Genomic DNA, 57,510 nt, shown 5'->3' with positions numbered 1-57,510 from the left:
CATGTTATTTGCCACATTGTTTGTATTTGAATGTTTCTCTAACTTTTTGTTGTTTCCTATGTCTCATTTTTGTTTATGTGTGTGGACACACACTGTGGCTACAGCTATGGTTAGTTTTCACTGGCTTTTGCACTCTCACCGAACATTTTCGCATGCTGCAGAGCTAATTCTCTAGTGTGGCACATCTTCACAACTCCAACTAAAGTCAGCTCTGCCTCTCACAGCAACCTCTCTCTCACTTTCTTATCAATAATTCTGAACACAATTTGATCTCAGATCATTGAACCTTGCAGAAATCCAAAATTGCATGTTCTGAATTTTAATTTCAGCTCCATTAAAAAACTATAAAAAACTCTCTGCCTACAGCTGCATGCACAAGCAAAACACACACCTCTCAAACATTTCATTTTTCTTTGGTAAACAATGCTCATCAAACATCTCGATAACTTTGTCAAAATTGCCCTGGTCTTCTGCCTTGGCAAAAACAAGTGTATTGAAAATCTCTAGTGCTTGAGATCCCTCGTGGTAAGTAGCAGTCCAATGGCTTGCAGGTTCAGCATGAATCTTTGTTTGAACAACCTCCATTTGTGGTCTACATTTTACAGCATCAAGAATTTTTACACTCTCTATATCGGCTGATAATAACTGACACACACACACACTGCACACTCTTGGTGTTTTTTCCACTCCTGTTACCATGCATGCTCCTGGTACCATGTGATGTTTCTTTTTATTGTAAAAAATTTGGGTTCTTTTAAAATAACTATACTTTATTAGCTAAAGTACACAAGCTGACACAAACCAGTCTCCAACTCCCTCTAGTGATCAGGAGGATCTCTATCAGTACAACCATGTTTCTTAAAAGAGTAATTTCTCCACCCATGGCTAGGTCATTCTGGATATTTTGACTTAAATTTAGACAAACAACATGATAACAATCCCCTTCAGCTCATGCTGCCCAGTTACTCCAAATTGACCTGCATTTTGAAGGGGGGAGGAAACTGGAGCTCCTTGAGAAAACCCACACAGACACAGCGAGAATGTACAAACTCCTTACAGACAGTGTGGGATTTGAACCCCAATCCCATCCACTGGCACTGCAACAGCATTGTACTAACCACTGTGTTAACTGTGCTGCCCCAAAGATTGACAAATTAGTGCAGAGAAGAAGAGAAGAGAGATTATCCAGATTCCAAAGCTATACAGATCCATCTTGAAGCAGCAGAGGGAGATAAGTTGTCGAGAAAGTCAATGCCAGGAGTGATGCTCAGAATGAGAATACCATCCTAGACAAAAATATACAACCTCAGATATGAGTATCTGTGAAGATATTAATAAACTCTATTTTTCAATTTGCACTTTCTTTCATGTGAGGAAAGATATCATGCAATCACTGCAGCAATAACAGACTGGCTATGGTAATGCACAAAATAGGTTTGGGAACTGGCAAGTCCAACAGAAAATATGCACGGGAAAAGTCCATTTTCCCATGAAAGTGGAATCTATCCTTTCAGGCTTGGAAATTATGGACAATTCCACATCAATACCTTGGGAGCCCATTATCATTTAGCATCTTTTGGCTGAGGTTTCCAGTTCTATTTTAGCAGAGTCAGAAATCATTCAAGAAATGAGCAGTGCAGGGGAAGCTTAAACTCCTCATGGGCTTTGAGAGTGCCTTAACACTAATAATCCACTACCAAATAAGAAAAATTATGATGGCTAGCACATAGAACATTACAGCACAGTACAGGCCCTTCAGCCCACAATGTTGTGCCGACCTCTATAAATCTACTTCATAACAATCTAATTTTCCATGTGAATCATGAAAGCCTGCAGAAACTCAAATGATGCTCTCCTTGCATGCACCACTGAATTTATTTTACCTAATTTAATTTCGCACCCATAAGCCTCTATTTTTCTTACATCCATGTGCCTGTCTAAGAGTCTTTTGAATGTTGCTATTGTACCAGCTTCCACCACCACCATGGCAATGCATTCCAGGCACCCACCACTTTTTGTGTAAGCTTATTCCTGATACCTCCACTCACCTTAATGTTCTTTCACTGATGCTCTTCCCACCTACCCATTTCTGTCATCTTAAACCAATCCAGAATTCCACCCAATCTCCATCCGCGCCACTCTTCCACACCCGCCATCAGACTTGCTGCATTTTGCACAAGTGTTGTTCAGAATGCAATGGCCCCATACTTTTTACGCATTCGTCAGACCAGATTTGTGCTCCTTATCCAAGGAAGGCTGTGACAGCATTGGAGAGGGTCCAGTGGAGATTCACAAGAATGATGCCTGGAATGAAAAGATTAACATAGGAGGAGCATTTGATGGCTCTGCGACTGTACTCACTGAAGTTTAGAAGAATGAGAGTTGATCTCATTGAAACATTGAATACTGAAAGCCTAGGATGTAGAGAGACTGTTTCCTGTGGTGAGGGAGTCTGGGACGGCACAGCCTCAGAATACAAAAATATTTCCTTTAGAACAGAGATGAGGAGAAATTTCTTTACTGAGACAGTGGTGCATCTGGGGAATTTCTTTCAAAGCTTATAGAAGGATCTGGATCAGCTGGTAAAATTGGCTGAAAATGGCAGATATAGTTTAATGCAGACAAGTATGAGATGTTAAATTTTGGAAGGACAAACCAAGAAAGGACATACTTGGTAAATGGTAGGGTACTGAGGAGTGTGGTAGAACAGAAGGATCTGGGAATACTGTTATATAATTCACTGGAAGTGGCATTACAGGTAGATAGGGTTGTAAAGAGAACTTTTGGCATGTTGGCCTTCATATATCAAACTATTGAGTACAGGAGTTGGGAAGTTATCACATAAGACATTGGTGAGGCCAAATTTGGAGTATTGTTTGGTCACCTAATTACAGGAAAGATATCAACAAGATGGAAAGAGTGCAAAAAAGATTTACTAGGATGCTGACCGGATTTCAGGAATTGAGTTACAGAAAAAAAGGTTAAATAGGTTGGGACTTTATTCCCTGGAGCATAGAAGAATGAGGGGAGATTTGAAGAAGTATTTAAAATTATGAAGGGGATAGACAGAATAAATGTTGATAGGCTTTTTCCACTGAGGGTAGATGAAATATAAAATAGAGGACATGGGTTAAAAGTGAAAGGGGAAAGTTTAGAGGAAACATGAGGGGAAACTTCTCACTGAGAGTGGTGGGAATGTGGAATGAGCTTCCAGCTGAAGTGGTGAAAGCAGGTGCAATTTTAACATTTAAGAAGAATTTGATAGGCACGTGGATGAGAGGACTATATGCAGGTCAGTGGGACTAGGAAAAATATGGTTCGGCCCAGTCTAGAAGGGCAGAGGTAGTCTGTTTCTATGCTGTAATTGTTCTGTGGTTCTAAGACAAATATAAGAGTAGAGTATTACATTTTCAGTATTTTAAACGCAAGGTAAAAAGCTTACAAGAGAATTGCTTCTGGAAACCACAATGTATCTTCCTTCATAAAAGCAGAAATTATAAATGAATCCCAACTGTTTTTGTGAAGCTGATTTTTCACTATATGCCACAGAAATAGCTAATTATTTTTAATTTAAAGCTTATGATTAGAGAATGATAAAAAAAATTAAAAATAAATGTCCATTGTAACACTGCATCTGAGAGCTGTCACATAGGGTATTTGATCTACTTTATGCTACTGATCCAGGAAAACTAGTTAACTTCTTCAAAATCACCATTTTCACCTCATTTTCTTATCTCAGTGTAAACTGGTTTCCCAATGTGGAACAGGCAATCTCTCCATATTGTAACTTCATATCAGCCAAAGTTTTTAAAAAATTGGAAGCGGAATCAAAGATGTGTGAGGGCTAATTTTTCAGTAACATTAAAGATAATATGCATTGAACGAAATATTAATAAGTCATATAGATCTTTAACATTTGGCCTCCTGAAATTCTTTTCTCACCACAGGTGTAATTTAGTGGGACTAGATTGGGGCAATGTGGACAGTGGATCATCTAATACATAATAGGGCTTGTATAAATATTCTGAGGGCTTGCTCTATTATCTAGAGAATTTTTGAAGATCCTCTGCAGGTACTGGATTTAAGAAAGTTTGCTTCCTTTGGCTGTTGAGATGATGAGGGAAGGGTGCACACATCCTGCAGGAAGGGGGCACACCCAAAGCAATGACCTGGATGCTTAGTTGGAAATTGCTGACAGAATTAATGCACTGTCAGTCAACCAAATGTCCTGGAAACAGATGTTGAGGAAAAAAGCTCTCATAAAAATCTGCCTTGGTAAAGATAGTCAATACTGCATTATATCATGTCGAACCACAAAGTATACATCCCACTGCTTCCTCAATAACAAAAACAAATACTGAGTTGAGAATGTGAAATGAGGTACTATGCATGGTTATATTAGATGCAAAGGTGTGAACTTTACAATCAAATATTTTAGGTAGCCAGGATACATTTCTCAATCAATTATTTAGTGAGGAGCTCTAGTTAAGATCTAACCTGCCAAGCTGTGTGCCTATAAATCCCTGCAGTATCCTGATCATTCTCTTCACATAATTAGCACAATCAATAACAAATTAAAGGTTTAAAGTCCACAAGCTATTTTGGGAGAGTAAAAATCAACATTTTTAAATAAAAAAAATCCAAATGTTAACTTTCCTACTTTTCTTACACAAATTCATTAAGTGATGCCTAGTATCTTAGAATATTTCTAGTAGTGATTTGAAGCATTTTATATTATAGTTATACAAAACATGCTGCCCAATTATTCTGAACTTCTCTCCCAGCAGTGAATTTTGTTGAATATTTTCTTGCGCTTCTTCCAATTGTGAAATTTCTATGATATTTAGTTTGAAAGGAAGGAAATAACTAGTTCGGGTAAAGTGTATATTATATTCTGAAATTAGATATTCTGGCCCTGCAAATGTGAAATTCTCAGAAATTACCATTACACTTTAGTCCAGAAATGTTCAAAACTGAAATAATTTTCTTTTAAGTTTTTATAAGATCATTTTCCAAAATCATCGTGAATTGAACATTAGTTTTAATGTTATTGCACCATTATGATAAATTTACTGTAATAGTGCAAGCAATTGCATTATTTAGAGAAGGAAAATGGTAGTTTTTTTTAAGACGGTCAGGGGAGTAGCCAGTATTCACATTGCACAGATGGGTACATGAATCCTTTTGGGTTACCCCTGTCCAGTGCCACCTTGCTGCTGTGAATTGCCAATTAAGACAATACTAAACTGAATATTGAAAATGGATGAAAGGGAGAAGCCAGTCAAGAGAAGGAAAGAATAGAGAAAGGAAGAGAAGAAGCTCATATTCAGAAGCTCCAAATATCACATGCTGAAAAAAAAGAGTCACTGGTGGATCATAAAAATAACAAAGTTATTTTGTGTTAAAATCTTAAATATCAACTCTCAAGACACACTGCCATCCACTGAAAATATTGGATTCACTTCATAAATACCTCCTAAGAACTTAAGAGGAGCCAATCATCAGTGGCATTCTTCCAGAAGTTATTGATGATACCATATTAAACAATACATTTTTACATTGAAATTAACTATGTATCAATATGGTAATATAAAAACCTTGTTTTCTTCACCAGATCTTTGACTTTTATCACCAAAATTATTATACAATTATAAATAAATCAAATCTCTTGCGATGCATTATAGATCACTGCTACAAAGTGTACTACTTGCCGCAAAATGCCATCTCACTTGTATTGCCCAGGTTGAACAAGCTACCACAGAAAGTCTCCAGTATTTCTTCTGTGTATACTTGGACCCATTTAATATGGGAAAGGTATGGCAAAAGCCATCTTTAGCATGGAAGCAGATACATTTATGCCAAAATTGGTTATACCAAGTGTTTGCCTGGAACTTAATGTAGAATTCAAGATTATTTTATTGTGATGTAATAAAACAAAATGTGATAGTACACAAAATTTCCTTTAGTCTAACATAAGGCAAACAAAAATTCACTATCAGTAGAAATTTCCCAGCACCTCTTACAATCAGATAAAGAGAAGCAGAAAAGTGTCTCCGCAAAATCATTGATTGCCCATGGATTCAACTCCACCGCTCCAGCATGCTCTGCAGCCACACAGCCTTTAGTCCAACCACCGGCAACCCGAGCTCCAGATGCAAACTTCTGACACGATCAGGAACCCTCCAGCACCCTCAGCATCTCTTGCGTCTCGGTTCCGGTACCTGGTAGCCATTCAGCCAGTCTGCAGTAGATTGCAGCCTGTTGTGAGCTGCTTGACCGCAGATGCCAGCAGCCCATAGCCTTCATGGGTTGCTCGCCTCAAGTCACCAACAGCCTGCCGTTTGTGTGTTCTTTAGCCTCAGAGCCCCTTGATGGCCAACGCTCAGACCCTTGCCATTGTCACCATCCCATAGGTTGTCTCCTCTGCTTCTCCTTCTCAACAGGGGGTGATCTCCCCATTTTCTGGTGCCCTGTGTCAGTGTTTTGTGTCTCTGAAGTCTGCAAACCCTAGTACGCCATCTTGGGCCCAGACCCCATGGTCACAAGATTTTAAAATAATCCACCATCAGCTCTTTAACGGGCCGTTTAAAGTTGAGAACGGTGGATTCTTCTGCACTGGGTTTTGTTGTAGCTGCTCCTACCTTTTCCTTTGCTGTTGCCTTGAAATTAATTTTAATACATAACTAACATTTCAGGCTTGAACTTTTCATCAAGGTATGAACAAAATACAGACAGGCATCTGAACAAAATGGTTGGGGAGGAGTAGGGGTAGGAGCATAGTCCCATAGGCAGATGGTAATAGGTGGATAAGGGAGGGAGGGTGCACCAACAAACAGGAGAAGGGGGTTGGTGGCTCTCCAAATGGAGAGAAAAAGAAAGGGATGGAGAGCTGGAGGAAAGAAGACAGAGGGATGGGGAAGAGAGGGAGAATGGGGAATAGGCTCACAGAAACCAAAGAAGTCAACGTTAATGGCATCTGGTTGGACAGTGCAAGGACAGAAAATTAGGTGTGCTCCTCCAATTTACAGGTGGTCTTGGTTTGACTGTATACAAGGCCTCGGACAGATACGTCAGCATTGGAGAGGGGCACAGAATTGAAATGGTTGGCCACTGGGTGATCTCTGTCACTGATTTGGTCAGGGTGAAGGTGGTCAGTGAAGCAATTTCCCAGTCTGCATCCAGTCTCTCTGATGTAAGGAAGACCACAACGGGAGCACCAGCTGCAGTAGATGACTCCCACAGATACACAAGTGACATGTTGCTTCACTTGGAAGGACTGTTTTGGGCCCTGAATGGAATAAGGGAGGAGGTGTGGGCGCTAGTGTAGCACTTCCTGCGGCTACAAATGAAGGTGCCAAGGGGACGAATAATGGGAAAGGATGAGTGGGTGAGGGAGTCATGGAAGGAGCGGTCTCTATGGAAGGTGGAGAGCGGAGGAGGGGGAGGATGTGTCTGGTGGAGGGATCATGTTGAAGGTGTGGGGGATAATGTGTTGGATGTGGAGGCTAGTTAGGTGATAGGTGAGGTTAAGGGGAATCCTATTTTTGTTGGGTCTGGGGGCAGAGGGGGCCAGGTCAGATGAGTGGGAAATGGAGGAGATTTGTGCAAGGGCTGAATTGATGGTGGTGGAAGGAAAGCCATGTTTTTGGAAGAAGGAGAACATTTCAGATGATCTGGACTGGAAGACCTCACCTTGAGAACAGGACTGGGTGTGAAGAAGTGTAGTCAAGGTAGCTGCGGGAGTTAGTAGGTTTATAAAAAGTGCCTGTGGATAGCTTGTCTCCTGAGATGGAGACAGAGATCAAGAAAGGGGAGAGTGTTGCCAGAGATGAACCAAGTGGATTTGAAGTTGAGGTGAAAGCAGCAAAGTGAATGAAGTTCACAAGCTCATTGCGGGTGCATGAGGCAGCACCAATCTAGTCATCAATATAGAGGAGGAAGAGTTGAGTGATTTGGCTGTGTAAGCTTGCAGCATGGAGTGCTCCAACAGGCTTTCATGAAAAATAGCCCAGGAACAAGAGTAACATAATGAAATATCAACATTAGCATTTAACATAGATTCTACATTGAACAGTGAACATTGCAGATTTTTATTACTGATTAATATTGCAATTGATTTGAAAATAAGAGATCCTACATCTTATTTTGTAGACTAAATAACATTGTGAGAGTATGAGATAGGGTGAAATTTGAAGCATTACTCCAAACCCTTGCACACCTAATAAACAATGTTCTTATTCATCTTCTTTATTTAATATTCAAAATTATTATGCTTATCTGTTCTTAATCCTAATGTTATTGAAATATAACTGCAGTCTGCATTTCACACTTTTATCTTGTATCTCTAATTTTAAACAATCTAAATGGGGAGAAGCAAGTACAAGATCAAAAATTCCAGGGAAACCTCATGTATCCTTCAGTTTTTAGGGCTTTTAATGGAAACTACAAGTCTGGGATCTTGACATGAAAATACCTTAAGCCAATTTGAAGAGATGCAGGCTGGGCTTGAATTTCATAATTAATATCATAGTTTCTATGACCACCAAATGCAAACTGTTTTTTTATGCCTTATTGCTCCAATGCTCGGCCATATTTTGCAATTAGCTGCCATTAGTCCTGATGCAGGGTCTCAACCCAAAACATCCATTATCCTTTTGCCTCCATACTCTATCCTCATTGAACCACTGCCTGCTCAGGTTGGATTTCTCAGCTATGTGAAAGATCAAAAGGATATTGCGTCGAGGTGCTCTAGTGTGTGGATACAAAGTGACCAGGATATAGTTTCATCATGTATGGCTTGAAAATTGGAAGAGCTTGAGAAATGAGATTGAAGTTTGTTGTGAAAAAAGGGCGAATTTAACCAAACCATCCATATGAAAGAGTTTGTCTCAAGACACATCATAAATTCCAATCAAGGTATGGTGAGTCCGCTGGTGAAACCAAATTTCCCTGCCAGTTTGTTACTGCTGTAATAGTCATGCGCTACTTTTTCTTGTAAGAAAGCAGGGATGCATGTATTTGGATTACATGCCTGTAACAGCTGAATACTTGCAAGCTGTAAGAGGTAAAAGTTACATTTGTAACAGAGCTAAGCATGTGAAGATGTGGTGGATCATCCAAAGATTAGATGCTAGTCTTAACTGAGAGATTATTAGTAGGCAAGTAATGGGAATATGGTTTATAGAGCAGTGCATGAAACCAATTGGCATGTACTACTACTGTTGTACTTATTTGATAAAAGTTGCCAGTTTGGAAATGTTATTAGAGCAGTGTAGGTGAGTAAGTGAGTGCATATTATAGCCGAAGTGCACTGCAGTCACCGTGCACCAGTGGTAAAGGGATTAAATGTTTAGAGAGGGGGATAGTAAACTCATCAAGCAGGCTGTTCAATTTTGCCTCATGTTGTAACCATAATGCACCTATTCTTTAAGATTTTCAGTCTGGCTTTAAACAACATTAACTAACTTGAATCAGTGATTTACAAAATTACTACTTTTAAGGAGTATGCCAGCAGCCAGACACCCTACTCAGCTCAGGCCAAGACAGTATGGATTTGACCCAAAACTGTTGATATTATCTGCAATCGCTTCCACTGTAGGTCAGCAATGTCCCACCACCCAAGTTGAATTACCACAGGAAGCAACACTCTCCCTTTTATCAATCTCTCTGTCTCCATCTCGAGAAACAAACTCTCAATCGAAACCTTTTACAAACCCACCAACTCCCATAACTGCCTCAACTACACCTCTTCACATCCTGTCCCCTGTAGGAACCCATTGCTTTCTCTCAATTCCTCCGTCTCCATCGTATCTGATCCCTGGACGATGTCTTTCATGCAAGATCATCCAAGATGTCCTGCTTCTACAGAAAATGTGGCTTCCCCTCCCACCACCATCATCTCGGCCCACACCCTCATATCCTCCATTCTTCTGCACCAGCCCTGGGCCCCTCCGCCCCCACATGCAACAAGAACAGGATTCCCCTTATCCTCCCCTACCACACTACCAGCCTCTGGATCCAACATATCCTCCGCTGCCATTTCCATCACCTACTACGTGATCCCATCACCAAACATGTCTTCCCTTCTCCTCCTCTCTCCACCTTCTGCAGAGACCACTCCCCAGTGACTCCCTCATGCACTCCTCCCTTCCCACCATTTGCCCCCTTAGCATTTATTCCTATGACCACATTAGGAGCTGCATTTGCACCCATACCTCTTCCCTCATCACCATTTTGGACCCAAAACAGTCCTTCCAAGGAAATCAACACTTCACTTGTGAATCGACAGGTCACCTACTGTAACCAGTGCTCCTGTTGTGCTCTCCTCTGCATCAGTGAGACTGGATGCAGAATGGGAGACTGCTTCATTGACCCCCCAGTGGCCATCCATTTCAATTCCCGCCCCATTCCTTGCTGACGTGTCTGTCCATGGTCTCATGCACTGCCTGAGTAACACCACCCATAAATTAGAGGATCAACTCATATTTCATCTGGTTACCCTCCAAACGGATGGCATTAACATCGACTTTCCTGTTTTCCATTACCCCCTCCATCTCTGTGTCTCCTTTCTTTTTGCTCTGTCTCTTTCTCTTTCTCTCGGATTTTTTATGGTGCAATGCCGCCTTGAAGGCAGCTAAATGAAAAAAAAATTGAATTTACCTTTTTATGGAGAAGGCCTATAAAGCTGATCCAGCATTGCTTTCTTACTGAGCAGCATTGGGAGCCATCTTTTGGAGCTGAGGAAGGCAGGGCGAGTGGTGCTGTAGCGGTGCCCATTGTCACTGAGAAGGGAATGCGGTCTATACCTGAAATGGGGACCGAAGACCAGGTAAAAGAGCTGGTAGAGATCTGTTCAAGCAGTCTCAGGACTCAGGCAGATCTCCTGCACAACTTAATTCGCTATATTATGGCATACGGGATTTTAAAAATCCCATTCCTAGGTTGCGGGCTGATGGCATCGCATCAGCCCGCACCTTCAGTGCCACTTTCAATGGCATTGCTTTCATAGAGGAGGTGGAGAGACTCGCTCCACATCTGATTGTACCCCTCGAGGCGGATCGGAGTTCACCTCATGAATCCGCCCTTTTAGCTTTCAACAAGATAAGTTAAGTGATATAAAGGCAGAGAATATCTGCCTTTACATTCATTTTTTTTAACTATTAAAAGGCCTTCTGGCTGGCTCTCTGTCTGTCTCTCTCTTTCTCTCTCTCCCCTTTTCACTCTGTCTCCTTTCCCCCATTCACAGAGCCAAACCCCCTCCACCCACCATTGAATCCTCACTTTTCCTCTCTCCTGTCCCCTTATCCATATCCAACTAACACCTTTTGTCTGTTGGTCTGCACTCCTCCCCCGTCCCTTTCTTTTAATTCAGGCGTCTGTCTGCTTTTTACTCATACCTTGTTGCTTTTTCATCATGGCTAAGCTATGCAGCATGTACCATACTACCATAGATCTTGATAAATGTTTTGCTGAATATTGCAGGATAGGGTAAATGAAACACAAAAATCTGCAGATGTGGTGATTGTAGTAAAAACTTAATGCTGGAGAAACTCAGCAGGCCACAAAGTGTACTTTATAAGGCAAAGATAGATATATAGCCAATATTTCAGGCCTGAGGCCTTCATCAAGGTGTGAGCAAAATGTAGACAGGCACCTGAATAAGTGGGGGAAGGGAAAGGAAGGGGGAGGTTTCGCTTGAGGATGGCGATGACAATTCCAATATACTGGTTTTTGTGATAGCATGTGGATCATTAAAGATCTTCTTTGCATGTATATTTCAGATTTTTTAATCAGGCAGAAGCCTTTTTTATATTCATTTAATGATGCGGACCTCATGGGCTTAGCCAGCATTCAATTGTCCACCTCTGATTTCCCTTGAGCAGGTGATAGTGAGCTGACTTCTGAAACTACTGCAGTGCTTGAGGTAACAATATTCGAAAGGAGGGAGTTCCTATATTTTGACTTTGCAGCAGTGATATATTTCAAAATCAGGATGGTGTGTGGCTTGGAGAGGTGATGTTCCCACACTGTGGCTGCCCTCTTCCTTCCAGCTGGAAGAGGTTTTGGGTTTGGAAGGTACTGTCTAAGGAGCCTTGATGAATTGTTGCAATGCATCCTGTAGATGTTCCAAACTGCTTCTACAGTGTGTTGGTGTCAGAATGGGTGACTGTAAATGGGGTGCCTATCAAGTGGAATCCTATGTCCTGTGTGGTGTTAGGAGTTTTGATTTTTGTTGAAGCTGCACATCAAGGCAAATCGAAAATATTCCATCACACTCATGACTTGAGCCTTGTAGATGGTGGACAGGCTTTGGGAAATTGGGAAGTGAGTTGCTCACTGCAGGATTCCTAGTCTCTGGTCTGCTGTTGTAGCCACAGTGTGTATATACCTACCCCAGTTCATTTTCTGCTCAAAAAATAGTTCCAGTTTCTATATATTTCTGTGCATCTTTCTGAATCTTCAGCGAGCTCTGAGAGACTTTGTTGCATAGTACGATGCCTGTGCAATCCTGATTGCTATTAATTATGAATGCAAAGACAAACCCATTCCTGCAGTAATGATTGGAGGCTGTAGCTACAATTACATTTTGGTCAGCTGGGAGTTAGTACCACAGGCAAAAATAAACTGTTTCAGCAAGGCAATTACACTATCAAATCACAAGTCTAATGCCAAAGAAAATCAACAAATACAACATTTTATAAGCAGGCCATTTGTCATCTTTATGCTATACTATGGGTGAATTGTTTTGGATGAAACTTTTAGAAAGGAAGCCACAGAAAAATATAATTGTCTTGTTTATTAAATATGACAGAACTCTGAGCTCATCTTTAACAGTTGATTGAAGTGCAATGCTTTGTCAAACTGCAGTCAGGAAGGAATCTGATAGCCATCACTGCTTTGGCCAGATGTTCTTCTGTGCTAAGTGTTCTTTATTGTCTAATGGTTACACAAGATTGCTTATACAATTTCATTATATCAAAATATTGACTGTTATGACAACTGCAGTATTGGACCAAGTGCACTTTATTGATCTGAAGTTTCTTTAAATCTTTAGCCTCATACCCTTTGAGCATCAAATTAGATAGTTGGACTCTAGCTTTCAGATTCTATTTATTGTTGCTTTGTAAATTAAAGGGGTTTACATTCTCTTTCAATCACAGTGTAAAATAGACAAAAGTGACTATATTGTTTTATAGATGAGCAGTTCATTATTGCTGGTTTGTGAATTCCATCTCTCAATTTTTCCTTAGTTTACACAAAATTTTATACCATGCTGCTCTTAAACCTTAACAATTTCAGTCCCCCAATCTTCAAATGCTCTTACAAGATAAAATATTAGATACAATGGAGTTAACTTCAACAGTGGCTGCTGTAGCCTTGGCTGAGCTAGTCATCAGATACCTGTATGGCCTATTCAAACTATGTTCTCTTCCTTATGTTATTAAGGATAAAGAGCTCATGGAATGTTTCATCTTGATGATCTCTCACTCTTTCACCTGCCCTATTATACACTTTGTCCCTCTCCACTCTCACCTTTATTTCAAATCCAGTTCTAAATTTGTTCAATTTCCATTTCATCTTTTACTTCCCAATCTTTTACCACACCTGTTACAGTGCCAACGACCCAGGTTTGAATATGGCACTGTCTATAAGGAGTTTGTATGTTCTCTCTTTGCCTGCATGGATTTACACCAGGTGCTCAGGTTTCCTCCCACTCATCAAAAAAATTGTACTGGTGTCTGTTAATTGGAGTATTTGGCTGGCACAGGCTCATGGACCTATTACCATGCAGTATGTCTAATTTTTAAAAAATACATTAAATATTTTAAAAAATACATTCATGGTGCTATTTGCTTACCTTGACTCCGTTTTGTCCCCCTATCTAGTCCTTTCCCGCTTACATCCGGGACCCTTCAGATGCCCTCCATCATTTCAACAATTTCCAGTTCCCTGAACTCAATCACCTCATGTTTACCATGGACATTCAATCACTAAAGGCCTCAAAGCCCTTTGTTTCTTCCTTGACCACAGACCCAACCAGTTCCACATCCACCACCACCCTCCTCTGGTTGGCAGAACTTGTCCTCACACTCAATAACTTCCCCTTTGACTCATCCAATTTTCTCCAGGTCAAAGAGGTAGCCATGGGCACTCACATGGGCCCTAGCTGTGCCTGCCTTTTTGTTGGCTACATAGAGCAATCCATGCTACAAGCCTACATTTGCAAGGCCCCTCAGCACTTCCTCCACTACATCGACAACTACTTTGATGCTGTCCCATATACCCATGATGATCTTGTTGACCCCACTTTGCTGCCAACTTCCACCCCAAACTCAAATTAATTTGGTCCATCTCTAGCAACACACTCCCTTTCCTTGATCTCTCTGTCTCCATCTTGAGAGACAGATTCTTGACAGGCACCTACAAACCCATCAAGACCCACAGCTACCTCGACTACATCGCTTATGTCATCAGCGACAACCAGCACCACTCCTGATGCAGACAAGTACACAATTGCAACAGGCCCTCCACCAGCCTCTGAGCCATGCAAGGAGGCAACTGATTGGAACTGTCCCACTACATAACAGTCCAGAGGGCCAACAGGTCAGCTCGACGTTGTACAATAGTGCAAGACAGGTGATGCACGGTCCAACTGGCAAGGATGCAACTGGTCCTCTGACTCTGGCTCCGATGCAGAATATGGAGCATCGACATACGCTGGCTTCAGCCTGTCAATGGGAACAGTGTCAGCTTTTCCATTCCTGTCGACCACAAGTCTTCAGGTGGCATGGTAAGGCCTGAAAAGGACCATCGTAAACGGGCTGAAATGGTTTGTGAACAGCATCATGCCAAAGGAATAAATGAGTAGAACATTGTAAATCATCAGCGCATACACTGCAGGTAATGCCTGTCGTGTAAGAGTATATTGAAGTAATTTCATGTTTTCCTGAGGACGATCAACCTTGGGTGTGGCGGAACACTGTATTACAATTGAACTGGTTGGACCGCCCTGATACTGTAACTCCTCCCCTTTCAGGATTCCTAATAAAGGTGGTATCACCCTATCCCCTCCTTCAACACCTCCTTGGAATTGGGCCAACGGTGACTGTAAGTTTATAATGATGAAAACCTATTAATCTCAACTTTTGGTCTGTCAGGTCTAATTGATAGTGCTACAATTTAATCACTATACCTAAGTGCCATGGAAAAGGCTATTCGAGCGGAGAAGCTGGAAACTGAGCCCAAGGATCCAGGGGCCTCTGTAAAATTTGATCAGTGGCTGCATTTCCTGAACATTTTTATGAGGCGACACAACATTCGGGAAGAGAGACCTGCTGTTTGCTCAGTTCAGCCATCGTCTCTTCCAGATGATTAGACTCTGAGACTTATTCAAATGTAATGGGGCTCCTGCAGAAGTAATATCTGGCCCTGAAGAATGTCATCTACACTAGATACCTCCTGGGTAGCTGTCGACAAGCACCTAGTGAGTCCGTAAACTAATACATTTGAGCTTTGCGGGAGCTGAGGAGAGCTTGTGGCTGCACCAACGTTATACAGCCTGTATGGGTGGTCTCAGATTTGATTATATCAGACAAAGGCTCTTGGAGAAGGGCGATTGGACTCTGAAGGATGAGGCTGATCTCGCAAAGGCACTAGAGACGGCCCAACTGAATGCAGAGGCTTACTCCACTGGCAGTGCGGTGGCTACATGGGGAGTTTGGGCACTGCCATCTTGGAATGCAGAGGCTTACTCCACTGGCATTGTGGTGGCTACATGGGGAGTTTGGGCACTGCCATCTTGGGACATGGGTCCCAAACATCAGCTGCCATCGCCAAGCACCGAAAGTACTATCACTGCAGCCAGACAAAACACCTGCAAAAGAACTACCCCACCAGAAGTGGAAGAAAAGGACGCTATGCAAGTGTATGTAGGTCCAGACCTTCTCCTTACATTGCCGCATACAAACAGCGACCATTGCCATCTTGAACTACGTCACTTCTGGCCTCGCTTCTGGTTGTGGAAAACAACACAACAGGGGTGGAAGAGAAGGACACTATGTAAGCATCTGTAGGTCTAGACCTTCCCTTTACAGTGCCGCATACAAACAGCGACCATTGCCATCTTGAACCACGTCACTTTTGGCCCCACTTCTGGTGGTGGAAAACAACACAACAGGGGCCTGAGCATGAGAGGCAGGGTCAATGTTACTTCCGGCTTCACTTCCGGCGGTGACCACATGTGAACCTTGGGGACAGCCATCTTCAGGGTGGACATCTTGGAAGTTGCTGACACACACATCCAGTAGCAGCAAGTCAGACAACGAACTGACACTGGCATCCATTGTTCTGGATCAGAGGAGCCCACACCAATTAGCGAAGTCTCCCATGGACATTGAGGTAAATGGTTTCATTACGAACTGCTTATTTAATACAGGATGCACCGAAAGCTTCATACACCCAGATACTGTACAGCGCTGCTCCCTCACAGTGACACCAGTCCAGTGTAAAATCTCATTGGCCTCCAAGTCCCATTTGACTGAAATCTGAGGGAGCTGCATAGCTACACTGACCGTGGGTGGCACTAAGTACAAGAATTTTAAATTGCTCGTGGTGTCACAACTCTGTGCACTGGTCATACTGGTGGGGCTTGACTTCCAGTTCCAATTTTAAAATGTTCAGTTGGAATATGACATGCCCCACACCTCCCTCACTGTCAGTAAAACCAAATGCTGAAACAGCTGCCTGTCTCCCTGATCGAAGCCAACCAGTGACCTAAATACTCTCTACTGCTCATGACCTACAGTCTGTCCACCCTCCATGTCCCACCGCACGCCCACCCACCCCTCCCCATTTGAAAACCTCACTCCTCACTGTAGGCCTGTGGCAACTAAGAGCAGGTGATACAGTACCAGGGACAGAGCTTTAAAAAAGGCTGAAGTTAAGCGATTTCTGGCAGAGTGCATCATAGAGCTCTGCACCAGCCCTTGGACAGTGCAGGTAGTGGTGATAAAGTGTGGAGAAAAGCACAGGATGGTCATAGACAACATCCAAACCACCACACCCACAGCTACCTCGACTACACCTTGTAATTGCACTGATTTACCACAGCTTACAAACAAATAAAGAATACACTCACTTGTTTCTTTCAGCACACCATGAAGTCGACTTTCTTTATTATTCATTAGATGCAACATTGCATTCTTCAACACCCCAAACACAACCCAGCCAAACCCCTCTGATCTTCTCATTGGCTCACTGCCACATGGGTGATCCTGATACCCTGACTTTCCTCCTCCTGTGTCTGAGATCCATCACCCTTATACTGATGTTTAACACTCCCTCAAATGCACGCTATTACTCCTGCGCATTACTTCACTCTCATCATCAGTGGTAACTGGTGACGCACAATAAATAACTCGAGAGGCTGAGGCTGAGTCACTGATCTACAGGCTTTTATTCACAATGGACAAGGACCTCATCCTGTGCCTTGACCCAGGCTTTCTGGGGAAGGGTCAAGGTGTTAGAGGCTTTATGCAAGGTCAAAGAAGAAGGGACCACAGGTACAGTTACAGGACGGGGCGAAGCTAGGTCATCAGAAATACAACAGTTTACCACATTAACCTGGAAGGGGGCAGATTCATCCACCACATACGTTGTGGCTTTTGTGATGTCCTCCTTTATGCGGCAGAAGGCTGCCCATGCTTCCTTTGTAAGGGGGAAGGAGGTGGAACTGATAAGAGGGTGGGCTTTATCCACATAATATGGAACCCACAGGGCGTAATAAGAAAAGAACTCTAGGCACCACCTCAGGGCCTTGAGGCTATGGGGAAGGGGGAGATCTAGCAGAGGCTTCATATGGTCAGGGTCGGGGCCAATGACCCCGTTCTCCACAACGCAGCCAAGGATTGCCAGTTGGGTAGTGTGGAAAACACGCATCCTTATTATAGATCAGATTGAGGCATTTGGCGGTGGTGAGGAATTTCTGGAGGTTTGTGTCATGGTCTTGCAGGTCATGGCCACAGATTGTGACATTATCCAGCTATGGGAAGGTGGCATGCAGGTTATTTTGGTCTACCATCCGGTCCGTCTCCCGTTGGAAGATGGAAACACCAATGATTACACCGAAGGGGACCTTGAAGAAGTGGTAGAGGTGGCCGTCCGCCTCAAAAGCTGTATACTGACAATCCTCAGGGTGGATGGGGAGTTGGTGGTAGGCGCATTTCAGGTCTATCATGGAGAACATATAATATTGGACGATTTGGTTAACCATATCCACAATGTGAGGGAGAGGGTACGCATCCAGCTGAATATAGCAATTAATGGTTTGACTGTAGTTGATCACCATTCTTGACCACCACTACCTGAGCTCTCCAAAGGCTGGTGCTCGCCTCGATAATCCCCTCATCCAGGAGTCGTCATACCTCCTCCTTTATAAACACCTTATCCTCCTCACTGTATTGCCTGATTTTTGAAGTGACTGGCTTACAGTTGGGGGTGAGATTGGCGAACAGCGGTGGGTTGATGTGGAGGGTGGAAAGATTGCCCATCTGTTTGGTCAGCGGGGGAAGAGGGGACAGAGCGGCCGGTTAAGGAATTGCGGTTGCTGACCATGAGTAGTGGGAGATTGCATAATGACACTCTTTAAGTAGGGCTGGAAATCTAGACCTAACAGTATCGGTGTGCAGAGCTGCATCATAATGAGGAGCTTAAAGTCTCTATATGTCATGCCCTGCATGCTCAACATCACTGTAGTGTAGCTGTGGATTTCTGAGGAGTGAAACTATGAGGCTAGGGTGACTTTGTTGGCAACTGGTTTAGCCTCAAGGGAGTAATGTTGGACTATGTCTAGATCAATAAAGTTTTCAGTGCTGCTATCAAAAAGGCATTTAGTCACCTGGTCATTGATGGAATTGTCCATCATGGAGCGGGCGAGTTGGTGAGGGCTGTTCTGGTCCAACACTACTGAAGCTAGCATCGGTCCGTGATCTGACCTGCACCGAGTCTCTGTCTGGGGGCATGATGGCGGTGCGCATGCAGCAATGTGTGTTTCCCCAGAAATCAGCAGTGTCCAAGATGGCGGCCTCCATGTCGCGGCTTAGTCATCCCTGGAAGATGCTGGTGTCCAACATGGCAGCTGCCATGCCACGCATGCGGTGGCACTGGGGCTGAAGGGCTGTGATTGCCATACTCTTGTGCAGTGGCCCTTCTTCCTGCACTTGGAGTACATCGCATCTCTCACCGGGCAGCTTTTTCAGGGGTTTTTTGCCTAGCAGCAGAAGTAGCACTTTGAGTGCTCCTGGGAGACAGTGGTTGTGGTGGGCTTGTTAATCTGGTGTGGTAGTGGACGGGTGGCCTGTAGACCCGCGTTCCAGGATAACAAACCTGTGTGGGCCCATTTGCAGAGTTCATGTTGCGGAGGGCAATCTCCAGTGATTGCAAGATCAGTCGCTCCTTTTAAGTCTAACTTATTCGGCTTGAATAACCTCTGGTGCATGTAGTCAGACCTGATGCCTGCAACATAGGTGTCCTGGATCATGTTCTCCATATTTTGGGTGGCTGATACTGCCTGGAAGTTGCACTCCTGCGCGAGTCCTCACAGGGCCCGGAGGAACTCTTTGCCGATTCGCTCGATCGCTGACTGCGAGTGGCCAGCATATGTCTGGAATATACTTCGTTAACTTTCTCCCTGTATTACCCCTTGAGTATATTCATTGCTTCCACGAATGTGGTGTTGTCCCTGATCAATGGGAACACTCAGGGTCTAACCCAGGAGAAGAGAAGATGCAGTCTATTTCCATCGGTGGCCACGATGCTGGTTGAATTTTGAAGGAAGTCCTCGAAATAGCATAGCCAGTCTTCGAAGCTGTCTGAGGCATCAGGCAACTGTGGATCGATCTCCAGCTTTTCGAGTTTCAGGAGTTCGTCCATTATTAGCGATAAAAACAAAAAATTGTGAATAAAATTGACACACAGTAAATAACTTGAGAGGCTGAGACTGAGTCGTTGATTTATGGGCTTTTATTTACAATGGACAGGGACCTAATCCTGTGCTGTGTCCCGGGCTTTCTGGGAAAGGGTCAGGGTGATGGAGGCTTTATACAAGGTCAAAAGAGAGATGGGCCACAGGCACAGACACAGGATGGGGCAGAGCCAGGTAATCAGAAATACAATAGTCCACCACAACTGCTACTGCTCCCGATGAAGGTAAGTACACGACTGTGACAACTTCTTCATATCCTACCCCTTGAAAGGATTTCATTCCTTTCTTTTGATTCCTCAATCTCCAACACATTTGTTGTCAGGATTAGGTCTTCCGTGCTAGATCATCAAAGATGCTCTCCTTCTTCAAACAATGTAGCTTTCTCCTACCATCATCATTGCGTCCCTCACCGGCATATCCTCCATTACCTGCACATCTGCCCTGGCCTTCTCCGCCCCATTCATCAGTATTCTAGTGAATTCACTAGAGAATCTCAGCAGCACCATGTTTTTCCTTTGTGTTTATTCTTATATTAAACATTAAACTGCCTTGTCTTCCTCTTTCATAAAATTATCTATAAAGATTTTATTTCCCATGGTGCTAAAATTGGGAAATAAATTGAATACCATTAAATTGTATTGAATGGTACAATTGAACTATTGAATACCATTAAATTGACCAAATCTGGTAAAGTTCAGAGACATTGGAGATTTTATTATTATTGTCAAAAATTGTACAATCATCCTTTCTATTTTTCTGGCTAAGCACAGTTCAAAATCATTTATCCATTTAGGGTCCCAGTTTGTGGGCAACAAGGCAATTGCCTATTTTGTGTTTGTTCCTTTTCATCATTTTGAGATTATTGGCTCACTGCTAACTGCCACTTTGATTGCAACCATATTCTCATCCCCTTCGTCCAATTTCACTTGCCTTTATGCACCCATGGTTATGCTAGAGATGTAACTATCAGTTTATTGAAGAAGCAGTCATGCCTAATGACACTGCACAACAAAGATTTTGCTTCCTGAACACTTTGGGGTGTGTGTATTATATGGATTTTAGACTGCTGATCACAAAATTCACCTTAAAATATTCCTTCTCACCTATTGATTTTTTAAAAATATTACCTATTTTTGTGATTTTTTTGTGATATTTTAAGTCCACCACTATATTGCCCACAAAGCAAGCTGTTTTGGTCAGTCTAAGCATGCCTGTGCATGCACTCAATGCAAGTGCTATGAAAATGTTGTCTTAGTCAAGATAGATCCAGCTCATATATACAGATGCTGTGCATTATTACATTGATATAGATTGAATGCATTTTGATGCACATGTTCTTCAGGCAATGGCACAGTGAGTATACTGAACAATAGCATTCATTGTCTTCAGGAAGATTCAATACAGCATCAATGTTACAACAGCTGCAAAACATTCTGTTACATTTGTGGTGAGTTTATGCTTAAGGCTCAAAAACGCAGCATGACTGCACTTATTAAGAAAACCTATAAGCTCTACTTCGGTTGTAAAATTGGTGACCAAGACAAACCCTGGTCACCTCACATTTGTTCTGCAACATGTGCAGTTAACCTGAAAGCTTGGCTCAGAGGTACATTAAGCATTTAAACATGCTAAATTCAATAAAAGTTAATTTAATGTTTTTTTCAACTTCCTCTATGATAGAGCAAATCTGAAATTATCTTTGTGTTCATCTTTAAGTTGTCTATCATGATTTCCCAATTTTATTTTCGGAAGGGGAAACTTTTGAAAAAAAATTGTTGTGCAGTGTAATTTGATGGGTTGGAAGGATGGAATCAGTTATGCTCAGACTGATAGCTCAACCGTATTATCAAGTCTGCTCCAATTTCAAATATTGTATCTTACATTCAGGCAATTGGGAGTGGGTTGAATTTTGGTCTTGAAGATAAAGGTTAAATTAGTTCAGGTGCAATGGCCATGAACTATTGTAGTTGGGTTAGGGTCTTGGTTGTTAAACTCAAGGGAGACCAGATACTTGTATTCGGATTGGGGGGGGGGGGGTGGAGTTGTTTGTGTATAGTAAGGTAGGGTTTTGGCTGATGGAGTTCTGGACCTTGAGGCTTTTAGGTAGCTAGGTCACAGATGCATAGGCTGTTGGGATGCTGATCCTTGGTTCTGGAGGCTTAAGATTATTAGGATGCTGGTCCTGGGGTTAAACGTTGTGGCTCCTTTCATATTCACATAAATTCAAAAGTCAACACCAATATATCTTTTTCTTGAATTCCCTCTTTTCAGACATGACCACTCTGCACCGAAAATGTTTGCTGAGAAAATTTACTTCGGTGCCTTGAATTATAGAATAAATTAATGTTTTTTTTTTCGGAGGACTCTGGGTATAAAGCAAATAATAATGAACAAGTACTCGTCTATGAGAATCTGGTGCAAAATTAACACACCTGATTTGAGATTTTAGGTGGCTGAACCTAAGATTTTATTTCTATGTATTCACATAATTATAGAATTGTTACATCAATGGGCACCATCTATTTTTTTTTGGAATTGTGCAGAGCAATCCATTTTGGTCTCACAACCTTGTTTCCCACACAGTATGTGCATTATTTCCCTTCAACTGAGTCTTTTTAAAACTTTTCCACCAAATGTACAGGATGTGAGTTCCAGATCATAAATACACAAATTTTAATTCAAAATGAACTCAATCTTTTACTTTTTAATTCATATACTACACCTGCCCTCTGGTGGAATCCCAGGCACATTATGAAAAGTGAATAATTCAGCCACAAAAGATGGGAAAATAAAATTAAAGTTAAGGTGCAATTTGTATGTTTATGCCATTAAATAAAAGTTTTTACTTGTCACAGATGTCTTCTATGAGTAGAATTCATCATAACTGACACCGAAATAAATAATGAGTCACATTCAAGAATTTTTACCCTCCTTTGGTGAATGCTGCATATAATTATGTGTAAAATCAAGCTGCTAATCCTATTCGGATAATGTAGCGCTCTGTTGTTGTTGAGACAAAAATATAAGATCTATTTGAAAATCAGTTAGTGTGTGTCCAAAGAGCAACAAATCTCTCTCTGAAACCAACAAGAACCTCCCTGAGCAGTAACCATGTAACTTTAAGCACCAGAGCCTGATGAGGTTTTATAAAGTTAAATTCTGTGCACAGTCTAAGAAGTGCCTGATACCAGTGAACTTGGAAAAGTGAGAAGTGAATGACTGGACTGTGAAACAAGGAACTTTTCTGAACCTGTAAACATTACATACACATGCACTTAGAATTAGAAGGGGGTTAAGTTAATAGTAATAAGTTAAAGTTTGATCTTGTTATTATGTTTAAAGAAAATTAAAAGTAATTTTTGTTTAAGTAACCATTGTCTTGGTCAATTTCTATTGCTGCTGGGTTTTGGAGTCCTCTGGGATTGTAACACAAGGAATAGAGTAAGTGTGCAAAACTATAATGGGAAACAAGAATACAATGATACCTATAAAAGGGAGAGATACATAAGGTTGTATCAGCAAGAGGTGACTGTGTTGGCCTCTGTTGAAGCAATGAACCTTCATAATTTTAAATGTCTGTCTAAGCACCATTCAGTACAGCAAAAGAAATAGACGGTCTGCATGTTACAAAAAATATAATGAAATAACTTGGCATCTAATTCATCCCTAGCAAAGCTACAGAATTACTAGAGTTCTCACCAATATTTTATTCATCAGATCTATTTTATATCTATATTTTAAGTGTAGATATAAAAACTAAAGTGCAAAGTAGGTTCAACCAAAAAAAAATCAAACTTCATTTCTCAAGGCGTATTGCTATTTTCCAAATGTTATTAACCTTGAGTATGATGTTATTCCTTCAATATCAACGTACACCATGAAAATGAGCAAAAGTACTCACAAATAACCACAACAATCTCCCACTGCTGATATTTAATGGGTATTTGAAAGATTCGCTGGAGTACAAAAGTAGAACGTATTCGACAAGAAGTCTTGTCAATGAAGGATTTAATGATATATAGAAAAATTGTTGAAAGGTATTAACTTGATTATGAATGCAGATTAATAATGTAGTGAATTGGCATTCTTGAAATATGGTGGATTTTCCAATTTAGCATTTTAAAATCAGTACTTCTTTGTAATTATGGGTGCAACTAATCATTGCAGCAGATTCCATGTGTTTTTACTATTGAGTTTCTTTCTCTGCTGATGGCCCCTGGTTTCCACCATATTGTTTAATTAATCAAAGTTCTGAAGATGCTGTCTGATCTGCTGAGCTCTCCCAGCACTTTCTGTATCCTGCATTAGTTTCTTCAGGCTCTCGTGTTTCTTGCTGTTATTCTCAACCCACTCTGCGTTTTTTCACACTTGTGCTGAATCCACTCCATAATCGCCTTTCTTACTCCTCATAAAAACACAGAAATGCTGGAAGAGCAGCAGGTCTCGCAGCCTTCATAGAATTGTGGGTATATGTGATGTCACATAACAGCATTGTATTGTGGGGCTGGAAGGAACCATTTTTGATTTGAATAAAGAATGAACAAGGCACCACACTTCTTGCGCAAGTGTTTTTTTATATATTTTATTTTTTCCATATACATATCAAAAGTTTATAAAAACATTTTTTTACAATTGGGTTTAAAAAGAAAGTCTTCATTGGGGAGATCACTTATGTTTTTATAATAGTAACACATTTTTAAAAAAAATACATTTGGGCCCCTATATAATCAAAATATGGTTGCCATATTTTTATAAATACGTCATATTTGTTCTTGGTATACAACTGTTCATCTCTGTCTTCCATTGTTCTATCTGTAGAGGGGAGTCAGATTTCCAAGTCATCTCAATACATTTCTTAGCCACAGCTAAGCTATTTTAACAAATAAGGTTTGGAATTTAGTTGGAATGTTACTTATTTCAATAAAATTGCTCAAAAGATAAAGCTCTGGGCTGTCTGCAAAGGACACCCCTGTTATTCTTGTTAGTATTTCAGTAATACCTTTCCAAAAAGGTCTCACCAAGACCACCTAGCATGTACAATCATTCCTAATTCTTTTCCACATCTAAAATACATCTCCGATATTTCTGATTTTTGACTTATGTATTTTTTGTGGTGTGAGGTATAATTGGTTTTGAAAATTATATTGTACTAATCCGTATCCTGCACTTGTAATTGATGTCATGCTATCCAAACACAAATCAGACCAACATCTTTCCATTATTACACCTAGATGTGACTGCTATCTCTCTCCTGATCTCTGTAAATCTGGCTTTGCACTTTCACTTTGAAAAAGCAAAGTACATCTTAGCTATAAATTTAGGTGTGTTCTCCAGCCAAATCATTTGTTCCATCTCACTAATTTCAGGCTATATTTGGATTCAACCTTGATTTTGCCATTTATATTATATTGAATAATCTACCTAGACTATTTGAAGAATATCCTCTTTTAACAAATACCACCCGATCTGGATGTATTAATTTTGGAAAATACTCACCAAATCTATTGGCTTGTGCCTTTGCTAGAATTTTATAATCTGCATTCAGGAGTGATATTGGTCTGTATGATGAGGTTTTTAATGGGTCCCTCCCTTTCTTTGGTAGCACTGTAATTAGAGCAGTTGATAAATTTTCCTGGAGGACCTGGGTCTTCACTGTCTGGTCCAACACATCCATCAAAAGAGGCATTAATTAATCTTTAAATTGTCTATAGAACTCAGGAGGGAATCCATCTCCCCCTGGGGATTTATTAGCTTGTAAAGTGTCCAGAACTTTTTCTATTTCTTCCCTTGTAAAAGGTGCAACTAAGTCATCTTTTTCTCTCACTCTTCCAGTTTAGGATGTTCAACATTTGTTAAAAATTCTTCCATCTTGTTTTCATCTCCTACTAATTCTGATTTATATAGTTTCATACAGTATTGTCTAAATGTATTATTTATTTCTTTTTGATTTTATGTCATAGTATCTGTCTCTATTGCATTTATCATTCTGGATAACTCCTCTACATTAACCTGCCCGTTCTCCTAGTTCATAATATTTTTGTTTAATTTTTTATATAATTTTTTTTCCCATTCTATATGTTTGTTCTCTAATATTCTATATTTTTTTGTGTTCCTGATATCTGATATTTTTTGTTTTGAATAAAGAATGAACGAGGCACCACACTTCTTGTGCGAGTGTATTTTTAAGGAAAGAATACACAACACATAGGAGGAAAAGATACACACTGATGTTTCAAGCCTGAGCGCTTCTTCTTTGAGTAAAAAGCAGGCATGTGTCTGAATTAAAAGGGCAGGGAGAGGAGAACAGAACCACATACAAAAAGTGTTAAATGGATATGGAGGTGAGAATTGATTGGGGGAAGGGGGGATCAGCACTGTCAATTCAGAGCTGAGGGAAAGAAGGAAGAGGGACAGCTCTGAATTCACAGAGACAACACACCCCTTCCCCCACACTTGATCAGATCAGATACTATTTATTGTCATGTAATAAAAATGTAATATTGCACAAAATTGCCTTTAGTCTGCTAAAAGGCACATAGATTTGTCATTACCATTGCCCAGCACCCCAATGCAGTCAGGGAAAGCGAGGCAAAAGCAAGTCCCCTCAGCTAATCAACACATGTCAGAGGATTCACCTCCAGCACTCCCTCAACCTCTGAAACCATACAAGACTCCAGTTCATCTAAAGCCATCACCAACTCGAGTCCAGATCCAAACCTCTTATACAATGAGGAAGTTTTCAGCACACAGGCCATCCTCAGCATCTTCTTGAATTCCCATTCTGATACCTGGTTCTCAAAAGCCAGTCTCCAGCAGCCTGGTGTGAGTCCTTTGACTTCGAGTCTCCAGCAGTCCTTGCCCACAAGTCACCAACAGCTCGACTCCTACAACAGCAGAGCCCTGCAATGGTCCACCTCCGTGGTTATTGTCCTTATTGTTTCTTCTTCTCCTCCTCCTTCTCAAATGGCCATTTCATGTCGGGCCTCCACCTTGAGACCGGCTACGGAGCGGATGGAAAGATGGGAACTTACTTTTCAGACAGCAGCCCTAAAAGGCTGCCCCAGCATCCCATTCATATCCAGAGGCGCCTCGTCGCGCCCTCTTTATCCGTCGGAGGTGGGGCAACTGATGCCATAGCACCACCCGTCATAAATATGCAGCAGAGCAATGGCCGTCTGCCCTCCCCATCCTCCCCCACGCAGCTGAAACCGCTCTATGGTTTCCAGAACAGATCCAGCTGCGTGCAGGAGGATGGGGAGGGCAGACGGTCATTGCTCTGCCTCGTTTTGAACCACAGAGAGCGGCTCCGAAGGCCGAAGCGGCCCTTTTTGGCCGTCCCCGATTTGGAGGGAGAGGGGCGGGAGGGTGGGTCGATTTTATCAGAACATTAATGTTAGGGGAGACAGGTCACAGGCTGACGGCACCCTCAGCCCACCCCTCAACAGCCGCTGAGTGCGGCTGGTCATTCAGATTGATCGGCGGAGATGATCCCTCTCAGCTCGGAGCCCGCCTCCGCACATTCGGATTGTGCGTTTTGGCGGAGTTTCTCCGCCTTGACCTCTCCACCTTTGGGCGATCTGAACTGGCCTCAGGGGTGGGGTGGGATGGGGTGGGGGCGTTTCTTCCTATGGAGCCCTGTGCCAGTCCACGGTTCTCCCAGTCTGCAAGCCCTCCTGGCCACTGCCGAACACAGATGGGCACAGACCTCGCAGTGGCAGGACTTGATATAAAACCCCACCATGTCCTTTAAAAGGCCGTTTAAAGCCTGCACGTATCGGCCTGCAGTAGGGACCCGGCAGGGGAGCGCTGTATTCGCTGCTTCCTCCAGCAGTGCCACTTTTTTTCTGGCACTCTCTCCATGTCCATTTAACACCTTTTGTCTGTTAGTCTGTACTCTTCCCCTGCCCTTTTAATTCAGACGCCTGCCTGCCTTTCACTCATCCGCAACGTTGGTTCTATAACATTTTCTTGGACTCTGCTCCTGTGTCTTAACCACAATCACAGACCTTTCACGACAAAGTGTGCAGACGTCCGTGTTTCACTTTCTTATTCCTCGCCCCCGTTGCTATGGTTGAGCTACCACGCTTAATCGTGCATCTCAGAGTTCCATCATTTTGTCCTTTACGTACAGTTGAATCTTTCTCTTTTTTAAGTTCTTCAAGTAAACAAACGTTTCGTCCGATCACGATCAAGTCACCGATCCCGCGTCGACCGTCTTCGGGCGCATGCGCACATCCAGTGACGTCACGGCCCACGGCGCAGGCGCGGGGTCCGCCGGTGCGTGCGAGGCGGTGGGGCGCTGGCGGAAGGAGAGGGCCGAGTGGAGCTCAATCGAGCGCGGGAGCTCGAAGCGAGGCCTGTTCAACCAGGACGGTTTCGCCGCGGAGACGAACCGGGGCCGTTCGCCGCCATGTCGGTGTTTCACGATGAGGTGGAGATCGAAGATTTCGAGTTCGACGAGGAGACGGAGAGTTATTACTATCCGTGTCCGTGTGGGGACAAGTTCATCATCAGTAAGGTACCGAGGGCCGACGTTTAATTGGGAGGTGGTGGCGAGCGGCTGCCGGAAGGTTGCAACCGTGGCGCCTGCTCCTCGCAAGCCGTCCGAGTGATTCCGATGATGGTCGCGTTGCCCGGGGCGCCAAGTTGGCTGGCAGTGTGAACCGTGGGGTAGGGGGGGAGAGGGGAGGGGAGGAGAGGGAGGGGAGGGGAGGAGAGGGAGGGGAGGGGAGGAGAGGGAGGGGAGGGGAGGAGAGGGAGGGGAGGAGAGGGGAGGAGAGGGAGGAGAGGGGAGGAGAGGGAGGGAGGGGAGGAGAGGGAGGGAGGGGAGGAGAGGGAGGGAGGGGAGGAGAGGGAGGGAGGGGAGGAGAGGGAGGGAGGGGAGGAGAGGGAGGGAGGGGAGGAGAGGGAGGGAGGGGAGGAGAGGGAGGGAGGGGAGGAGAGGGAGGGAGGGGAGGAGAGGGAGGGAGGGGAGGAGAGGGAGGGAGGGGAGGAGAGGGAGGGAGGGGAGGAGAGGGAGGGGGGAGGGGAGAGGGGAGGGGGCGAGGAGGGGACCGAGCTTTTTCTGCGATATGGAGGGCGTAAAGGCAATGAACATGGATGCGGCAGATGAGTAAAATGACGGAAAAGCTCATCTAATATGTTAAAAGTAGAAATGAATGAAAGAAAATCTGTAAACGCTGAGATCAAGACGTCCGCGCCCCAGCTCCGGGACATCTAGTGTAGAGCAGAAGCTGAGAAATGGGTTAACTGAAATAAAGTGATTTGTGGAACTGGTTATCAGTTTACAAGCTCGGTAGATAGTGATTATATCCACAAAAATGGTGGAATTGATTGTTGTTGCATGATAAAAATAACCAGACTGAGTGCTGATATCTTGATTGATTAATAAATACTTGAGGAGAATAGAAATCGGGTGATGAAAGAACATTGAAAATTCTCATTGTTTTTAAGTTCCTTCAGGAGATATTGATTATTATTTCTGTTTTTGCAGGAAGATCTGGAAAATGGGGAAGAAGTTGCAACATGCCCAAGTTGTTCTTTGATTATCAAAGTCATTTATGATAAAGTAAGTTGATGTTTATTTGAGTTCTGTACAACTTGCTTGTAAACATTGAAAAATGTTTCAATAGCAGCTTCACGTGATGAGGCAATGAATAAGTCAGAAATTCATCTGGCAGTTTCAGTGACAATTCAAGCAGAAGCTGCTATTCATTATCTGCAGTCTTTTTTAAATTTTTTTTTATTTTTCACACCATAAATCACATTAGCCATGATATACACTTTTTCTTTTTCACACATATACAGTGACTTTTTCTCCCCCCCCCCTCCCAAGTCTTGATGAACTTTGCCAAAGCTTCATGAGAATTAAATTAACGTGCTTATCTCAGTACATGCTTTTGTGATTGTTTGTCTCCATCAATAGATCAATTGTTTGCATACACTTTGAAAATACTGAGCTGCATTTAACAGTTCAATGTACTTAACAGTTCCAAGTTTTTTCAACTTTTTGATTTCCAGCTTCAATAGTGTTTTGTTTTTATTGCGTTCAGATAATTATTTCAGCATTTGCAATTTACAATTATTCTCAACATGTCCTGTTATAATATCCATTATGTGTTAGTCCTTTTGGCATTTAACTTTTGTTCCAATCATCTCAAAAGACCTTGGATTTTGTACACTCTGCTTTCCTTCCCTTTTGTCTTAAGCATTATTTATGAGCAGATTTTCTTGTCCTCCTGAGTATGCTGTAATTTTTTTTGAGGCAGTTACGCACTATGGGATCAGAACCTTCAGCCCAATTCATCCAATGTACTTTCAAGATTCAATTTATTGTCATAGTAATAAAACAGTGTCGTAATACGTGAAATTTCTTTTTGCCTGCTGGAAGGCAAACAGATTTACCACCAACAGGAATTGCCTAAGCGCCTCTTACAATCTAACTTGCAGTCAGACTTGGAGAGAGATAAGCAAAAGAGAGTCCCCCCAGAGTGACCAAGTGTCCATAGATTTGCCTTTAGCACTTCTGCAGCCACATAGAGTTCAGTCCAAACCATTGTCAACCTGAGCTCCAAATCTGAACCTCTGACATGGTCAGGAATCCTTCAGCGCCCTTTGCACCTCCTCGCGTCCTGGTTTCTGATACCTGGCACCCCTCCAGCCAATGCAAGTCAGTCTCCAGCATTCTGCAGCCCGGCATGAGTCTCCCAACAGCAGCCCACACCTTCTGTGGGTTTCTTGCCTCAAGTCGCCAGCAGCCCGTCACATGCACTGGTTCCTCAGCCACAGAGCCCCCTCGCTGGTCCGCCACCATGATCGCCATCACCCCACGTCATCTCCACTTCTCCCCCTCAGACGGGGTGTGATCTTCCTGTCCTCTGGTGCCCTGCTCCATTTCTCCGCTTCCCCGGAGTCTGCAGTCCCTTGTGGCTGCTGCCGATTAATAGGCACTGCCATCTTGGGCGCAGACCTGCGGTTGCGGGATTTCAACTAAAACCACTGTTGGCTCCCCCAACGGGCAGTTCAAAGCCCTTGTGGAGACCACGGCAGTCGACTGGGCCCCGCAGGAGAGCTGCATCTCTGCTCCCACAGGTCCTCATCAGTCACGGTGCTGCCGCTACAGCAGCTCTGACAGCGTCATCATTCTGTGCTACCAGTAGTTCGATTTGTCTGCATTTGCCCATAAACTCTAAACCTCTTCAACTCTTTTTAAAATAAAAAAATCTTTTGGATTTCTCATGTGACAAAACAACTATTTAAGTTTTGTTGCTAATTTCAAAATTTTGTATTGTTTAAAATGTAAGATTTGCCAAAATGAAAAAAATTATACTTGTATGGCTGGAGGCCAGATTGAGTTGAGAAGGGGGGGTGGGGGGAAGGATGGCAGCAGATAATTTTTTGGAAAATGGCAGATAGAGCCAGGCTGGAGAAGAAGATGATGGAGACAACTGCTGGAGAGTGATAACTGGTGATACAAAGGCTACTTGTGCTGAATCTGATAAGGAAGGTGATTATTAATAGAGTGAAACATAAAAGTCATTGCAGAAAAAACCCACAAAATTGCTGGAGGAAGAGCAGGTCAATAGGAGGTAAAGGTATATAACCAACATTTTGGGCCTGAGCCCTTCAAGGTATGAGCAAAAAACAGGTGGGTGTCTGAATAAAAAGGCCTGGGGAGAAGGGAAGAAAGGGCAGGAGGAGGAGCAATTAGGTGGGTTTGGCTCTGTGAATGCAGAGCTGAGGGAATGGAGACAGCAAGAGGAAAGGAGACAATGGGGATGAATGGGGTTAACAGAAATTATAGAAGTCACTGTTAATGTCATCTGATTGGAGATGTTCCAGACGGAACATGAAGTGTTATTACTCCAGTTTTTAGGTGGTCTCAGTCTGACAGTCCATAAGACCGTGGACAGACATGTCAGCAAGGGAATGGGGCAGGAAATTGAACTGGGTGGAGGATGGTGGATGCAGATGCAGTGACAATCATGTGACCTTGTTGCGTTTGGGGCAGAAGGGGCAGGCAGAAGTGTGGGTAATGGAGGATATGCATGCAGATAAGGGCTGAGATGATGGTAGCAGAGGGGAAATGATGTTTTTAAGGTGATAATGGGAACAATTCAAAGAGAGTTGAAGGAATAAAATGAAGGAGGGGTGAATTGTGTGAGTTGGTAGAGGGGGTAAAAATGAGCTATAAAGGGTTGGAAAAAGCAGGAGAATAGGAAAAGCAACAAAAATAGGAAGAATGGATGCGAGTTGGAAGGAGAGGGACATGGGAAGTCAGGTTTATCAAACTGGAGAATTCATTGTTCACTGTTAGTTGGGTTGTAGATTACCCAGGTGGAATGAGCTTTTGTCTTTTTAAATGTTTGTTTACATCTATTTGTTGCAAAATACCTAGTGCAGTAAGAGGTTCTTCAAACAGGCTATCAGGTTATCTCAAATATTACATAGTTATGTATGAAGCACAATTTACATAGTACAGGATGACGGGAAGGTCAGTTGGCACCAAGCAGGAGCCAGATGGCTTCAGGGAAGAAACAGTTTTTAAGCTCTTTGGTGCACATATTCACATCTTTGAGCCCCATTTGAGTGGACCTGTTTCTAGGCATTATGATTCTGGGGAGCCATAAGATTTTCTGAAGTTGTGAAGCTTGCACAAGTTTTTTTTTTATATACATGACCTCGATGCTGTTTTCCTTTCTGTGGCTTTCGGAGTTCTTTGATGCTCACCTGTTCTGAAATTGTCATCAGGTGGACTCTAGGAAGCAAATTAGTCTTCCTACTATTTTCCCCAAGTTGATTTTAATTCTAGTTCTGCTTTTATTATGTACACAAGGACATTTTATTTGGGACTCTAGGGGTTGCTTTCACTGATGCACCTATTTTTTTTTTCCATTAAGTGTAAAATGTTCTGCTCATCTCTGCTGATATAATGAAGTTCATAGTTTTTGAAATGTCTTCATTAATTTCTTCAGGATCAGTTCATGTCCGGAGAACTAGTGGAAATGGTGACCATGGATAAACTAGAAAAATTGAAATGCTGATTTTTTTTGAAGCTGTAACCCTGATGAACTTGCAAGCTTTCTAATGCTGAATTACATTGAAGATGTACGTGAAAATGGAATACATTAACCACATAAGAATTGACTGGATTCCTGGGTGCATTGTTGTTTATGCAAATTACAGACAAAGCTGTAATATAATGTATTTATATAATGTTTATGTAACTGTTTTATCATGTGATTCCGAGATCTTCGAATTAAGGTGATGTATGAGATAAAAAATTAGATAATAAACTAAAACTTGGGCTCCCAAGAGGAACAATTGGAAGTGATGATGGGTTGAAGGCTTTATTTTTTTATTTGAGTATTAGTGTTGTAAATATTTTGTTCAATAACATTTCTATTGATCATTTTTACTAGAAATTAAACTTTATAATAGGCAGCAAGGTCGAATAAACTTTTTTTGCTTAACCAGGGGAGAGTTCAGCAACAAATTATTTCTTCCGAAAATGTTCGAGGCACATGCAATAATGTATTTATTTTTCATGGATTTGCATTTTTTGGAAAGTTAAAATGTAGACATGAAAATAGTTAATTCTTTTGTGAAATAACTAACGATTTATTCAATAAAGTTTATTTATTTTTTAAAAAGTAATGAGGCTTCAAAGAATTTAATTACTATTGTGGAAATGCTTTTTGATGTTGTGTAGCCTTAACTTCTAACCTGATGACATGCAGAAAATAAAATTCTTGTGTAAAAAGACCTACTATATGATATGAGTTAAATTTCTGTTTCAAAGGAAATGTTCCTGAAAATTGTACTGAAACAGATTATAGATATGTTTTTGGGAGGTAGATTGGGGAAGGTTTTTTAGTGTAGTCATATACAAACACTTTAAAACAAATATTATTTAAAATACTGGAGCTCTGCTCATGCGAGACAGTTCGGCTCCAAGAGTTTTTGCAAAAGCTTTGGAGAGTGCCCAAGGGATTTCACTAATGGATTGTTGTTTACAAAAAGGCAACAGATGGAAGAACTCTTCGGAGCTGCAGGCAGTCTGGAGTGGAACTTGCTGTTCTAAGAGGGTCATGTGGATTTTGCAAGCAGAGAGGGAAAAACAAGCTTTTTCTCAGAGAGAGAATTCAGTTGGGACTGGAGCGACCTTACAAGTGGTCCTATAGGGTCATCAAGGATAAAAGCTCCCCTTTCGTCCTCAACATCAGCGGTAAGGAAGAGACTTACTGTTGACCACCTGAGACAAGCATATCTGGACTGAAATAAGCAGGTGTCTACTTGTCGCCTGCGATGCAGGGGCAGACTGCCCAAAGCTACGATCAATGGCCCAAATGTCAGTTCTGGGGAGTGTTGTGTAGTCTAGGAATGCGGTGACCATGCGGACCTGGGGGTGACACTTGCTGTTGTCCCAGGTAACCTCCGCATGGCAGGAGAGATGGGGAACATTGGTGGGAATGCTGGCCAATCCCAGGCTGGCACTCCGATGATTTGGGGCCTTGATGTTAGCACCTGGGTCCTGTACAAGTGCGAAGGCCAGAGCAATAAACTGGTCTCGCTTTCAAAGACTATTGTGCATTTCATTCTCCACGCTTGGGTAGTCAAGACCCTTTTCCTCTTCACCACCTTGTTTATCCCATTAAGACTAATAAACTTTTTAGTGTTTTATCCACACCATTTTTCAAACAAATATTGTATAACAATAAAATCTTTCCAATTTTTAAAAAATACTGTAACATTTCCCTTTTAAGAGTCATTTCCCTTTTAAAAAGCACTTTCCTTTTAAGAAACATATACATCCATAGCTCTGATGACGTTAACAATTGAACACAAGTCAGTGAAAAAAGCCTGCATAATCTTCAAAAGAAGAACCCCTCCCTTTAGCACCAACTTTTAAAACCTCTCCTCTCCTGGTACCATATTCTCCCTTAAAAATCAGAGTTCCAACCTTGATACTTACTTCACCACTTTCCTTTCTTTCCAGAGTTCTCTAAGTAAATTAGGATGATTTTTCTTTTAGCAGTAAATGCAAGACAGTTCAGTACTACCGAATATAAATTTTAAAAATACATCTTTCAGTTAGTCCCATTTTGAAATGGTCTTTTCAGTCTTCTTATCTAGCGACTTTAATCTTTTTATAACTTAAAAATTCTTCCACTTCTTTGGTCTTGAAAATTCAATTCCTGTCTTGAGACATCCACCCTCAACGCCACTGAGTAAAGAATTGAATATTTAGTTTTTAGATCACAGTTGCTTCTGTACTTCATCAAACTCCTTTCTTTGACCAAGGCAGGGCTAAACTGAAAAAACATTACTTTTGCATTGTCCACCACTAATGCCCATTATTTATTTTTTTAATATTCGTATGCTGCTCCCAAGATCACCTCCTTCTCCCAGTAACTTAAGAGTCTTACCAGGACAGGTTGTGGTCACTTCACTGGTTCTTCTGGGTCCAAGGGTCCAATGAGCCCTTTCAATTTGCAGCTTTACATTTAACTTGTTTTGTCCTGGCATTTGTGGGATCCATGTTTCAAAGAAGCTCATCGGGTGTTTCCCTTCAATTCCTTCTTTTAGTCCAGTGATTCTTGCATTGTAATGCCCACTGAAATTTTCCATATGTTCAATCTTGTCCCATCAATCCTTTTCTGTCTCTGTTGCATGTTTTTGCTTTATTCTTTTTAAAGCCTTTAGCCTATCTTTTGCCTAGCTCAGCCTCTACTTGAGTCATTCGTTCTGTTAAATCTTCCACCATTTCTTTACTTTCCAATATGTCTCATCACTGACTCCACACTCATAAAATGACTGCATAATGTTCAGGATGGTGGCTATATCTTGGGCCGACTCCCCAGCTCTGCTGGCCCCTGCTGAGTCACTCCTCATCGGGCTTTCACTTGATGTTCCTGGCTGAGCAGTTGCTTCTTCAGTTTTTGTTTTTGGTTGCCTTGGTCGTTTAGCACTAGTTTTATCCATTTTTGATGATGAAATTGTTTTTTGAGCTTTCAAACCATCTTTTTAATACTTTAATGGTGAGCTCTTTCAAAACACATCTGCTCCGATCCTCAGCATGGCCTTGCTCCACTCCGGCTGTAGTGTAAATTGACTGCAGGCACTCCGTAAGGAGCTGGGCTCATGAATATGATGTCCACCTTCTGACAAACTCCACAAAACAGGAAGGCAGTGTAAAAGTGCTCAAGAAAAGTGCTGTGTAAATGACCACAGCAGGTAAGTATGCACTTTTTTTACAGAATTTTTCCTTTATTTCTATGTAAAAATCACTATAGATAACATTTAACCTGCTGTAGAATTTTGTCAGGATATTCAGAGCTGGTTAACCTAATGGCTATTTCATTTGGAAGTTCATTTTGCTTTTACAGACATTATTTCTTGCAAGCTCAAGTGTATGATCAAATAAAGGTTGGTATTGCTTTGTCTAAGCCTCTAGTCAGCAGGGCAGTGAAGAAAATCATATTTTCAAAAACAAATGTCCATTATCATCTTTTTATCTTGTATTACATAGGAAGTAGGAACAGGAGTAGGCCAAAAATGGCCCATCGAGCCTGCTCCGCCATTCAATACGATCATGGCTGATCTAATTTATGACCTAACTCCACCTACCTGCCTTCTCTCCATATCCCCTAATTCCTCTATCACGTAAAAATTTATCTAACCGAATTTTAAAATGTTTAATTCAGCTGAAACTGTTTTAACATGTTTTTTTTAAAATCTGGAAATAGATGCAATTTCCTTTTAATCAAATAAGGCAATTTTAAAAAAAATAATTGAGGATTATGATCGACAACCTCAATCTGAACGCAAAGATAATTTCAGATTTGCTGTAGGGAGCTGGTGAAACATTAAACATGCTAAATTCAATAAAAGTTGATTTAATTGCACAATGATGCGGGCACATTGTGTCAATTCAACTGACCTAAAGATGTTTTGCCTCTGACTTTGGCTTGTACTCTGATGCTAACGGCAAACCAGTTTGCCTTACGGCATTGTGTAGATGCTGCAATGGTGTAGGTATCTGCAGAGTCCAGTGGCAGGAGCGTGACCAAAGAGAACACATCAGGAACAGGAGTAGGAGTTGTCCATCTGGCCCATTGAACCTGCTCCCTCATTCAGTGGATCACAATTGATCTGGCTGTGGACTCAGCTTCGCCTTTCCCCCATAACCTTTAATTTCCTTGCAATACAAAAATCTAACATAATGAATCTTAAATATATTTATTGAGGCAGCCACAGAAAATCAGGACTTTGGAAAATATTTGGTATGTACTTTTTGATGTTTGAAACTAATACAAATTAACAGTTTGAAAACTATGTGCATGAATAAATATTAAGTACATGTATTTCTTAATATTTATATACATTTTGGTCACAAAATATGCATGTAAGAGCAAAAATATGTATATAATATTTTTTTTATGCCTTGCGACTCTCAAACATCTGAAATTTATTGTCGGTGGCTTTTGTGTTAAGCAAATTTGGCCACCCCGGAGATAGATAAATATATATTCACAGTTGTAGTTAGTGCAAGAAAAAAAATAAGGGTGATGTTTCTTAGTGCAAACAGATCTCTTGATAGCCCCAAACTAGGTTAAGGTTGGGTTAGTATAGAGAGTTTCAATAGCCAGAGGTGCTGGATTTCAGGCTTCTGTACCTTCTACCTGAAGGTTGTAGCGATCTTGAGACAAATTTGGCTTTCTCCTTACTAAATATTAATTAGGTAATTTGCTACTTTCTTAACTGATCGTTGATTTCCCAATGAATAACTTATCCTTTTATGATTTTAATTGAAACTTATTTCCCTTTTCTTTAAAAACAAGTCATTACACTTGAGTCTCATTTTCAAATTGAAGATGCCTAACCTCAAGTTTTTCCCAGAAATAAGGCTCCTAATACAAATGAATTGGGCATTTTTGCTGCAGTTTTGAATATTCCTGTTTTTTAGCAACTAGAATGAGATACTACACTCAAATTGTGATCTGAATAAAGCATTTTGCGTAGTCAACTTGCTGAGCTTTATTGTCCTTGGAACAAAAGGTGCTCTGTGGTCAGCAGTTGTGTGAATCAATGTTCTACTAATGCTTTTAAAATCCCCATAGTTATTTTAATTTTTCCTTCCACTCCATATAATGCATAATAGCTGTTGGCGTGGACCTGAAGTGAGTAGAGACACAGTGCCCCCACCCTCCTCACTGACCAGTCCAACTTCTGACAGCTCCATACAGGCTTTAAACGGCCAGTTAAAGGAGCCAATGGTGTTTTATTTTAAATCTTGCAACTGCAGGTTCTGGGCCCAAAATGGCGGCTCCTGTGTTCTGCAGTAGCTGAGAGGGGTTGGAGACTCGAGGGGAGCAGTGGACTGGCACAGGGCACCAATAGCGGAGATACCCCCCTCCCATTTGAGAAGAAGCAGGTGAGTTGACCCTACAGAATGGTGACCACAGCGGCAGACCAGCAAGGGGCTCTGGGGCTGAATGGCTCTTACAGGTGGTGAGCTGTTGCCACTTGCAGTCAAAGGATTCACACCAGGCTGTGGGCTGCTGGAGTCTGGGCTAATGAGAACCAGATATTTGAACCAAATTCAAGAGGATGCCGAAGGCAAGTATGGTCCCCGAAGGACTCTGGGTGCTGAAGGCTTCACCGTGTTGGGGATTTCAATCTGGGCTTGGTTTGACAATGATTTGAACTAAACCGGGGCCTTGTGCGGCTGCAGGAGCCCTGGAGGTGAATCCACGGACACTCAGAAGGGACTCTCTTTGCTTCTCTTTCTTTGTAAGGGGTATCAGGCAATGCTAATGGGGAATCTTTGCCTGCCTCAGCAGACTAAAGGCTATTTCGTGTAATGTAGCATTTCTGTTTAATTCCATGATAAGAAATAGCATCTTATCCGATATTCCTGTGTCTGTTCCCCCTACCCACAACCAATCACTGCTTGAATGACATGCTCCCTTTGATGCTGAATGCCAGTGATGTCAATGGGAATGGAACCTTAATGCCAGCTAGGTCCAGAGCATTGTCACCTAGTGGAATCTGGTTTGCAGTTGATCATGGATGGTCCATGTAGCTGGTTACATTGGTTCTTGATTATTTGGTGAAAATTCCAGTGAACCATGCTGAGAATGCTGTGGGCGAAGTGATGGTGTTTGTGGAGAAAGAGAGGAGCTGCTTTGGTGTTGGATACTGGTGCAAACAGGAAGAGAAGGGACAGTTACAGGCCTACAGTTATACTGGATTCCCATGGAAAGTCACTGTTAATTTTATTTAAATTTAATTTAACATGTTCACACTAACCTATTGTCATGGTTAAACTTAAGGAGTTTGTGAGGTTATTTTGTGGGTAAAAAATGGTGATGGAGTGTGGCACACAATACTAAACATCTCACTGTCTCTTTGTACATATAGCAATGTGTTTCAGTTCCTGAATAGTAGAGGGAATGCAGCAATTGTTCATCAGACAGATATTTGGAATGTGAAATTGGATCATTTAGGCTTTTTTTTCCTTCAGAGATTAGCAGAAAATTCTGACTGAATATGACAAACTTCAGGAAGGATATTCCCAATTGTAAGGAAGTACAGGACCAAAGGTGACAGCCTTACTATATGGAGTATGCCATTTAGACTGAGATGAAAGATTTCTTCAATCAGTGGTGAGCCTGGGGAAGGGGGTTAGTTTACCACATAAACAGTTGAAGCCAAATCATTAAGTGTGTCCCAGACGTTAGATTAGAGTTATAGCTAAAGAGACCGGGATATCATGGGAGAAGGCATGAAGAGAATATTCAATTTTTATGGAGAAGGGAAACACAAAAACTGCAGATGCTGTCATCTTAATCAAGCAATGAGCTGCTGGAGGGACTCTGGGTCAGACAGCATCCTTGGGACAGAAATTGTCAATGTTTCAGGTTGAGATATTTTCTCGAAGCTAAAATGTGGAGACCCAGATGGGACACGTTTAGACTGAGTAATTTAGCAGACTCAAAGGACCAAATGGTCGATTTTCAATGTAATTTTCATTTTACCATTTATTCGCATATATAATTTCTCAACTGATTTTCTGTTTCTTGTCCCATAGGCAATTTTCTTACATGAGTTTGGCCTGAAGCTCCCAGATAGAGTAATCTAAGACTTGTATAAAAATTGCAAGTTTTTAAAAAAATCCTTATTAGTACTTTATACATACTTTATCTGCTAGTCCCTCTATCACATTGCTCTCCTTTTAATTTTAAATATTGCTCATGTACAGTCTTTCTTCAAGGTGAATCTGAACACCATGACCTAGGATCATTCAGAGGTGTCTTCCCAGGTATGGAAGGAATTAATCTGGTCTCCATTTCTGTGCAGGGGCCAAAATTTGCCCTTGTTAAAGTCAGCCCATGTGGTAATTAAATACAGCAGAACCCATTAAGCTAATAAAACAATTAGGTACAACAGTTTATTCAACCTTGATAACGCTGATTTCGGGAGGGGGGGGTTGAATGAGCCGTCAATCAGAGGGATGGTGGGGAATAAAGTGGCGAGGAGGGGGGGAAAGGTGGAATAAATGGTTAAAGTTGGAGGGGGAACAAAGGGGTGAAGGGGAGGGGGAACAAGGGGGAGGGGGAACAAGGGGGAGGGGGAACAAAGGGGAGGGGGAGGAGGGACAAAGGGGAGAGGGACAAAGGGGAGGGGGAATGAAAGGAAGGGGGAACAAGGGAGTAAAGGGGTGAAGGGGACGGGAATAAGGGAGTAAAGGGGTGAAGGGGAGGGGACAATGGGGAGCGAAGGAGCAGGGGAACAAGGGAGAATGAAAAAAAAACCTTGATAACGCTAGCGAGAGAAGGGGTACAAAGAAAGAGTTCAGTAACTCATTCTCTACTTTTATACACCTTTTGGTCAGGGGTCTGCATGTGACCCTACAAGTTTCACACAGCTGGTATTCCCTGTTTTTCCACAATTTTTCCTTACTCTTGGTTTTGTTTACTTATTATGTTCTTTGTGGCGTTAGTTACTGTCTCACTACAGCACAGGGAAGGTCATGTAAGAAGACAATTATATTCTCACCATATTACAAGGCAACTACTGCATTTTCTCACTTAATTCATTAACCCTTTGTTAAGCATATTTTCTAAATCTATTCTTTCACCCTGATCCCTTATAAAATGAAAAATAATTGTGACATTTTCATTGAAATTTATACCCACTCCCATTTTTCATGTCTGCCAGTACGTTTGTATATTGTCCTTGTATGCAGACTACTATCATGCAAAAATATTTGGATTTGAAAAGTTGTTGAACTGTTCTTAAACTAATAATAATTTAAAGATTAACACTTCCAAATGATTTTTGGGTATGATCCAAATTTGGTGGAACCATGGTTGCTAACTCTTGGATTTGTAAATCTTGGGAAGAGTCAGAACACAAAAATGTGAGTAGATTTAAAACAAGAAGGGGCTGCCTCTCCCAGAAAGCAATGAATCTGTAGGATTCTCTGCCCAGGGAAGCAGTAAGGGCTGTCTCATTGAATGTATTTAAGACACAGGTAGGTGTTTGAAGAATAGGATAATTGGAGCTGAGTCTGCAGCCAAGTCAGCAATGATCTTAATGGTTGAGGAAGTGCAAAAGGCCCAATGGTCTACTTTGATTTTTTTTTGATCTTGTTCAATCCGCCTCTGCTCCCAAGCCATCAGATCGATCCAACTCACGGAGACTCTATCATGCCTGACACCTGCAATTGTGGTGAGGTACAGACTGTAGTGCTCCTTTTGTCCTGACTCCAAGGACAGTATACGTGCAGCAGTTTGAAATGTGCTTGTCACTAGAGAAAATTGTAGCTTATGGTAAGAAGAATTATCTGTAAATTTAACCAATTTATGGTGAGTTTCAGAATGCAAGTAAATGTGACTGTAAATTGGAAATCACAGATTCCCACTACACCATGGGGCACTAGTTTGGCACAAGCACAATGTCAGGTGTCAAGTATCTCCATACTAGAGTTTTAAGGCACGAATTTGCAGATTTTTGTGCTAAATTATTCATGTGGTAAACTTCATCAACGACTTTTGGGGGACAAATCATGGTTCAAGTTCAAATTTTATTTATCATCTAGTACAATCCAATGAAGCACTGTTCTTCAGTCCACAGTGCAAACACACATGCAGACAGAAACACACCTACAGACAAGTTCAGTACATCTAATTAAAATAAAGAATACTAATAAGTAGTGGAGTCTCGGAGAGTTTTAGCAGTTCATCATCATTCAGCATTTTCACTGCCCATGGGAAGAATTTGTTCCTCAGCCTGTGGATCTGGTTTGAATACTGAATCTCTTTCCTGATGATAGTAACTGGAAGCTGCTGCGTGTAGAGTGGTAAGGGTCCTCACTCAGTTTATGAGCCCTCTTTAAGCAATAGTCCTGGTCAGGTTGAACAGTTGACTTGTTAGATATCAGAGCTGCTTAGCCAGAATCATTCATTTTGACTCATTTAACTTGATTCTACTAAAGATTTATTCCAATCGATTAGGTTTGCTGTAAATGCTAAATATAAAATCTCAAAAGACATGTTTTTGTGCACTGCAATTGATTTCCAGATGGGGAATTTAATGTGATTGTAAATCTCATAAATTGCACGCTGTTAAACTAGTAATCATTCCAATAAACTATTTTAGTTGCTATGACTCAAGTTGTAAGAGATGTTTTTGCAGAATGTATGGTGGAGAGTAGCCCCTTTCACAATGGCAACTCATTAAATAGGTGAGTAAATGACGTGTGTTGCAGTACTGGGTGAGCTGTTCAGACTGAACCACGAATTCCCTGGTGCATGTGCATATCAAGGATCTAAGGTGGCCTAACCTCCAGTGGTGACATCCCAAATGATGTATTACGTACTCACAGGGCAGTGGAATCATAGTGGAATAAAGCACATAAAGACCGTAGGAAAAAAATCCACACAGTTTAATAAGACATATGTGCTCAATGACTGAGGTAACATCGACTGCACGGGCTTCTGACTTCACAGACCAGTTTGTCATTATTCCCTAACAACTATTTACATTATATTAGGTATTATAAGTAAACTTGAGATGATTTAAAACATGGGTATCTGCTGACAGCCCTGATAACTGCCCTGTGAAATATAACTGCACTGATAGTAAAACTACCAGACTGACACATGCACACTGACACTAATGATACCCGGTTGAGCATTGGCCATCCACACTGCCACCAAGTCAACTCAGCCAGGCTCTGATACAGCCCCCTATGAATTATTAGAACCCGGTTGATTTTCAAACCTGCCCCCCCCTTCTCAGTTGGGAGCATTCACACTGCCAGGTGACCTGCTAAATACCCACTAAATTTCCTGGTTCAAACCCACATTATTATGCTAGACTGAATCTGGGTTTCTCTTAGGGGGTTGATTGACTTTTAATTTGATTTCGGGTTATCAAAGTTGATTTTCATTATAAGAAAGCAGAGGACAAAAAAAAACATTATCAATTAGATTTAAATTTATTACTCTAGTGATTTATTAGTTGCCATTAAATGTAATATTGCCCAATAAACTACCTGTATTTGGTTCTTTAGAAATCCAGTTCTTATCTATTGTCTGGTAAATAAGAGAACAAGCAATAGATAATGTCATTGAGCATATTATTGGTGTATATTTACAAGTTGCTTGATTTTGAAACTTTTATATGTTCGCTATAAAACAATGAGGCTAAACAATGGACATTACCTTCTCAAGGCAATGTTTCCTTGAATACAGAATGATGGCAAGCAGATAGATGTGAAACACATTTACTAATATGTGAATGTACATTTCTACAAATTGTGTATATATGCATGTATATTTTCACTAAAATTAGAATGCATGTTTGAAGCTTTATCCCATAAACAAAGCTGTGACCAGTAATCAATTTTTGTCGATCAACACTGCTCTGTTGCATCTGTGTTAATTTAGAAGCTGTGACCAGTTAATTTAGAGCACGTGACCAGCTGTAAACAAACCTGTGACCAGTAATCAATTTCTGTCGATCAACACTGGTCTGTTGCATCTGTGTTAATCTAGAAGTGTAGCAACAGAAGATCTGCAATGGCAATTATGAACTGTAAAGAAGGCCCTGAATAAATTTATGATTAAATCACAGTCACTTTGCCATTCCATGACAGTGGAATAAAAATAGCAAATTTTCTTTGAAATTTATTCCAGACTTTTGTTGCATTTTTCCAGCTACTAATCTGTAATGTTGGTCTGAAAGGAATGCATCTTAAATGCTGAATCTCAACAATTGCATTGTATTGTGCACTTGCATCTTGCACAATTTCCAGCTTTTTAACATTTTTAAATTGTTGGCGTCAAGTGAAGATTATTACTTATTTATTTGCTTGTTTAATGAGCATTTCCATTTTGATCTATACTGTCTCTTTCTCATTCTTTGATAATTTCTTCATAGTACTTCTGGGTGGGATAGGAGTCGAATTTGTTTTGAGTGTATGATGTACATAGAATGTACTATCATTGTAGAGGTTTTGTTGACCATTGCTGCATATGAGTGGGACAAACCTGTGGTGGAGAATTAGGTAAAAGATTTGATTCTTTACCATGGATCTTAGAATGACTAATTTAATGAGAAACAACTGAGGGGAACAAAAGAATTTGCACACCCACATAAGAAAAACCTAAAGCAGCCTTACCTTGAAAGATTATATTTATGTAGCATGTTTAACACGGTTAAATATCCCAGCTCACTTAATTTACAAACATGATTTCTTCTGTCAGGGAAATCAGAACAAGAGAGCAGAATCCTAAAATTAGATCCAGGTCACAAAGCAGCAAAATCAGGAAACATTTTTCCACAGAAAAGATGATGAAAATTTGAAACTTCCTCTCAAAGGACTGGAGATGCTCAGGCCAATAAAAATCTTTATTTGAAGTTTAGAGTTGTGTCAGTTAGGGTATCAAGGTATATGGAACAAAGGCAGATGAGGGACAGTCAACAATATTATTCATTTGAATTGAGAAGCAGATTTTAGGGAGTGAATGGCCTATTTTAAGAAATTGATATACATTAAAGAGTTCTGCCTAATATTTATCTTTCAGTCAATATTATTAAGGCAGTTTAATTAATTTCCCCCTGCTGTTTGCAGACACTTGATGACATACCAGACCAGACAATAGGAACTGCTCACACTAACCATCCAAGACTCTCATATTTCTGAAAAGATACTTATTTATTCATTTCTTGACTTACAACCATCTGTACATATGACCAAAAAAAAATTAAAAATAACATCTGTGCATGCATACAAGAGTGACTGCCTCTCAGTTGCCATTTGGTAAGCGCAGTAAGCTCGCCAAAGAAGATGGTGAATAAGAGAAAAATCCATCCCCTCAATAGGGAACACCTCGGCAAAGGGGTTTTGGATGATTATTAATTAATTGATTCTGCTGCAGTGATTTATTTGTATTGGTGAGGAGCTTGTGATGGTGGAGAACACCACATGCTCTCTCTGAAATAGGTCCAGACACCATAGCAGCAGATTTGCAAACTATTGTTGCTCTTTCGGCCGCTTGACATTGTCATTGTAATGAGGCAGATGCGTGCCTCATCTGCCAGGGTCCACAGCACATTTCCATAGACGGAGCAGCTGGCCACGCTTCAGTGCGCTCCGACAAAAGGAAGGAGGGGGAGAGAGAGAGAAATATGGAGATGGATGGAAAAGTGCAAACTTATCATCTTATCTGATCCTTGTATCTGAGCTCAGTGCCCGTATCAGGTGGTGGGAGCAGCGACCCCTCACTGTCCGGGCGCAGACAGACCTCGTCAAATTTCACTGCCTTATGGGAAACATCACTGACTGGTTAAAATTACACTGCACACTTTTGAATGTGTGTTTCTAGATGCTGGAATTGTATCACAATATTCAATGTGGTTAGAAATCACAGCACAAGATGTATCAAGATGGATCAGTGGGGAGTGTTGTTACAGGTTTAAATTGACACACATGTCCATTTCGAGATATCACTGGTCGGTTACAATGGAATGCAGTCGTAAGTTGGGAACTATCTATATATGAATACTGCATATGTATCGTTTGTCTGTAAGTGTGTTATATCTGGTTGTGTGTCTGTGTTTTATACCGAGGACTGGAGATCGCTGTTTTGATGGGTTGTATTTGTGCAATAAACGTGGCAATAAACTTGACTGATTTGACTTGAACTTGACTTGAGTGCACTTTAGTTCCTGTCTTTCTTTACCTCACTTCAATTGAAGAGGATCCTGGTCATAATTTGATTTAAAAATACTAACTGCTTCCCTTTTTAAAGATGATGAAAAATGAATAGATCCATTTTCATTTATTTAATTTCTTTTTGAAAATAATTTCATAATGAGGAGGGGAAATAACCCATTACATGAAACTGAGAGCATTATTGTTAAAATACCCAGCATGTTTTTTGAAGATATAAGAGACTGCAGATTCTGCAAACGAGAGGGAGAGAAAAAAAAAATTGCTGGAGGAAATCCGCACGTCAAGCAGCATCTGACCTGAAAAAAGGATAGTTGATCCAAATCATCAACTCTTCTTTGCCTTCCAAGATGCTGTCTGCCTACTTTCTCCAGAATTTATTTTTTGCAGCAAAATCTTTTTGTTTGATGTAGTATGCTGAAGGAAACACAAGGTGGCAGGAGTAGTATTGTACTAAATCATGTCTATCACAGAACCTCGGTGCATTATTTCCTTTTAAAGTTCCTATTTTTTTAGATGGTGCATGTTAATTTTGAGTTGTATGCTTTCTAATACTCTTGTCAGCTTCGTGTTCTGATCAGCCTTAACTGAATGTTTTTTCTTTGAGTCAGGAGATCCTGAGATTTTGGTGGAAATGTTATAGGACTGTTAAAATAGGGATCTTTAGTTTCCTGTTGTAAACATGCATTAATATTGTTAAAATGAAAGAGGGTGAAAATCTTCTATAATATATCCAGCATTATTTTCTAGAATGTTTCTGATCCAATGAGGAACGAGGAATTGCTAGGTCTGGTTTGAGAATTTGAGTGGATCACCTACACCAACTTCTGATAGGGGGTCATTTAGGAAATGATGATCATAGCATCAGAAGATTTAGGTTGGGCATGGAAAAGGAGAAATTTAAAGAAAAAAAAAACTAATTGGCAGAAGGCCAAGAATGGATTTGTCTTCGGTAAATTGGAACCAAAAGTTGGCCGGTAAAACTCTAAGGAAGAGATGGTCCATGTACCACCTTGAGCTCCCTGGATGATGAAAAAAAAAATCACAGAAGGAATAAAAGGCTGGTTGTGGCCAAATGTCAATGATACTCAGAAGGGAGGTGAAAATTAAAATGTGACAAGGAAGGAGAACACTTAGGAAAAATATTGGCTGCCAATATAAATAGGAGTTCTAAAGTGTTCTAATTAGATATAATTTGAGAAACAAATATGGTATATTTTTGAAAATTAATTTTAGGCATAAATATATAGAGGAGTTCTTCCAGCCTGTTGAGACCTGTGCCAATCCTCTACCCTAAAATGATCATATAAACCTTGTTGGAGTCCTGTGTGTCGGAAAGCGACTCTCCAAACAGTCCATGAAGCTATTTAAGCTTTTTCTTCTTCTTTACTTTATATTACTATATATCCTTTATAATTTTCTTTGGGGGTGGGGGTTTTAGGGAGGGAGGGTATGGGAGGGAAGGGTTATAACTATCATGTAATGATTGAAACTCTTTTAAATTTAAAATCTTATTTTTTTATATAATTGTTTATTACTTACATCTATGGAAAAAAATTAAATAAAATATTTTAAAAAGTGTTCTAAGAAATAGAGTAATATGGAGGTGTGGACTTGTATTAATGACAAAAATATGATCTTACACATAGATGCTAAGGACACAGTAAGATAGTAAATTAATACCTTTCATTTGTTTATTTTTCTTTAAAAGGGAGTATTTATAACAATGCTGAATGAGAACATAACAGTGGCACGGTTAGCATAATGCTGTTACAGTGGCAGTGATTAGGATTGGAGTTTGAATTCCACGCTGCCTGTAAGAAGTTGGAATATTCTCCCCGAGTCCACGTTGGTTTCCTCCAGGTGCTTTTTGTTTACCTTCCACTGTTCAAAGACATATTGGGGGTTGTAGTTCAATAGGATGTAATTGGGCGGCATGGGCTTGTGGGCCAAAAGGGCCTGTTACCGTGTTGTATATGTGTATGTAACTGGGAAATTAATAATTAATGGCATGGAGGTATTAGAAAGGCTGGCTGAATTAAAGTAGAAAAGCTATAAGGAAAAGATGAGATGTATCCTCAGATTCTGAAGTACAGGAGGAAATTGTGGGGGCACTGACCATATTCTGGCTATGGGATGGTGCTGGTCATGAAATTAGTTTAAAAAAAAAGTAGACATATAGAAAGTTTAGGGAGTTAGCCTCAGTTAAGGACTTTGCAGAATATACAGACTGCAGGGGGGAAAAAAAAACCCAAATAGGGCATCAACAGGGAAAGGATGGGACCAATCAAAGACAAAGGTGGGAATTTATAGTGGAAGTCAGAGGAAGTGGTGAGCTACTAAATGAACACTTTGCATCATGTAATCTCCCAGTGGAAGGACAGTGAGGGAAGTGTGGAGAATGCTAGTGTTGGGGCATTTTGAGATCTAGAAAAAGGTGGTGCTGGTACTTTGAAGAGCATTAAGGTGGATAGGTTCTGAGGTCCTAATGGGATATATCCCAGGTTACAAGTGAGGAGATAGCTGGGGCCTTGACAAAGATTTTGTATCCTCATTAGCAACAAGTGAGGTCCCAGAGAACTGGAAAGTAGTTAATGTTGTACTGTTGTTCAGTAAAGGAAATAGGGATAATCCTCAAATTTATTGACCAGAGAGCCTCACATCAGTGGTAGGGAGAGCTATTAGGCATGATACTTAGGGATAGGATTTACATAACTTGATGATTTGATTTGACTTGGATACAGAAGAGATTTACCAGGATGCTGCCTGGATTAGAGAGTATGAGGTATAGGAAAAGGTTGGACAAACTTAGGTTATTTTCTCCAGAACAAAGGCCTAAGGGAGACATGATAGTAGTCTATAAAATGATGAGAGACATTGATAGGGGTAGACCAGTGGTTTTCAAACTATCCAACTCACATTCCACCTTAAGCAATCCCTATGCCATAAGTGCTCTGTAATTAGTGAGGGACTGCTTAAGGTGGAAAGGAAAAAGGTTGAAAACTACTGTTTTAATCATACCTAATTGACTCATTATGTGCATGGTGTCATAACTCCAAAGAAAATGGGCTAATGACAATTTTTCTCAAGTAAAATACTTCAGTAACAATTGAGTCTAGACCAGTGATTCTCAACCTTCCCTTCCCACTCACATCCCACTTAAGCAATCCCTTACTAATCACAGAGCACTTATGGCATAGGGATTGCTTAAGGTGTAATGTGAGTCTAGGGGACAGTTTGAAAACCACTGGAGTAGACAGTTAGAATCTTTTTCCCAGGGTGAAAATATCACAATGTGAAGTACATGCATTTAAAGTGAGGGAGGAGTTAGTTTAAAGGAGACATGCAGGGCATGTTATTTTGGGATTTTTTTTTACTAATAGAACGGTAGTGCCTGGACAGGCTGCTAGGGATAGTGTTGGAAGCAAATAAGATTGTAGTATTTAATAGTTAGCATGGCTTTGTGAGGGATACATCATGGCTCACATGCCTAATGGAATTTTTTGAGGGAGTTAACAAAATAAATTGATGAAAGTAGGGTGGTAGATGTGGTGGATATGGATTTTTGTAAGGCATTTGACAAAGTTCCCCATTGTAGTCTTATTCAGAAAGTCATGAGGCATGGGACCCATGGAACTGTGGCCATGTGGATTCTGATCTGGCTTGGCTGTGGAAAGTAAAGGGTAGTAGTGGATGGAACATATTTTGCCTGGAGGTCAGTGACTAGTGGCATCCTGCAGGGATCTGTTCTGGGTGCCCTGCTCTGTAATTTTTATGTTACTTGAAAGAAGAAATAGAGGGAAGGGCCAGTAAGTTTGCACATGACACAGGGGTTGGAGATGTTGTGAGTAGAGGTAGAGAGCATGCTGAGCTGGGCTTCTGCAGTTAGAGTTCAATCTGGATAAGTGTGAAGTGATGCATTTGGAAGGTCAGACGAAGACAGGGTACACGGTTAATTGGAGGATTTCCAAGATTGCCACATGGGTTGATAGGGTAGCTAAGAAGGCTTTTAGTATGTTGACCTTCATGAGTCTGGGGATTGAGTTCAAGAGTCGAGAGGTAGTGTTGCAGCTCTAAAACTTTGGTTAGACCACACTTGGAATATTGTTTTTGGTTCAGGTTGCCTCGTTACAGGAAGGTTGTGGAAGCAATGGAGATGGTGAAGATGAGATTTACCAGGATGTTGCCTGGTTTTGAGAATGTGCCTTATGAGCCAATATTAATACCAGAGGAGATCTGAACAAAGTGAGGGGAGGAAAGTTTAGGGGAACTATTAGGGTTATTTTTTTTTTTACAAAGAGAGTAATGGGCCCTTGGAATGTGTTGTGAGGGTGATTGTGGAGGCTGGTACAATAGGGACATTTAAAAGACTCCTAAGACAGCCACATGGATGCAAGAAAAATGAGAGGGTTATGAGATTGGGAAGGTTTAGTTTTTTGAATAGGTTTATATAGTTCAGCTTAACATCATAGGCCAAACATTGTGCCATAACGTTTTATTTCTATTTTCTAAGCTTCATGATCATTATATCAATAAACAGACAAATGAGGGATTTGTACTTCATGCAAGCAGCTGAGGTTTAGTTTAATTTGGGCACTCTGTACTGGACAGGCATCCTGGGCCGAAGTGCCTGATCTTGTGCTATACTGTTCTGTGTTCCATAAGCATTCCTGCCATTTTGTGATCACAAGGTTTTCTGAATGCTCTCATTTCTATTTCTTAGAAGCTGCATCTTTGCTAATTTAATTTATTAGATTGGTATTGATTAAATAATCCAGAAGAGAAGCATTGCAAATGCTGGAAATCCAAGACAGAGCCGAAGATGCTGGAAATACTTATGTCAGGCAGCATATGATGAGAGAATAACAAAAAATAATTTTAATGTTGATTCTCTTTCCCTTTGCACAGATATGGATATTTCCTGACCTACCTAGTGTTTCCAGGGTTTTCTGTTTTTACCCTTGGAATCTGTAGTATCATTTTTATGTTTATTAATAACTTTTCCAATTCTGAAAAAAAGTAATCAACCTGAAATGTCAATTCTGTTTTTATCTCTCCAATGATAATTTCATTTTCTCCAACTCTAGCCCAATAGAATTTTCTCAAATTATGGATAATCAAACCATTCCATCAAAATTATATGCCTGTCCTCTCAGACCCTTCTCAATTCTATATAGAATAAACTGTCCTCCTTTTATATGACGGTTTTAGCTTCTATTTTAGAAATGTCTAACCAAGGCTTTTTCTTATATATTTCCTTTTACCTCCCAATTATCTCAAGTCAACATGGGTAGAACATATACTTGTCTATCTTTCTTTTGCAACGTGAGGATGTGAAAAGTAAAATCCAGCCCTGTGCATATTGGGAGGTTGATCACGTGTTGCCAGATTACCATTCATCAGTGATAATTATAATCTGTTCCCATGTGCCTTGTAGCCCTAATGAGAAGGTACAGACAAAGAGTTTTGCTGTGAAATGGAGTGTCTGCTCTCTTAGAATTGGAACTGGAGAGTGAAAAATGTATCTTTAGAAAGAAGAATATGTGCCCTTTATCACACAGGTAATTATCTCCAAAATGGTTTACGTGGAGTGTTGAATACATAGAGCTCAATGACAGCTCAATAATAACTAAACTTTTAATTCTAACTTCTCTATTCTTGACCTATTATTGCAGTCCTAAAACACTGCACATCCCTTGACATTTCTTAAATTTAAATACCCCAGTTGCACTTTGTATTTGAATAACGTGCTCCAGGAACACACATAAAGCTAAACATCTTTACGAATGTAATCAGATATTCCACCTCAGTTTCTATGTATATGACTATCAAATTCTGTAGCTCAATATTATAAACACTAAATAGATGAAGAAATAGGAATTACTTTTTGATGTACTAAGCTACCCATCACCCAGGCGAAGTGGAGATTCCGGATGAAATGGAAACAATGAAGTATACCCAAAAGCTGTAGCAGGCCTAAATAACATAACCTGATACCAAACCAAATTCGGTGAAGTACGAGATGTTAAAGCTTCTCTCCCAGATTAACTCAATGCTTTCTACTCCCGATTCGACTGCAAGATCAAGGAAGACCCACCACTGTGCACCCCGATGTCCCCTGATAATCCTCTTTGTCCGTATATGATGGTAACATGCCGGCTGCCTTCAGGAGAGTGAATCTGAGGAAAGCATCAGGTCTGGATGGAGTACCCAGCCAAGTATTAAAAACCTGTGATTGTCATCTTCCCAATGTATTCACAGATATCTTCAATATCTCATTCTGGCGGGGCGAGGTACTCAGCTGTTTCAAACAGGTGTCAATTGTACCAGTGCCCAAGGAGAATGTGGTTACCTGCCTAAATGACTATCAACTGGTAGCGCTCACATCCTCTGTGATGAAGTGATTTGAAAGGTTGATGTTGAAGCATATTAGCTCCTGACATGGATCCATTCAAATTCACCTACTGTAGTAACAGGTCTATGTGGATGCCATCTTAATGGCTTTACACAAAACCCTGGGACACCTAGACAGCAAAAATGAATTCATCAGGATGCTCTTTATCAACTAGAGTTCAGCATTCAACACCATCATCCCCTCAAAATTAATCAGCAAACTCCAAGACATGGGTCGCAACAACCCACTGTGCTATTGAATCCTGAATTTCCTCACCTCAAGACTACAGTCAGTGAGAACATCTCCTCCACAATCTCCATCAGTACTGGAGCACCACAGGTGCCCTACTCACTAAACACCTATGACTGGGAGGGTTGGTATGAAAACACCATCTACAAATTAGCTGACGATACCATGGTATGGGATTGTTTCAAAAGGGGGTGATGAGTCAACATACAAGAAGGAGATTGAAAACTCAGCTGAATGACAACAACCTTGCACTCAATGCTACCAAAATCAAGGAGCTGATTGTTGACTTCAGGAATGGAAAACTAGGGGTGTACGATCCAGTGATCAGAGGTGGAGAGGGTGATCAAATTTAAGTTCTTGGAAGTTTCGGAGGATCTTTCCTGGATTCAACATGCTCGTGGCATAATGAATTAAGCACATCAGCGCCTCTACTTCCTCAGGAGTTCGCGGAAGTTGGCATGACATCGGAAACCCTCGCAAATTTCTTCAGATGTGTAATGGAAAGTGTGCTGACCAGCTGCATGAACATAACCCAGGACATCATAGGTAAAACTCTCCCCACCATCGAGAACATCTACAGGGAATGCTGCTGTTAGAGTACAGCAGCAGTATGAAGGATCCACACCACGCAGCACACGCTCTGTTCTCATTGCTACCATCAGGAAAGAGGTATAGGTGCCACAAGACTCATACCACCAGGTTCAGGAACAGCTGCCACCCTTCCACCAACAGACTCCTCAACAACAAACTTAAACAGAGACTCATTTAAAGGGCTCTTATTTTTGCACTTAATTGATTTTTTTTCCTCTCTGTATTGCAGAGTCAGTTTGTTTACATATGTACATAGAGTTCAGTATTTTTGCTCTATCTGTAAGTGGTAATTCTGCCTCATGCACAGGAAAAAATAATCTCAGGGTTGTATCTGATATCATGCATGTACTCTGACAATAAATCTGAAGTCTGATAGACAACAATGACTCTGTTATCCTATTTGCTTTCAGTTCCAGTTTTCAGTAACTACATTGCATACTTCTAGATGCTGACAAATTGTTATCCACACTTGTGTTGTAAGTTTTTTTTCAAAATCCTCCTTCTTGCCAGAGATAAATTCACAGGCTTCTTAATTCATGTCCACTAATTCAATATATACCATTAGTTCACTGTGTGACATGCCTTTTCTCAATGCCTCAACTATCAACTGGATAAAGTTTTTCAGTCTTTGGACTACTTGCAATGGAATTACATAATTTAATTGTGGACAATGTATTAATTCATGTGTTCTGTACACTTTGCAAAATAACAAAGATAAGAAGAATTTTTGGCACTTTCTATGGTTCATTCACTAATTTAAAAGGTGCATTAGCCACCAGCTGGTTTGTAATCAGTGTAAACAAAATTCTCACCTTGTTACAGTAAAGATATTTCTTGTAAATAATCTCTAGTCGATAGGAAAGTAACACCACACTTCTGACTCCAAAGAATCTTAAATAGAGTCTGCATGGATTTCCATTTTCCTGATGTGATTTGCAGTTAGGTGCATGGCTGGGAAATCAGCAACATCAAGCAACTATGAGCAAAGCACCTAATCAGATTGTGAAATCCTCACAGCCAGTCAAAAAGGGATCTGATTTTTCAAGCAATTTACAGTGTAGAGCAAGGTTAAAAGTACATCCCTGTGTCACAGAATACAAAGGTTAGGGCTACACTTGTGGGTCCAGTTTATCCCATGCTTTCTTCTTGAACAAAATATCTTATTTCAACCACATCATCAGGAATTGGGAATATAGCACATGGAAAATAAAATGTTTTTTTATAGTTTCATAGAGAAGCCAGGTAACTACAGTCTGATGAGGAGGTAGGGATAGTCAGCATGACTTTCTGTGGAGGTCATCCACTGCCATTATGGAGCATTGAACTTAATCCACACTCAGTTGCAACGAGTTATTTCATCAAACACTGGCAGTTTCACTCACCAACAGTCCTCCTCAAAATCCAAGCAATAGCATGCATGCATGAAGATCCAGGAAACTGGCTGAAGTGATGGTGCCTGAGTTATGACATGTAATCAAAAAGAAAAAAATTGCAGGTGATAGAAAGTGAAGAGCAGCAGGTCAAGCAACATCCTACTAGGTATTTCAAGCATTATAAGTTTATATATGGATTCTTGTACCTAGAGTGGCAACAGTTTGAGCAAGGTTGGGCTGACATGTATTGCAGGCTGGGGAGAGGCACCACAACCACTCGCACCAATTAGGCAACCTGCTCCCGCCCTGTGATGTGAAACACCCTTGAGTGAGTTTTGAATATAGACTTTTAAAAAAATAGATTAGAGCTTTCTTGAACTTGTAGTCAGTTGGCACATGTCATTCATAAATTGTCTGAGGCAACGTTGGTGTGGGGGAGATGTTTGGGTTCTGATGCAAAATCTAATGTCTGATGCAGTGCTGGACAGAGATCTGATGTTAGACGCAATCTGTGGGGTTGAATGTCGACTGTGTCATGTAAAATTTTATTTGTTTTGAAACTTGGAGGTTATTTTTCTGTCATAGCAGTTTGATTGACAATCCTGGTAATTTCAGATAATGAATCTGCTTCTCTCATTTATATTCCTTCAAAATGACCTTTATTATCATTACCACCTTCTTTCACCTTGCATTCCACCTCATTTGCACTAATTAATACTTCCTGCCTTTATCCCTATCTCAGACCTTCCCTTTTGTTCTCTTCCATTTTCCCCAATTTTCTTTTCACCATAAAACATGCGTTTTTCTCATGGTTCTGATGAAAAAGCAAAAACATTGACTGAGATGCTCCCTCCACAGATATTATCTTGACTTGTTGAGAATTTTGGAGGGGAAAGGGGATAACTCTGCTATTAAAGTAGTGGGGAAAGGAACTTGATGACAGTTTTATGCTGAGGGTAATTAATTACCAACAGCGACTGAGTCTGGAGTATTTATAAAATGACAGTGAGAGCAAATCCTGGCAAACCAGTCAGAAATTTCTGTTTTATGCATACAGTGATTGAATTCACAATTGTCAACACTAGCGAGGTAGTAATTTGAATTCTTTGCAACAATATTTTCTTATAAAATGCTTCAAATATTTTTGTTTAATGCAGAATGATGATCGCAGCACCTCATTTTTGCTCGCTCACTGCTGTGCAGTCTCATGTTCCACTGTTGAGTGTGAACTTTGTCGCTATGGAAACAGGTTGGCTGTCCTCCTCTATTCTAATCACATTGCATTACTAGCCTCTCCTGAGGATATCACTTGCAACTTGAATTCTAGCTGTTTAATCGAGGCTCAGAGCCTATATTTTTTTTTGTTTTCCTTCAATAATAAACATGTATTTATAATGTTTCATGCATAAGCCAGGTAACTACAGACTGGTGATGAGGTAGGGATAGTCAGCTTGGTCTTCTGTGGAGGCAAGCTGTCTCACTAATTTGATTGAATTATTTTTCTGAGGAGGTAACAAAGGAGATTGATAAAGCAAAGCAATAAATGTTATCTTCCTGGACTTTGGTCAAATATTTGACAAGGTCCCAATGATAGGGTAGTCCAGAATATTAAGGCACATGGGATCCAAGGTGAGTTGTCTAAAATTGGCTTGGTGGGAGGAAATTGGCTTGGTGGCAAATCAGGAAGATAGAATGGTAAAGAAGGCAAACGGTATGTGTCAGGGCATAGAAGAGGAGGGACTGTATCTTATTTGCAACTTTACAAAAGTGGTTCAACCATGCTTGGAGAATAGGTTGCTATGGTTTAATAAGGAGGTGGTTAAACAAGAAAGAGTAAAGAGGAGATTCCATAAGACCAGAAGACACAAGAGCAGAACTAGGCTATTCAGCCTATTGAATCTGGACCGCCATTTAATCATGAGCTGATCCATTTTTCCACTCACTAAATTCATCAGGATGTCGCACAGATTGGAGGATGTAAATTATGGGGAGAGATTGGAGAGGCTGGCACGGTTTTTCCTGCAGTGAACAAAGCTGAGGGGTGACCTGACTGGGTTATATAATATTATGAAAAGCAGTGGATAATCAGAATATTGTTCCATGGTGGGGGTATCAAAAACAAGATGGTACCAATACAAAGAGATCGGAAGGAGTTTTAAGGGGATGTGAGGAGTAATTTATTTACACAGAGAATGGTTGATATATGGACCAAGCTACCAGAGGAGGTGGTGGAATCAAATGCAATTGCAATGCTTCAAGAGGTACTTGAACAAAAATTTAAATGGGCAAGGCATAGAAAGATATGGTCCTATTGCATAGATGTGCAAAAGATGGGCCTGGATGTGGTGGGCTGCAGGGCCTGTTTCTGTGCTATATGACTGTATTTGTAAAAAGTAAGGGATTTAATAAAAACATTTAATTCAGTTATTGCTGGGTGAGTCAGCAGGAAGGATGTATTCTAAATCTTGTCCCTCAATGAAGACAGAATTTAAAAGTAATATCCAGACCTGATATGTGCTTGGATGGGACATTTTGTTCAAATATAACACTTCTCTCTTCATAAATTTAACCTTGAAATTGCAACATTTTTTTAAAAACATGATCATGACACACCTGAACTTCTGAGATAGTTCAGAAGAAGAGAGAGGTGTACAGCAGATAGTGATGACAAGGA

The 57,510-nt window shown here is 40.9% G+C and overlaps 1 protein-coding gene across 1 annotated transcript; it reads left to right on the top strand.

Annotated features, from left to right (window-relative positions):
- Positions 1 to 28,223: 28,223 nt before the first annotated feature.
- dph3 (diphthamide biosynthesis 3) lies at positions 28,224 to 33,637 on the top strand. The gene is made up of 3 exons (XM_069892510.1): positions 28,224 to 28,499; positions 29,475 to 29,549; positions 32,956 to 33,637. Exons 1-3 carry the CDS (start codon positions 28,392 to 28,394, stop codon positions 33,022 to 33,024), a joined length of 252 nt encoding a protein of 83 aa, XP_069748611.1. The 5' UTR covers positions 28,224 to 28,391; the 3' UTR covers positions 33,025 to 33,637.
- The last annotated feature ends 23,873 nt before the right edge of the window (positions 33,638 to 57,510 follow it).

The sequence above is a fragment of the Narcine bancroftii genome, chromosome 7 (genome assembly GCF_036971445.1).
Source record: "Narcine bancroftii isolate sNarBan1 chromosome 7, sNarBan1.hap1, whole genome shotgun sequence".
NCBI classification, from domain to species: domain Eukaryota; kingdom Metazoa; phylum Chordata; class Chondrichthyes; order Torpediniformes; family Narcinidae; genus Narcine; species Narcine bancroftii.
The sequence above is the reverse complement of the archived record's forward strand: the minus strand, read 5'-3'. Positions and strand labels throughout refer to the sequence as shown.

Excerpts from the sequence above, each read along its gene's own strand:
- dph3 (XM_069892510.1), top strand. The coding sequence starts at position 28,392 with ATGTCGGTGTTTCACGATGAGGTGGAGATCGAAGATTTCGAGTTCGAC. Across the intron at positions 28,500-29,474 it reads ACAAGTTCATCATCAGTAAG|GAAGATCTGGAAAATGGGGA; the intron begins GTACCGAGGGCC and ends CTGTTTTTGCAG. Across the intron at positions 29,550-32,955 it reads TCAAAGTCATTTATGATAAA|GATCAGTTCATGTCCGGAGA; the intron begins GTAAGTTGATGT and ends TAATTTCTTCAG.